Consider the following 72,089-nt stretch of genomic DNA (forward strand, 5'->3'; position numbering starts at 1 on the left):
TGGAGGGGTGAGAGGGAGTAATAAACATGGAGTCTCTAAGTGTGTCTGTGTATTTATTTCTATTAAAGCATTTTTTCTCTGTGTGGTGTCTTTTTTTTAACCCTTTATTGGAGATTCTTAATGGCCGGGTCAAACTTGCCTAACATTAAGAATCTCTGGCTTAATACTAGCTAGTAAAACAAAGCTAGTATTAACCTCTTATTACCCAGCGAGCCACCCGGCATCTGGGCTGCTGGAAGAGTTGGATACAGTACCAGAAGATGGCGCTTCTATGAAAGTGCCATTTTCTGGGGCGGCTGCGGACTGCAATTCGCAGCGGAGGGGCCCAGAAAGCTCAGGCCAACCTGTACTGCGGATTCCAATCCCCAGCTGCCTAGTTGTACCTGGCTGGACACAAAAATAGAGCGAAACCCATGTCGGGTTTTTTTTTAATTATTTCATGAAATAATTAAAAAAAGGGCTTCCCTATATTTTTAGTTCCCAGCCGGGTACAAATAGGCAGCTGGGGGTTGGGGGAAGCCGTACCTGCCTGCTGTACCTGGCTAGCATACAAAAATATGGCGACGCCCACGTCATTTTTTTTTTTTAGTTTTTTGTCAAAAAATTACAAAAAAAAAAAAAAAAATAATGCTTCCCTGGATTTTCCATTGCCAGTGAAGGTAACACCAAGAAGTGGGGGTTAGCAGCCAGCAGCTGCTTGGATTACCCTTAGCTGCCAATAGAAAAAATGCAGTGGGAGCCCACGTATTTTTTTTTAAACTATTTATTTAAATAACTAAAAAAATGGGCTTCCCTGTATTTTACACAAATACATCATTAAAAAAAAATTGACGTAGCGCTCCGCGGTATTTTTGATTCTCAGCGCAGATAAAGCAGACAGCTACGGGTTGCCACCCCCATCTGCCTGGCGTTACCTTGGCTGGCAATCAAAATACAGGGAAGCCCATTAATTTTTTGCGTGGTCTCCCGCCGTATTTTGATCGCCAGTCAGGTAAAGCCAGGCAGCTGGGGGCTGGGATTCTCAGCAGCCCACAGCCACCCCTGGAAATGATGCATTGTTTCTTAGCGCCATTTCCAGGCACTTTATCCGGCTTGTCCAGCAGCCATGATGGCGGTGGCTCGCTGAGTAATAAAGGGGTTAATACCAGCTTTGTATTCTCAGATGGTACTAAGCCCGAAATTCATGGTGTCACGCCAAAATAGACATGGCCACCATGAATTTCTAGTAAAGATAAACAAAAACAATACACAGAAAAATATTTTTATTAGAAATAAAACACAACACAATTAGTGACTCCATCTTTATTGAAATAAAGAACCCCCCTCCGCAGTAATGCTGGGTCAAGGGTCCTGCGCCGTCCAATCCTGATCCAATATCATTTGATCGGTTTGCTGAAAGGCAAAGTGATCAGATGATGTGTCAGGTTCAAGGGCCTGAATCACATCACACATCAGCTGATTGCATAAACGGCTTTTATACAATCAGCTGATGCATCAGTGCAAAAAAAAAACAGAGAAAGAGAGAGAGAGAAAGATAGAGTGAGAAAGAGAGAGAAAGAGAGATAGAGAATGAGAGAGAGCGAGAAAGAACGAGAGAGAGAAAGAGAGAGAGAAAGAGAGAGAGAAAGAGAGAGAGAAAGAAAGAGAGAGAGAGCGAGAGAGAGAGAAAGAGAGAGAGAAAGAGAGAGAGAAATAGAGAGAGAGAAAGAGAGAGAGAGAAAGAGAGAGAGAAAGAGAGAGAAAGAGAGAGAGAAAGCGAGAGAGAGAAAGAGAGAGAAGAGAGAAAGAGAGAGAGAAAGAAAGAGAAAGAAAGAGAAAGAGAAAGAGAGAGAGAAAGCGAGAGCAAGAGAGACATGCAGGCACTACCGCCCCCATCATCATCCCCGCACACACGCAAACACTACCGCCCCATCACCATCACCGCACACAAGCAGGCACTAACGCACACATCATCCTCGCACACACCCCAGTACTACCGCACTCATCATCATCCCCGCACGCACCCCAGCAGTACCGCCCCCATCATCATTCCCACACACACCCCGACACTACCGCACATATCATCATCCCCGCACACACACCGGCAATACCGCACCCATCATCATTCCCGCACACACGCAGGCACTACCTGAGTGAAGTCTCCGGTGACAGCGCGGCTCACTTCAGTTGCTGCATGTAGCTTACACAGAGCAGTTGTGTTCTACGGCGCTCCCTGTTAGCTTCATGTAGCAGAGCTGAAAGCGTCGTGTTGATTACTTCGGACCTGGATGGGTGTTTGGGGATTAATAAAGTGGTAAATCAGGGGGGAATTTTGTCTTTTATTCCAAATAAAGGATTTTTCGGGTGTATGTGTTTATTTACTTTCAATTACAGGTTAATCATGGAAGGTATCTCGGGGAGACGCCTGCCATGATTAACCTAGAACGTAGTGGTAGCTATAAACTGCCATTTAATTCCTTATTACCCCGATTGCCACCGCACCAGGGCAATTCGGGATGAGCCGGGTAGAGTCTCGGGACTGTCTCATCTAATAAATGCAGCAATTCTGGGTGGCTGCTGACTGATATTGTTAGGGTGGTGGGCTCTCCATAACGTGGCGCTCCCCATCCTGACAATACCAGCCTCCAGCCGTGTGGCTTTATCTTGGCTGGTATCAAAATTGGGTGGTACCGCAGGTTTTTTTTTTTTAATTATTTATTTTACTGCACGATAAAGACCCGCCCACTGGCGGCTGTGATTGGTTGCAGTGAGACAGCTGTCACTCAGCGTGGGGGCATGTCTGACAACAACCAATCATGGGCTCCGGTGGGCGGGGAAAGCAGGGAATACCAGATTGAATAATGAGCGGCAGCCATTTTCAAAATTGGAAAAGCCGCCGGAGCATTGTGACAGCCGTGCAGCTGATCGGTGAGTAGAGGTGAGCGATGTTCGAATCGAACCGTTCGCCAATTTCAAATTCGAGTGATTTTGGGCAGTGTTCGAGTCGTTCGATGAACTGGAACGATTTGCTTCAAGTTCGGCCGTTCGCGTTACCGTTCGATAACAGTTCGATCACCAAAAGCGTAGCTAGTTACTAGCTAGCTTTTCACTGTAATACTGTCAGTCACTGTTAATAATGATATTATCAAAATTCAGCGTATAGTGTGTGGGGGACGGGGTTTAGATCAGTGCTGCTGAGTGCTGAAAGAATGGCGATCGCCATTTTTTTTTTTCCTAACCGTGCGTACAGTGGGGCGAGCCAGGCTGTCAGCCAGTCACAGACACACACACAGCAAAGTGGATTTTTGCCAAACAAGCAAGAGCATGTGTCATTGGCTGTGCATGTCACATGTCCTTGCCCTATAAGACCCGGCCATTTTTCCCATCGCCGCCATTATCTCTCTGCTGCGGGTGTGTCACAGTCACCGCTCCAGCTGCTGCTGCTGCTGTGTGTGCTATAGACTTATACAGTGCAATCTATACATCAGTTTAGGGATTAGGGACTACTTGTAATTTCAGCCCTTTTCAGGGCTACATTACAGCAGTTCATAGCCATTTTTGCTAAGAAGGTCTGTGCCAGCGCTGTGCAATGGGTTTATCATAGCGTCTGTCTAAATCAGCTCAGGCAATTCCTTGGGGCATAGTTTCATTGTCTGGGATAGTAAGTGAGGGTTCCTCTGCTGACAAGAAAGCTACATTACCTCTGCATTGTACACCACCTCTGCATTTTTGCTACGCCATTTTAAGTGCAAAAAGTGCAGGCAGTTCCTTGGGGCATAGTTTTATTGTCAGGGATAGTAAGTGAGGGTTCCTCTGCTGACAAGAAAGCTATACCACCTCTGCATTGTACACCACCTCTCCATTTTTGCAACAAACAGTATCCAATTTGTTCACAAAAAAAATGAGTGGCAAAAGGCCAGATGCTGGTGGAAAGGGGAACAGGCGTGGTGGAAAGGGAAAAAAAGTTTGTGTCCGTGGGGTAGGTGGTAAAGCAACAGTAACATCTGCTGAAGAAAGGCCATCTTCCAGCAAAAGTAAGATGTCTACTACTTTCCGTGGACAATCTGATATGATCACTTTGTTACGGAAATGACCATTGCTACAAAAGGTAGATGACGCACAAAAACAGCTTGAATGGATCTCAAGTGCTCCATCAAGTGGCCTCTCCTCCACCTCTACTTCAACATCCCAAAGACTCCAGTTCTCTGAGTTGACACCCCAATCGCACTTGCTTCCTACCAGCTCTCAAGTCTCTACCCGCTCTGCAGAGTATGGGGTAACAGAGATGGTTTAGTCTGCAGAGCTGTTCAGTCACACTATAGCCTGGGAATCAGAGGTCTGCTCCAAAGCTACAGTGAGTCCACACAAGGAAATGATCTGCAGTGATGCCCAGAAGCTTTGTGAGTCAGATTCAGGCCCAGATGAAGAAGGTTCTGAGCATAATGTAGACCCTCATTCCCAACCTGTAACTCCTCTTGGTAGAGAGAATGAGGAACATGCTGATGACGATGAGACTCAGATACCTGATTGGAATGAGAACTTAACTATTCGGTCAGGGCAGGAAGAGCTTGGCACTAAGGACGAGGGGGATGCAAACACACAGGGTGATGATGAGGTTGTAGATCCCACTTACTGTCAACCCACAGTCAGGCACTCGATGAGGTCAGCAGAGGCGGTGGAGGAGGATGCGACTGACGATGAGGTTAGCTTGCGCATTCCTGGACACAGATGGAGTACTGGAAGCACGTCAACAACTGCATCCTCAGCCACAACTCTGCCTCTGAGCACAAGTCGGGGTGGCTCTGCAGGTCACATGGGCTCTAAGCCTTGCCTAGCCTTGTCCTTTTTTGACATCGCAAAGGATCACCCAACTCATGTCATCTATAAGATTTGTCGCTAATCTCTAAGTAGAGGTCAAAACCTCAATAGTTTGACTACTTCCTCCATGAACCGTCACATGGATATAAAGCGTTGGGAAGCTCACTGTGCTACAATGCGGCCTAGCGAAGCAGGCCAACCACCGTCTGCCCCTTCAAGTGCATCTGCACGCTCTTCATCCTCTATGACTGTGGGGACAGCAGTCACACATGCTTTTCGACGCAGACCTTCCACCTTTTTAACCGCAACAGGCAGAGTGATTGGCAGGTCGTCAGTTGTTTTGGAAGTGGAAACAACTGCTGGTGTTGAGCTCTCTCAGACATCGAGAGCACCACCTTTGGATGAAGGCAACATTATGTCTCCGCCTGCACTTTCCTCACAGACCAGTTTTCCAGGGACAGCTTACTCAATGCCGTCTCAACACAGCAGCCAGCCCTTGGTCCCTCAGATGTGGACAAGTAAAAGACCATTTCCTCTTAGCCATGACAAAGCTAAGAGGTTGACTTTCACCATCTGCAAGCTGTTGGCTACAGAAATGCTGCCTTTCCGCCTGGTGAACACAGAGGATTTCGAGACCTTATGTCCATCGCAGTGCCCCAGTACGAGATGCCCAGTCGCCACTACATCTCCAAGAGAAGTGTGCCTGCGCTACACCAGCATGTCACACACAACTTCACCGCTTCCTTGACAAACTCTGTGTGTGACAGGGTGCATTTCACCACAGATACTTGAACTAGTAAGCATGGACAGGGGCATTACATGTCGCTGACTGGGCACTGGGTAACTATGGTGAGAGATGGAGAAGCGTCTGCTGTACAGGTCTTCACGAGTTGTGTGTCAATCCTCTGTATGTAGAAGTTCCTCAACTGCTTCTGCCTCTTCCACCTTGTCTGGGTTGTCCACCTACGCCCAAAGCCTGTCTGGTCAGGCCACCCACGTTGTAACTGCGCACAAGGAATCCCGCACACCTCCTTACTATGCTGGCAGCAAAGCTCAACAGCATCAGGTGGTCTTTACGTTGAAATGTCTGGGAAATGGGAGTCACACAGCTGCCCAGTTGTCAGCTCTGGAGACCGAGTTTCATCAATGGTTGTCTCCACTCAACCTGCAGTCAGGGAAGGCCGTGTGCGACAATGCTGCAAACCTGGGTGCGGCTCTTTGCCAGGGCAAGGTGACACACGTGCCTTGTATGGCTCACATGTTGAACCTTGTTGTCCAGCAATTTTTAACCCACTATCCCGGCCTAAATGGGCTTCTGCACAGGGCACGGTCACTATGTGCTCACTTCCACCGTTCACACCCAGTAGCTGAACGACTTGCATCGCTCCAGAAGTCTTTTGGCCTGCCGTTTCACCGCCTGAAATATGATGTGTCGACATACTGGAATTCGACTCTCCACATGTTACAGCAACTGTGACAGCACCGCAGAGCCCTGGTGTAATACGTTATGACGTATAGCCTGGGCCAACGAGATGCAGAAGTGGGGCAGATCACGCTGCTGGAGTGGTCTCAGATCAAGGACCTATGCACCCTTCTGCACATTTTCAACATGGCGACGAATATGTTTAGCGCTGACAATGCCATTATCAGCATGACAGTTCCAGTCATTTTACATGCTGGAGCACACTCTAAACAGTATTCGGAGTCAGGTAGTGGGACAAGAGGAAGGGGAGGAAGAGCAGGAGGATTCATATGCGGAAGGGATAGCAAGATCTACAAGGTCCAGATGTTCAGCATCACCAAGGCGGCAGGTATGGGACGGTGGGGGAGAGGGATTAAGAAGGGCAGAAAAATTCTTCAGCTCACCTGTTGCCCGGACTGCTGGACCTTGCGGGTGCCTAGGATCCGTCGGTGAGTCCCAACCGGTTAGTGGATGAAGAAAATAGGAAAAATGATCCGGCACTGATTCTCCTTTTAAGATAAAATCTCCAAAGTCTTTATTAGAAATATTAAACACATCGTGAAGGCCGAGTATGAATCTTTACATGGAAACTTTACGCGTTTCGGACTACACCATAAAAACAACTAGAGTCCTTAATCAGGACCACCTTTGGATGAAGGCAACATTATGTCTCCGCCTGCACTTTCCTCACAGACCAGTTTTCCAGGGACAGCTTACTCAATGCCGTCTCAACACAGCAGCCAGCCCTTGGTCCCTCAGATGTGGACAAGTAAAAGACCATTTCCTCTTAGCCATGACAAAGCTAAGAGGTTGACTTTCACCATCTGCAAGCTGTTGGCTACAGAAATGCTGCCTTTCCGCCTGGTGAACACAGAGGATTTCGAGACCTTATGTCCATCGCAGTGCCCCAGTACGAGATGCCCAGTCGCCACTACATCTCCAAGAGAAGTGTGCCTGCGCTACACCAGCATGTCACACACAACTTCACCGCTTCCTTGACAAACTCTGTGTGTGACAGGGTGCATTTCACCACAGATACTTGAACTAGTAAGCATGGACAGGGGCATTACATGTCGCTGACTGGGCACTGGGTAACTATGGTGAGAGATGGAGAAGCGTCTGCTGTACAGGTCTTCACGAGTTGTGTGTCAATCCTCTGTATGTAGAAGTTCCTCAACTGCTTCTGCCTCTTCCACCTTGTCTGGGTTGTCCACCTACGCCCAAAGCCTGTCTGGTCAGGCCACCCACGTTGTAACTGCGCACAAGGAATCCCGCACACCTCCTTACTATGCTGGCAGCAAAGCTCAACAGCATCAGGTGGTCTTTACGTTGAAATGTCTGGGAAATGGGAGTCACACAGCTGCCCAGTTGTCAGCTCTGGAGACCGAGTTTCATCAATGGTTGTCTCCACTCAACCTGCAGTCAGGGAAGGCCGTGTGCGACAATGCTGCAAACCTGGGTGCGGCTCTTTGCCAGGGCAAGGTAACACACGTGCCTTGTATGGCTCACATGTTGAACCTTGTTGTCCAGCAATTTTTAACCCACTATCCCGGCCTAAATGGGCTTCTGCACAGGGCACGGTCACTATGTGCTCACTTCCACCGTTCACACCCAGTAGCTGAACGACTTGCATCGCTCCAGAAGTCTTTTGGCCTGCCGTTTCACCGCCTGAAATATGATGTGTCGACATACTGGAATTCGACTCTCCACATGTTACAGCAACTGTGACAGCACCGCAGAGCCCTGGTGTAATACGTTATGACGTATAGCCTGGGCCAACGAGATGCAGAAGTGGGGCAGATCACGCTGCTGGAGTGGTCTCAGATCAAGGACCTATGCACCCTTCTGCACATTTTCAACATGGCGACGAATATGTTTAGCGCTGACAATGCCATTATCAGCATGACAGTTCCAGTCATTTTACATGCTGGAGCACACTCTAAACAGTATTCGGAGTCAGGTAGTGGGACAAGAGGAAGGGGAGGAAGAGCAGGAGGATTCATATGCGGAAGGGATAGCAAGATCTACAAGGTCCAGATGTTCAGCATCACCAAGGCGGCAGGTATGGGACGGTGGGGGAGAGGGATTAAGAAGGGCAGAAAAATTCTTCAGCTCACCTGTTGCCCGGACTGCTGGACCTTGCGGGTGCCTAGGATCCGTCGGTGAGTCCCAACCGGTTAGTGGATGAAGGAAATAGGAAAAATGATCCGGCACTGATTCTCCTTTTAAGATAAAATCTCCAAAGTCTTTATTAGAAATATTAAACACATCGTGAAGGCCGAGTATGAATCTTTACATGGAAACTTTACGCGTTTCGGACTACACCATAAAAACAACTAGAGTCCTTAATCAGGATTAAGGACTCTAGTTGTTTTTATGGTGTAGTCCGAAACACGTAAAGTTTCCATGTAAAGATTCATACTCGGCCTTCACGATGTTTTTAATATTTCTAATAAAGACTTTGGAGATTTTATCTTAAAAGGAGAATCAGTGCCGGATCATTTTTCCTATTTCCTTCATCCACTAACCGATTAAGAAGGGCACATGGTAGCAGACAAACTGTTGAGGAAGGTGCATGAGCCCAGGAAGAAATGGAGGACGAACTGGCGATGAGAGTGGAAGACTCAGCAGATGAGGGAGACCTTGATCACATTTCTGTTGTTCGAGGTTGGGGGGAGAGGTCAGACGAAGGAAGCATAATTCTCACCTCGCCGCCACCATCACAGCAAGGACTTGGTCCTCCTGGATGCGTAAGACACATGAGCGCCTTCTTGCTGCACTACCTACAACATGACCCTCGGATTGTCAGAATTAGAAGTAATGCTGATTAATGGGTTGCCACACTCTTAGATCCCCGGTACAAGTCAAAATTTGGTGAAATAATTCTAGCCATAGAAAGGGACGTACGTATGCAGGAGTATCAGCAGAATCTGTTATGCCATCTTAGCTCGGCTTTTCCACTAAACACCAGTGGTGCACAGAGTGAATCTCACAGTTATAACTTGCCAACCATGGGACTGTCGAGTCATCATCAGTAGAGTTAAGCCCGGTTCGTGGTTCGTGGTTCTCCAGTTCCTCGGTTCGAGTGATTTTGGGGGCTGTTCTAGATCGAACTAGAACTCGAGCTTTTTGCTAAAGCTCAATAGTTCTAGTTACGTTCGAGAACGGTTCTAGCAGCAAAAAGCCAAGCTAATTACTAGATGGCTTTCCACTGTAATAGTGTAAGTCACTCTGTGACTCACACTATTATGAAATTTCAGTGTATAGTGTGCGGGAACAGCGCATTCAGATCACTGCTGCTGGGATAATGGCGATCACCATTTTTTTTTTTCCTTGTCTTCCTTCCCTAAGCGCGCGCGTGTAGTGGGGCAGTGGGGCGTGCCAGCATGTCAGCCAATCCCAGACACGCACACCAGCTAAGTGGACTTTTAGCCAGAGAAGCAACGGCATGTGTGATAGGATGTCCATGTCACATGTCCCTGCATTATAAAAACGGGTATCTGCCCGTCAGGACGCCATTATCTGCCTTCTGCGTCTGGGTGTCAGTCACCGCTGGCGTAGCTTCTGTCTCCGATACTGCTGTGTATGCTCTACACACAGCGCTATACAGAATAGGGATAGAAGTTTCTTTTAGCCCTTGTAAGGGCTAATAACAGCAGGCTCAGAGCCATAGGTGACAGTCAGGTCCGTAGAAAGAGATTTTAACAGCTACAGATAAGAGCGTCTGTGTAGCTAAGGTCAGGGACAACCTCGCTGCATTTCACCATTAGGAGGGATATAAAGTGAGGCTTCCTTTCCTCTACACAGACCCACAACCCTGCCACTGTACCCTCCAGCCCTTTGCACACTCAAGCTCATTGTTAATAAGCCATTATACTAGCAAACACTGAGGAAACTTAGTGGCATCCTAAAAGTGGAGGTTGTACTCCATTTGTGCCCCACTGGTGCCAAGCTATTTGCAGCACCACTGCATTGCATACTCAAACTCATTTTTACTAAGCCATTATACTAGCAAACACTGAGGAAACTTAGTGGCATCCTAAAAGTAGCTGTTGGACTTCATTATTGTCCCACTGGTGCAAAGCTATTTGCGGCACCACTGCAATGCACACTCAAACTCATTTTTACTAAGCTATTATACTAGCAAACAATGAGGAAACTTAGTGGCATCCTAAAAGTGGCTGTTGGACTTCCATTAGTGTCCCATTAGTGCAAATCTATTTGCAGCACCTCTGCATTGCACACTCAAGCTCATTGTTACTAAGCCATTATAATACCAAACACTGAGGAAACTTAGTGACTTAGTGGCATCCTAAAAGTGGCTGTTGGACTCCATTTGTGCCCCACTGGTGCCAAGCTATTTCTAGCACCTCTGCATGACACCCTCCTGCTCTGTTTTTAATAAGCTATAATAATAGCAAAAAATGGTGCCAGTTAGTGGCATCCAAAAAGTGGCTGTTGTACTCCATTTGTGCCCCACTGGTGCCAAGCTATTTCCAGCACCTCTGCATGACACCCTCCTGCTCTGTTTTTAATAAGCTATAACAATAGCAAAAAATGCTGCCAGTTAGTGGCATCCAAAAAGTGGCTGTTGTACTCCATTTGTGCCCCACTGGTGCCAAGCTATTTCTAGCACCTCTGCATGACACCCTCATGCACATTTTGCAACACTATTTTTAAAGGAAACTCAGGGAATTCCTTGCTGCATTTCATCATTAGGAGGGATAGAAAGTGAGGCTTCCTTTACTGTCCTGGTCAGGGCCGGATTAAGGTTGGTGGGGGCCCCTGGGCAGAAAATCTGGTGGGGGCCCCATAAACGTTAACATTTTTAGCCATAACAGTAGAGCACGAACTGTAGCATTTAGATATAAATCCAATAAACATGTATCTTAAGGCCCCGTCACACTAAGCAACATCGCTAGCAACATCGCTGCTAACGAACAACTTTTGTGACGTTGCTAGCGATGTTGCTGTGTGGGACATCCAGCAACAACCTGGCCCCTGCTGTGAGGTCGTTGGTTGTTGCTGAATGTCCTGGGCCATTTTTTAGTTGTTGCTGTCCCGCTGTGAAGCACACATCGCTGTGTGTGACAGCGAGACAGCAACAACTAAATGTGCAGGCAGCAGGAGCCGGCTTCTGCGGAGGCTGGTAACCAATGTAAACATCGGGTAACCAAGAAGCCCTGTCCTTGGTTACCCGATATTTACCTTTGTTACCAGCCTCCGCCGCTCTCACTGTCAGTGCCGGCTCCTGCTGTGTGCACATGTAGCTGCAGCACACATCGGGTTAATTAACCCGATGTGTGCTGTAACTAGGAGAGCAAGGAGCCAGCGCTAAGCATTGTGCGCTGCTCCCTGCTCTGTGCACATGTAGCTGCAGCACACATCGGGTTAATTAACCCGATGTGTGCTGTAACTAGGAGAGCAAGGAGCCAGCGCTAAGCATTGTGCGCTGCTCCCTGCTCTGTGCACATTTAGCTGCAGCACACATCAGGTAATTAACCCGATGTGTGCTGTAACTAGGAGAGCAAGGAGCCAGCGCTAAGCATTGTGCGCTGCTCCCTGCTCTGTGCACATTTAGCTGCAGCACACATCAGGTAATTAACCCGATGTGTGCTGTAACTAGGAGAGCAGGGAGCCAGCGCTCAGTGTGCGCTGCTCCCTGCTCTCTGCACGTGTAGCTGCGTGCGCTGGTAACCAAGGTAAATATCGGGTTGGTTACCCGAAATTTACCTTAGTTACCAAGCGCAGCATCTTCCACGCGGCGCTGGGGGCTGGTCACTGGTTGCTAGTGAGCTCACCAGCAACTTGTGTAGCGACGCTCCAGCGATCCCTGCCAGGTCAGGTTGCTGGTGGGATCGCTGGAGTGTCGCAGTGTGACATCTCACCAGCAACCTCCTAGCAACTTACCAGCGATCCCTATCGTTGTTGGGATCGCTGGTAAGTTGCTTAGTGTGACTGGACCTTTACCCTGATCTGCCATATTCAGATTTACAGGACTACAATACAGATACAGTCCAGGATAACTCACAGCCGTCACTTATACACACAGTACAATACAGATACAGTCCAGGATCACTCACAGCCATCACTTATACAAAGAAAGTAGAGTAAAGGGGGCTTTACACGCTGCGACATCGCTAATGCGGAGTCGTTGGGGTCACGGAATTCATGACGCACATTCGGCCGCATTAGCGATGCCGTTTCGTGTGACACCGATAAGCGATTTTGCATCGTTGCAAAAACGTGCAAAATCGCTAATCGGCGACATGGGGGTCCATTCTCTAATATCGTTGCTGCAGTAGTAACGAAGTTGTTCCTCGTTCCTGTGGCAGCACACATCGCTCCGTGTGACACCGCAGGAACGAGGAAGCTCCCCTTACCTGCCTCCCGGCCGCTATGCAGAAGGAAGGAGGTGGGCGGGATGTTACATCCCGCTCATCTCCACCCCTCCGCTGCTATTGGGCAGTGGTTAAGTGACGCTTCAGTGGCGTCGCTGTGACGCCGCATGGACCGCCCCCTTAGAAAGGAGGCGGTTCGCCGGTCACAGCGACGTCGCCGGACAGGTAAGTATGTGTGACGGCTCTGGGCGATGTTGTGCGGCACGGGCAGCGATTTGCCCGTGTCGCGCAACAGATGGGGGCGGGTACGCACGCTAGCGATATCGGGACCGATATCGCAGCGTGTAAAGCGGCCTTTACTCACATATTTTTAATTGATCCCAATGTTATGGCAGCCAGGGACGGCTCCAGGTTTTTGTGGTCCCCGGTTGAGTCTCAGTGGGCCCCATCCACACACAGACACACACATACACATACAGGCATACGTACATATACATATTTGAAGACAAATTCACAAAAATACATTTAAACAGACAAATATATGCACAGTCATATACACTGACATACATGCAGACACAGACGCATTACAGGTGTTAATATGGAGAAGTCACAAGCAGCCTCACTCACCTCTCCTGCTTGTTTTCAGCTCCTCCAGGACATATGGCTGTGTTGCATGATGGCCATCAATAACAGACATGACTGCACACCATGCACACTGACACAGCACTGATGTATATACATCACAGGAGGGGCTGGGGCCTACAATAAATACATTACAGGAGGGGCAGGGGGCATAGACATTACTGGGGGGGGCATAGACGTTACTGGAGTGGCAAACCGCTCTGGTGGCGTACACATTACTGGGATGGGTGGCTTAGCGCTCTGGGGGACCCATATAGTTCTGGGGTGCCGCATAGACTGCTCTGATTCATATATACACACACACAGCTCTGCTTCACACACACAGCTCTGCTTCACACACACAGCTCTGCTTCACACCACACATCTTTCTTCAGCTCTGCTTCACACACACACACAGCTCTGCTTCACACACACACACAGCTCTGCTTCACACCACAAATCTTTCTTCAGCTCTGCTTCACACACAGCTCTGCTTCACACCACACATCTTTCTTCAGCTCTGCTTCACACACAGCTCTGCTTCACACCACACATCTTTCTTCAGCACTGCTTCACACACAGCTCTGCTTCACACCACACATCTTTCTTCAGCTCTGCTTCACACACACACACAGCTCTGCTTCACACCACACATCTTTCTTCAGCTCTGCTTCACACACACACACAGCTCTGCTTCACACCACACATCTTTCTTCAGCTCTGCTTCATACACACACACACACACACAGCTCTGCTTCACACCACACATCTTTCTTCAGCTCTGCTTCTCTCACACACACACAGCTCTGCTTCACACCCCACATCTTTCTTCAGCTCTGCTTCTCCCACACACACACAGTTCTGCTTCACACACAGACACACACACAGCTCTGCTTCACACCACACATTTCTTCAGCTCTGCTTCACACACACACAGCTCTCTTTCACACACACTCACACACAGCTCTGCTTCACACACAGACACACACACACAGCTCTGCTTCACACCACACATATTTCTTCAGCTCTGCTTCACACACACATAGCTCTGCTTCACACACACACAGCTCTCTTTCACACACACTCTCACACAGCTCTGCTTCACACACAGACACACACACAGCTCTGCTTCACACCACACATTTCTTCAGCTCTGCTTCACACACAGCTCTGCTTCACACACACACAGCTCTCTTTCAAACACACACTCACACACACAGCTCTGCTTCACACACAGACACACACACAGCTCTGCTTCACACACAGACACACACACACACACAGCTCTGCTTCACACCACACATATTTCTTCAGCTCTGCTTCACACACAGCTCTGCTTCACACACACACACAGCTCTGCTTCACACACACACACAGCTCTGCTTCACACCACAAATCTTTCTTCAGCTCTGCTTCACACACAGCTCTGCTTCACACCACACATCTTTCTTCAGCTCTGCTTCACACACAGCTCTGCTTCACACCACACATCTTTCTTCAGCACTGCTTCACACACAGCTCTGCTTCACACCACACATCTTTCTTCAGCTCTGCTTCACACACACACACAGCTCTGCTTCACACCACACATCTTTCTTCAGCTCTGCTTCACACACACACACAGCTCTGCTTCACACCACACATCTTTCTTCAGCTCTGCTTCATACACACACACACACACACAGCTCTGCTTCACACCACACATCTTTCTTCAGCTCTGCTTCTCTCACACACACACAGCTCTGCTTCACACCCCACATCTTTCTTCAGCTCTGCTTCTCCCACACACACACAGTTCTGCTTCACACACAGACACACACACAGCTCTGCTTCACACCACACATTTCTTCAGCTCTGCTTCACACACACACAGCTCTCTTTCACACACACTCACACACAGCTCTGCTTCACACACAGACACACACACACAGCTCTGCTTCACACCACACATATTTCTTCAGCTCTGCTTCACACACACATAGCTCTGCTTCACACACACACAGCTCTCTTTCACACACACTCTCACACAGCTCTGCTTCACACACAGACACACACACAGCTCTGCTTCACACCACACATTTCTTCAGCTCTGCTTCACACACAGCTCTGCTTCACACACACACAGCTCTCTTTCAAACACACACTCACACACACAGCTCTGCTTCACACACAGACACACACACAGCTCTGCTTCACACACAGACACACACACACACACAGCTCTGCTTCACACCACACATATTTCTTCAGCTCTGCTTCACACACAGCTCTGCTTCACACACACACAGCTCTCTTTCACACACACACTCACACACACAGCTCTGCTTCACACACACAGCTCTGCTTCACACACACAGCTCTGCATCACACCACACAGCTCTGCATCACACCACACAACTCTGCATCACACCACACAGCTCTGCATCACACCACACATCTTTCTTCAGCTCTGTCCCTACCTGCTCTGATGCCATTCTCCTGCTGCTCCGGTATAGGCCGCCATCCTCCTGCTGCTGTTCCGGTGCCGCGGCCATTCTCCTGCTCCGGTTAGTCTCCTCTCCTGGCCGCGGCGTGGGTCTTCTCCGCGGCCGGCCGCGCGCGTGGGTCCTCTCCTCCGCGGCCGGCCGGCCGCGCGCGTGGGTCCTCTCCTCCGCGGCCGGCCGGCCGCGCGCGTGGGTCCTCTCCGCAGCGGCCGGCCAGCCGGCCGCGAGCGTGGGTCTTCTCCGCAGCGGCGTCCTGCTGTGACGTCCGCGGCGTCCTGCTGTGACGTCCGCAGCATTGGACGCCGCAGCAGAGCAGGGAGCAGGCACACCTCTGACCCCGGAAGTACAGGCGATGGTACTTCCGAGGTCAATCAGCGTCCTGTGCCCGCAGCTTGTTTTTGCGTCTTAGAGACGCAGATACAAATAAATGTAGGTGCCCCCCCCCCGAAAACACAGCTGATTTAGACTGTCTTAACGGAGGGGGAGCGGGTGTGAAGAAAAGAAAAAAAAAATTGCTGACGGGTGGCAAGTATGGCCCTGGTGGTGGGGGCCCCCTTGGAAGCTCTTTTGGTGGGGGCCCCGGGGCTGAAGCCCCGCCTGCCCCGCCTATAATCCGGCCCTGGTCCTGGTACACACAGAACACGGCCACTGTACCCTCCTGCCCACTTTTGCCACGCTATTTAATTTGCCCAAAGAGCTGACACTTTTTCTGCCATCCTAAAATTGTCTGGAATACTAAGTTATTGTTCCTTTGCTGACAAGCAAGGTGCATCACATGTGCATTCTACACTCCTTTCCATTTCTGGAACGCAATAATTAACTGCAGGTAGTCCAGCCAATCTTTCACGAAGGTGCAGGCGTGGATATAATGTTTCCTTCATCTAATGGTGGTTCTCTCGATGTCTGACAGCTCAACAATACCATTTGTTTGCACTTAAAAAACAAGTGATGACCTGCCAATCACACTCCCGCTTACGGGTAACGGGGTGGAAGTTCAGTGTGAAAAAGCATGTGTGACTGCTGTCCCCACAGTCACGAGGATGAAGAGCACGCAGATGCACGTGATGGGGCAGGCGGTAGTTGCACAGCCCCGCTAGGCCGCATTGTAGCACAGTGAAATTCCCTTTGCGACTTATGCTTCATTTTAAGTCTTGTATTTGGTGGGATCCACAGTATGCAGCAAAACCACGCAGCATGAAAAGCGCTGTTTGCAGTTGGGTTCATAAGGCTTGTTTCACACGTCAGTGATTCTGGTACGTTTGTGCTTTTTTTTTTAAACGTACCAGAATCACTGACATACGCAGACCCATTATAATGAATGGGTCTGCTCACACATCAGTGAATTTTCACTGCACGTGTCTCCGTAAGGCGTACCCGCGTGTCCGTGATTGCCGCACGGAGACATGTCCATTTTTTTCTGGCATCACTGATGTCCCACGGACCACGCAGTCATGTGGTCCGTGAAACACGTGCCAGAAAAAAGCGTGCTTTTAAAATAAAAATCATTTTTACTCACCCGGCTCCAGCGATGTCCTCTGCAGCCCGTGCAGCTTGCTGCTTCAGAGCCGCCTCATTACTGTCGCGCATATTCATGATGGACGAGACAGCCGACCCGGAAACAGCTGCTGCGGGGGTCAGCGCCGGCCGGATGCTGCACCGCGGGAGCGATCAGCACCATAGAGAGCGGGAGCGGGCACAGGTGAGTTAATCTCTAAGTGCAATCACGGGTCACGGAGAACGGAGCCCGGATTGCACTTAGACAACCCACGTGTGCCGTGATTCACTCCACACGGAGGGACATGTGCGTGTTTTACACGCCAGTGAAAAACGTCAGTGGTTTTCACTGACATGTGAAACGGGCCTAAATGATTGTTTCACTTTCGCAAAACAAACAATAAGAACCATGCATTAGATTGAAATAATAGAACAATCTATTCAGTTGCCTACTGCTTGCTAAGCCCTCTGCGTAGCAGCAGTAATTGTGTGTTTGTGTGTGTTTGTGTGTGTGTGTCTGTGTGTGTGTGTGTGCGAAGACAACTTACTAGTGGCGCATCACAAGAGCTTCCTAGTTATCTACCTAAACATAGACAAAACACATCACCCACCCTGAATACCCTTGTTAGCTGAAGCCTCACAGATAAGGCAGATGATAACAGTGTGAATGTAAATATTGAAAAGCAACATTCAATGCAAACATGTGTCGCTGTCCCTCTATGATTTAAACTGTACGTGACAATTTGACAGTGCAGAGGCAGCAAGTGTGATTGTCTATATAGTTGTCCTACCCAGAACAGATATGTGTTTTCATAATAAAAAAAAGTGTTGCATGCACGCATTACTGTCTGGGCACAGCCTACCATAAAAAACCGTTTATAGATAATGATTAAGGGATCATAAACTGTACACCGTAGGAGAAAAAGCCCTTAAAATTTCAATTCTTTAATGATAAAGTTTAAAATGGATATCCCAACATGAATAACACACATGAATAACGCACACATGTATACAAACAACAAAAAGGAAAAAGTGCTGCAGTGCAGACTGGGAGTGGTCACCGCCCCTTCACTTCTCCCTACCTAGCCTGCGGAGGTCGGCACCCTAGATTGCGTAAAGGCGCCCCCGCTCACCGTCGGCTCGCCCTCCTTTCCCTGCACTGAATTCGGAAGTGCAACTAGTCTGGGAATGTAGGAGTGCTCAATTCAAATTGCTGCACTGCAAAAATTTACAGGTTTAAGGAAATAAACTATTAATAACTGACACACATGTGGATGTGACTCCACAGAGATGCTGAAATGACCGATACAATGGTGTATAGTCTGAGATGCCTGAAAGTAGAAAAGCCACCTCAAAGTAGAGTTTTCTTAGTGGACACCATGCACTCGTTTGGATATATCCCCTGGAGTCGCCTGTATGGATATCAATTATTCTATGCATTCCATCGGGCATAGATTATAGTGCTGAAACAACAGGTTACCACAATGTATTCCAATAACCTTTGCCTTCGCCTACTCCCACACATAAATCCAATGAGAGTCAATCAATAACCCAGCACAAGACTCCACACTAGGCACACAAATGGATGGTCCACCGATACAATGACATAGTTAGCCAATAGCATAGACAACCTTCCACTCCAGTCTTATTCACTGTGGATGTAACGATAACATATAGAAAGTACTTAGCTTTTGATGTAAATATGGACAAATCGCCAGATAAACGCTGATACTTCAGTGTAGTTACTGGAAACAAACAGGCCCAGTTTTGGGAACCGATGGAATGCATAGGATAATTGATATCCATACAGGCGACTCCAGGGGATATATCCAAACGAGTGCATGGTGTCCACTAAGAAAACTCTACTTTGAGGTGGCTTTTCTACTTTCAGGCATCTCAGACTATACACCATTGTATCGGTCATTTCAGCATCTCTGTGGAGTCACATCCACATGTGTGTCAGTTATTAATAGTTTATTTCCTTAAACCTGTAAATTTTTGCAGTGCAGCAATTTGAATTGAGCACTCCTACATTCCCAGACTAGTTGCACTTCCGAATTCAGTGCAGGGAAAGGAGGGCGAGCCGACGGTGAGCGGGGGCGCCTTTACGCAATCTAGGGTGCCGACCTCCGCAGGCTAGGTAGGGAGAAGTGAAGGGGCGGTGACCACTCCCAGTCTGCACTGCAGCACTTTTTCCTTTTTGTTGTTTGTATACATGTGTGCGTTATTCATGTGTGTTATTCATGTTGGGATATCCATTTTAAACTTTATCATTAAAGAATTGAAATTTTAAGGGCTTTTTCTCCTACGGTGTAAACAGCCTACCATACCCGGGTACTGTGATGTCCAGTTGCCATAAATACAGACTTTACGCTCCTATCATGGTTAACAGTATAGACAGCACCGGAAGAATTTTGGTCTGTGGCACAGGATGCTGCTCACTGGCGTTACGGTACTCCTCACCAAACTCCAAAATGACTCCCCTCACAATTGAATGAAGTGTTTCCGCAGTTGCTCCTTCCTGTATGCCGATTTACCCCAGCCGCAGCCTAACTCCAGTGTTTTGCCAACTGAGTATGCTCTGCCTGACTGTGTCATTCCTGAGGCAAAGTCTTAATTTTGGGCTACAGCGCATGCTCGTTTGGACTGTGCCTGAGTCATTCTGCGACCTGCGGCTCAACACACTTACACAGGGCCCTGGTGCTTGACTCACTCTCGAGAGGCCACTAAAACTAACTGCACTCAACATCAGCCCCAGGTGTCCCCTTACACTGCAGTGGCGGTCCCCACTGACCGCAATACCGAGAGTGGCGTCACGAAAATACATATAAAGAAGCAACCTAAGTGTGACCAGACTCTTCCTCCACGTGGAGTCCCTGAAGGTAATGCACCAACACAACACCTGTGGGGCTTCACACTGACTGAGAAAAGCCTCTTTGCACAGGTACTTGCACTCCGTGCCGGGTCTAAGTCCTGTGTTGTACCTAGACAGCATGCTGAAGCAGATAGTCTTTTTTTCAGAAACTGTATTTCATGCTACTGAGAATGCTCAGGCACTTACTGCATCAGAGGCTAGATCCGGTAATGAACTCTTTGGCCCTGCCCCTGATGTGGGGGGCCCATATAGACCACAGGGCATCAGGTGTCCTAACAATTTCGCCAGGCCACTCCCAACAGGCTTGCAGAGGCCCGCCCCTATGACTTGTCACCTCATTGTTGTTGGTCAGACGATGACTGTTGAGGTGTTTTGGTTGTGGCAGCCATGAGGTCATCATTCAAGTGGCGGTTCAAAATAGGACGCTAGTTATGCCACTCATGACGTGTCACTCTGCTTTTGTCTCCAGGAGGTGCATTGTGGTCCACCCTGGTTTGGGGCGGACCCAGGTTATAAAAGGGGCTGGAGCCAACAAGAAGGTGCCCAGTCTTCTATTATGCTCCGAAAGAGCACACCTCCATGTGTTGAACCCATTGCGGCTTTAGGCCAGAGGTAGGCAGGGATAGGTCATCGATGCAGGCCGCCACCACAGTTGGTAACGCAGAATGTTTAAGAACAGCTCCTGTCCTACCAGTCCTTCTAGTGCAGCCCAGTGGCATAAACAGGCCTGCTGCTGCTGATGCGCCTGCTGTCCACAGGTGTGTCCCCTACGCACACGGACAGCGTAACCAATGACCCCTGTGTTGTTAACAGGGAGTTCCGGGGCTGGGTGGTCGTGTGGACCCTGTCACGCTAACAGGGCTCCAAGTCTCCAGATCTGAGTGGCGTCTAACTCGGTTCAGGCTACTATTTGTTTGATAGTCAAACTGCTCTGTATCCTCCACCTAACCTTCCAGTTGCCAACCTCTCCTTTTCCATCTGTGAACACGGTGGATACCAAATGGCGATTGGGATATCTACCTTTCTCTTTCTTTTCTTCTTAATATTTTTTTTATAGCGGTAACATAGTATATACCACCTTATCCAAATCTGCCAGTCCCACCATAACAGATGTTGTTTCTTCAGCAAATGTTAATGTTGCTTAACCACCAAACCCACGGACACAAACTTTTTTCCCTTTCCAATACACCTGTTCCCCTTTCCACCAGCATCTGTCCTTTTTCAACTCAGTTTGTATATGACCAAAAATGGAACTCTGCAGAGACACCGTACTAAACGCCGCTCAGCACAGCAGCCAGCCCTAGGTCCCTCAGATGTGGACAAGTAAGACCATTTCCTCCTATCAATGAAAAAGTGTTGAGATTCACTCTGTGCACCACTGGTGTTTAGTGGAAAAGCAGATGTAAGATTGCGTAACACCTTCTGCTGATACTCCTGCATACGTGCGTCCCTTTCTATGGCAGGAGTTATTTCGCAAAATTTTGTGTTGTACCGGGGATCTAACAGTGTGGCAACCCAGTAGTCAGCATGACTTGGAATTCGTACAATCCAAGGGTCATGTTGTAGGTAGTGCAGCAAGAAGGCGCTCATGTGTCTTGAGCATCCAGGAGGACCAAGTCCTTGGTGTGTTGGTGGCGGAGAGGTGAGAATCGTGCCTCCTTCCTCTGCCCTCTCCCAACCGAAATGTGAGCAAGCTCTCACTCATCTGCTGAGCCTTCTATGCCCATCACCCACTGGGCTGCGTTACCTTGACATATGCAGAACCAATGGCTGAATGCAGGTGGTGGGTATCTCACAGATGAAGTACCATCATTCAGCTACAACCAATGGGAACACACAACACCCTTTTTTAGGCCCCTCCTGTCTGAAGACCACTGCCAGACATAGCTATGACCCTCTGGTTACTGTTACCCCCAGTTTAGTTTTATGAGTTTGTGTGCTTGTTACCTGACTACTTTTCCTGCTTGCTGTTTAGGTACCTCGTTGGTCGATTCGCATTTCACCTCTGCTTGTTTTCTGATTAAGTCCTGTCCCTCCCATTCTGTTCCTCTTCCTCAATTAATGTTTTGACCCTGCATGACTACTATTCTCTGGAACTGCAGCCTTCCACAGGTATTGATCAACTTGGGCCCTGTGTCATTCAAAATCACTGTATAGGGGTTAAAGGGTTTCAGAGTTCTGGGGGTCCAGCTTGGTGAGTGGGTTCCCTCTAGCCTATCCTTTACAGCCTGTCTGAGTGTGTCGATCCAGGCAGGCGTTACACCATGCCCTCGACAGAAGGACATGTAGGCCGGGATAGTGTTTTAAAAATTGCTGGAGATTCGGATTCAACACGTGAGCCATACAAGGCACATGTGTCACATTGCCTTTAAGAAGGGCCGCAGACTGTTTAGCATCATTGTCACACCCGGCATTCCCTGGCTGCTGGTTGAGTGGAGACAACCATTGATGAAACTCGGTCTCACGCTACAGATCTAACCGTCCACAACTCCTCAGCGGTGTCTCACATTTCCCCTACATTTCAAAGTAAACATTTGACCGCCTGATGGCCTTGGGCTCTGCTGCCAGCATAGTAAGGAGGTGTGTGGGATTCCTTGGGCGCAGTTACAAGGAAGGATGGCCTGACCACAAAGGGTTTGGGCTGAGGTGCAGGAACAACACGAAGTTGATGAGGCAGAAGCAGTGGAGGAACTTGTACATACAGAGGAAGGATTGAAACACACAACTCGTGGGGACGGAAAGACCTGTACAGCAGACACTTCTCCATCTATCACCATAGTTACCCAGTGCCCAGTCAGCGACATGTAACGCCCCTGTCCATGCTTACTGTTCCAGGTATCTGTGGTGAAATGCACCCTGTCACACACAGAGTTTCTCAAGGAAGCGGTGATGTTGTGTGCAACCTGCTGTGTTAGCGCGGGCACCCCTTTCTTGGAAAAGGAGTGGCAAATGGCCATCGGCTCTTGGGGCACTGCAATGGGCATAAGGTCTCGAAAATCCTTGGTGACAAAAGGGTGTAAAGGCTGCCTTTCTGTAGCCAAAAAGATTAAGATGCTGAAACTAAATCTCTTAGGCATGTCATACACTTCGAAAATCATGTAAAACACAGCGAGGGGACTCCAACCACAGTCTCCCTCGTTTCCACTAATTGGGCCACACACACCCCACTTGACTGTCATCAGTTGACCCCCCTTTTGAAAATGAAAAAGATGCTTTGCATGAAGCACTCTCAAAAATACACCTGCCTTTCGCATCCCCTGGATGCCCCAGGGGAAGAAAAGTCCTCTGAGAGCCATGACTTGTTCATCTTGGTTCTTTGAGAAACACAGCGAGGGGACTCCAACCACAGTCTTCCTCGTTGCCACTAATTGGGCCACACACACCCCACTTGACTGTCATCAGTTGACCCCCCTTTTCAAAATGAAAAAGATGCATTGCATGAAGCACTCTCAAAAATACGCGTGCCTTTCGCCTCCCCTGGCTGACCCAGGGGAAGAAAAGTCCTCTGAGAGCCATGTCCACATTGTCAGTGGACAGACGCGTGTGCTTATCTGTCAGCAGACCCCAGCAGCACTGAAGACAGGTTCCGAGAGAACGCTGGCTGCAGGACACGGCAAGATCCCCAAAGCGTACGTGGCAAGCTCAGGCAATTTATCCAGATTGGAAGCCTAAAATGAGAAAGGCTCAAGTTGCACAGTAATGGCATCGATGTTCCCTTGCATATACTCATATATCTGTGTCTCCTCCTCTTTTTCCTCGTAACGCTGTTTTGTTTTCGCATGAGAATTTGTTCTTGTCACTTTCCCATGTGTTTGTGTTGTGTTGTGAGTTGTGTGTCACCTTTTGGACACCTTTTGAGGGTGTTTTCTAGGTGTTTTTATGTGCTTGTGATCGCTTTCCATTGTTTCCTATGCGGTTCGAGTGGTTCGCCGAACCAGTTCGCCGAACTCGAACGAGACCTCCATTCGGCGAACCGAACTCATGCCGAACCACGGCCGGTTCGCTCATCTCTAATCATCAGTCAAACCGTACCAGCAACACCATATCTGGTGGTAACAGCAATTTTCTGGAATCGTTTCATGAATTTTTTAGACCATCCTTTGCAAGGCCACAAGACACAAGAAGTCTGACACATAGTCAACGCCCGGAGAGGATGATACAGGAGTATCTCCAAGTGGATATCGATACCATGAATCTGCAACTGGAGCCTTGCTCGTTTTGGGCTTCCAATCTGGAAAAATGGCCTGAGCTCGCCACTTATGCCTTGGAGATTTTGTCATGTCCCGCAGCCAGCATTCTCTCGGAACGTGTCTTCAGTGCTGCTGGGTGTGTGCTGACAGATAAGCCTTGTGGATTTTGATTGTGCTTCATGCAAATCAACATGTCAAGTTTGCAACTGGGGGAAAACTGATGCCACTTAAGTGGTGTCTGTGGCCCAATTTTTGGAAAAAAGGGAGACTCTGGTTGGAGTCCCCTTTTTGTTTTTTTTTTTAAATATTCCAAGATATAGAAGTCATGCATCCGCAAGGACTTTTCTACCCCTGTGTCATCCTGGGGAGAGTAAAGGCTTATGGGGGTAGAAAAGTCCTTGCGGATACATGACTTCTTCATCTTGGAACATTAAAAATAACAAAAAGGGGACTCCAATCCAACTAGAGTCTCCCTTTTTTCCCAAAAATTGGGCCACAGACACCACTTTAGTGGCATCAGTTGTCCCCCAGTTGCAAACTTGAAATGTTGATTTGCATGAAGCACAATCAAAATCCACAAGCCTTTACTCTCCCCAGGATGACACAGGGGTAGAAAAATCCTTGCAGATGCATGACTTCTTCATCTTGGAACATTTAAAAAAAAACAAAAAAAAAAGGGGACTCCAACCAGAGGCTCCCTTTTTTTCCAAAAATTGGGACACAGACACCACTTAAGTGGCATCAGTTGTCCCCCAGTTGCAAACTTGACATGTTGATTTGCATGAAACACAATCAAAATCCACAAGCCTTTACTCTCCCCAGGATAACACAGGGGTAGAAAAGTCCTTGCGGATGCATGACTTCTTCATCTTGGAACATTTAAAAACTCGAACTCGAACGAGACCTCCATTCGGCGAACCGAACTCATGCCGAACCACGGCCGGTTCGCTCATCTCTAATCATCAGTCAAACCGTACCAGCAACACCATATCTGGTGGTAACAGCAATTTTCTGGAATCGTTTCATGAATTTTTTAGACCATCCTTTGCAAGGCCACAAGACACAAGAAGTCTGACACATAGTCAACGCCCGGAGAGGATGATACAGGAGTATCTCCAAGTGGATATCGATACCATGAATCTGCAACTGGAGCCTTGCTCGTTTTGGGCTTCCAATCTGGAAAAATGGCCTGAGCTCGCCACTTATGCCTTGGAGATTTTGTCATGTCCCGCAGCCAGCATTCTCTCGGAACGTGTCTTCAGTGCTGCTGGGTGTGTGCTGACAGATAAGCCTTGTGGATTTTGATTGTGCTTCATGCAAATCAACATGTCAAGTTTGCAACTGGGGGAAAACTGATGCCACTTAAGTGGTGTCTGGCCCAATTTTTGGAAAAAAGGGAGACTCTGGTTGGAGTCCCCTTTTTGTTTTGTTTTTTAAATATTCCAAGATATAGAAGTCATGCATCCGCAAGGACTTTTCTACCCCTGTGTCATCCTGGGGAGAGTAAAGGCTTATGGATTTTGATTGTGCATCATGCAAATCAACATGTCAAGTTTGCAACTGGGGGACAACTGATGCCACTTAAGTGGTGTCTGTGTCCCAATTTTTGGAAAAAAAGGGAGCCTCTGGTTGGAGTCCCCTTTTTTTTTTGTTTTTTTTTAAATGTTGCAAGATGAAGAAGTCATGCATCTGCAAGGATTTTTCTACCCCTGTGTCATCCTGGGGAGAGTAAAGGCTTGTGGATTTTGATTGTGCTTCATGCAAATCAACATTTCAAGTTTGCAACTGGGGGACAACTGATGCCACTAAAGTGGTGTCTGTGGCCCAATTTTTGGGAAAAAAGGGAGACTCTAGTTGGATTGGAGTCCCCTTTTTGTTATTTTTAATGTTCCAAGATGAAGAAGTCATGTATCCGCAAGGACTTTTCTACCCCTGTGTCATCCTGGGGAGAGTAAAGGCTTGTGGATTTTGATTGTGCTTCATGCTAATCAACATGTCAAGTTTGCAACTGGGGTACAATTGATGCCACTTAAGTAGTGTCTGTGGCCCAATTTTTGGAAAAAAGGGAGACTCTGGTTGGAGTCCACTTGCTGTGTTTTGCATGATTTTAGAAGGGCATGACATGCCTCTATCTGTGTCTCCTCCTCCTTTTACTCGTCCAGCTCTTTTGTTTTCGCATGAGTATATGTACTTGTCACTTTTCCATGTGTTTGTGGTGTCTTGTGAGTTGTTTGTCACCTTTTGGATACCTTAGAAGGTTTTTTCTATGTGTTTGTATGTGTTTGTGTTTGCCTCCCATTGTTTTCAATGGGGTTCGACGAACCGAACTCAAACACTAAGGGGGTGGCTCATCTCTATCGGTGAGTAGGAAAGAGAGAGGGATTGTGCTGGAGAGGCAGGACGCATGCAACTACACAATGTGCGCACATAGCCATAGTCAAGGATCCGCAAGGACTTTTCTACACCTGTGTCATCCTGGGGAGAGTAAAGGCTTGTGGATTTTGATTGTGCTTCATGCAAATCAACATTTCAAGTTTGCAACTGGGGGACAACTGATGCCACTAAAGTGGTGTCTGGGCCCAATTTTTGGGAAAAAAGGGAGACTCTAGTTGGATTGGAGTCCCCTTTTTGTTTTTTTTAATGTTCCAAGATGAAGAAGTCATGTATCCGCAAGGACTTTTCTACCCCTGTGTCATCCTGGGGAGAGTAAAGGCTTGTGGATTTTGATTGTGCTTCATGCTAATCAACATGTCAAGTTTGAAACTGGGGTACAATTGATGCCACTTAAGTAGTGTCTGTGGCCCAATTTTTGGAAAAAAGGGAGACTCTGGTTGGAGTCCACTTGCTGTGTTTTGCATGATTTTAGAAGGGCATGACATGCCTCTATCTGTCTCTCCACATAGCCTTACTGTGAAAAGCCACGCTTTTGGTGATCGAACCGTTATCGAACGTCAACTCGAACTGTCGAACGTGAAGCAAATCGTTTGAGTTCGTCGAACATCGCCCAAAACAACTCAAATTTGAAATTGGTGAATGGTTCACTTCGAACACCGCTTATCTCTAGCGCTGATGTCACGAGTTCAGCGGAGATCATCTCAGCCGGTAATGGTCTGAGCTAACCACCTGATGTCGGTGCTGCTTGCATACTGCTTTGTGAGTCACTGCAGGGCTGGCTAGAGCAGTTCAACATACACTGCAGGGGCTCCGATAGACTGAAGCCACACGGAACTTCTTCCGTGTGGCATCAGGGGACTCTACAAACCACATGTGAATTAGAAATGCATGCAGGCATCTTCTCCAGGCTCTCCGCATTCAGTTTCATCACCTTCCTATCCATTTCAGCCTTTTATTCAGGCCCCCAGACCTCTTTCTTGGGTCCAGCAGAAAATTACTCGCATTTCATATTGACTTGCATTGTACTCGCTATTCGTAACGAATATACAAATATTACAAAGTATTTGTTACGAGTACAGCATTTACAAATACTACGGTACTCGCTCATCTCTATTCTTTCTTATTACTGTCGCCAAATGTTCCATAACCAGAACGTACAGCAACGGTGAAAAGGGGCAGCCCTGGCGTGTTCTGTTATTTATCTCAAACAACTGTGAGAGGCTCCCATTTACCCTGACCTGTGCTGTTGGGAATGAGTAAAGAGCAGCTTTACAGTCTCCCCCAGCCCCAATGCTCCAAGGGCTTGAAACATAAACTCCCGGTGCACCTTGTCAAACGCTTTCTCAGCATCGATTGACAGGATGCACATGGGTATCCCCTCCCTTCTTACTCTGTCTACCAGGGAGATGGACAGGATGGTGTTATCCCTGGCTTCGCGCCCCCCCACAAACCCCACCTGATCCTGACTTATCAGCTGAGGGAGAAGTGACAATAGCCCATAGATAGTAATTTGGCGTACATCTTGATGTCAATGTTAATGAGAAAAATCAAGTGGTAGCTGATAAGTAGGACCGTAATGTGTGCCGCCAATGCTTGCTTAGGGAAGGACCCTCCCCCCGAAACATAAATGCACACCGCCAGAAACATTGGGCCCAACTTATCTGTAAACATTTTAAAAAAACCTGCTGTGTAGCTTTCCCCCCTGGGCTCTTCCCCATTGTGAGATCTTTTAGGAAGGATTCCCCCTGTATTGTGTATTGTCTTCCCACTCACATCTGTAATAAAGGGAATGTAGCTTGCCAAAAGTCGTAAGCATAGAGCCCTAGCTAGCAGCCTACCGCTACTATTTCCTAAGTGATAAAAACGACTCCTCATTTTTTTCTCTGGCGAATCTGGACTTTTGGTCTAGGATAGATAATTTCTGTCTGGAAGTGAAGAGCTGAGTGAAGACAGATGGGTCCCAAGAGACAATATGTCGCTGTTCCAGGATGTGAATTTGGTTAGAAAGTGATTTAATCTCCTCTACCCTCTCTTTTTTGAGTCACGACCCGTGTTTTATAAGGGTACCTCTCAGCATGCATTTAAGAGTTTCCCACTTAATGGCGGGGGAGGTCTGGTCTGGCTCATGGTCCGATATGAAATTGGAAATTGTTTGGGACAAGTCATTCAGGCAGGTGGGGGCTTGTAAAAGATTTTCATTTAGACGCCATGTAAACCCTGGCTATTTGTTAGTGTCCAGCTGGATTGAGAAATAAATGGGCGTGTGGTCGGACCATAGGATGGACCTTACTGTATGTCTGCAGAAATATGAGAGTCCAATAGGGTGTGTGAAACAAAGAAATAGTCTATTCTGCTGAACACAGAGTGCACCACAGAATGAAAACTATAATCCCTGGTGTATGGGTGAAGGACCCTCCATACATCCACTAACTTCAGACCATCCATCTACTTAACCCCTTGAATGGATGCAAGAGAGTAAGAGGACCTGGAAAAACAAAAAGAGGTTTGTAAGAGCTCACCAGACAGCAGGAATGTGGGTGCGGGGCTCAGAGACCTGGACCGGCAACCAGGTTATCAAGCAGAAAATGGAAAAATGGGACTCTAGCATCCGCAAAAATAAATTAAAACATAGTCATGATTAAGAGCAGACTTACCTGCTCGAAACGCGTAGACGGACACCTGGTCTACATATGCTTTTATAATGGATTTGCTGTCTTTTTTAACAAATTTTTCCATTAAAGCTATGTTTTAATTTATTTTTGCAGATGTTGGAGTCGCATTTTTCCATTTCCAGTAAGAGCACCTACCTGACGGAACATCCATAGATGGGTTTATTGGTAGGTTGAAGTCGTCGCCTAGTATTACAGGAAGGGGGCCAGCAAACTCCTCCAGTAGTTTACGGCACTCCACACCGAACCGTCGTTGGCCCTTGTTAGGGAAATAAATGTTAGCAACAATAAATTTGCATGATACCATTGAGACTTTCAGAAAGGTGTATCTGCCTGGTCGATGAGAGAGTCGATGACCACCGGAACGAAAGTCTTATGGAAGGCCACCGACACTCCCCTCGACTTAGAGTCAGGTTCGTACTATGGTACCACGTGGGATAATATTGAGAGACACAGTTCGGCACTGAGTCATGACTAAAGTGTGTATCTTGCAATAGCAGTATTGAGATAGGTTGTTTGTGGCTATCATAGCTAATTCGGCTCCTTTTTTCTGGAATGTTGAGCACCTTAATGTTGAGAGAACAAAATTTTAGCTTACCCATAGTGAGTTGTGACATGGGTGTAGAATGCTGCAACATCAATCCAGACATAATGGTAGGAAAAGAAAAAAAGAAGAAAAAGGAGGTGGGGTAGGTGAGGGTTGGGGTACACACAAAAGGGAGAACACATAAAGGTGAAGTATAAATCCTTAACACCAACCGTGCATCAAAGAGATATAATTAGCCATCTCTCACACCATGGGGAAGGAAAGGAAGCCGAGAACGAGTTGTGGCCCCCTGCCCTGCCTCCCAACCCTGTAGTTATAAGACAAATAAGGAAGAAACCATATAACATTGCCATAAGAAATTTTCTCCTGTGTGCTTTAGCCTGTAAACAAAGGTATGAACATAAATTTAATGTTAGGGTCAGCTCCTCACAGTCAGGAACCGAGACACCTCTAGGGATGATCCCAGTGGCCCAGTGGAGACCAGTCCATGGTGTGGTGCCCCTACAACCTGGGTCACTAGAAAAGTGAAAGGGTCCAAGTTAACCCAAACACGAGGCAGCCGCCAGAACCAACCAACAGCTGTTAATCAAGAGAGACGGGCCACCTGAAGACCCCAACTCCCAGTGGGATAAAGGACAGACCAGTCACTCGGTATCAAGGGGGCTCTCTGGGGAGGATGGTGGCCTCTGCTGTGAAAGCTACTGCTTCTGCCATCTTTGATTGCGTGCTGTGGGAGTGAGTCAGTGTTACGGCCGTTAGATAGCAGTCCATGCTGCCCAAATCAGTCTCAGGGTCAGAGTCAAGCTTGTCTGCCTTTCTGTGCTTGCCCATAGGGAGTGTTCAGCCCATCCATGTAGCAATAATGGCCGGGGGGATCAGCCTGGGCATGGAGCTCGAGAACCCTATGTCCTACTCAGCCATCAGCAAAGCCACGCCCCTCTTTGCCATTTTTTTTTTAGCTCAGTGAGATTGATTCGAGAATGTCTGTGAACAGCAAATTTCAAATCTTGCCACAAATTAGCAGCGGGATTTCGGTCTGGACTTTGACTAGGCCATTCAAACACATGAGTGTACTTTGATCTAAACCATTCATTTGTAGCTGTGTTAGTATGTTTAGGGTTATTGTCCTGCTAAAAGGTCAACCTATGCCCCAGTCTCAAGTTTTTTTCAACCATTAACAAGTTTCCCTCCAGGAATGCCCTGTATTTACCTTCAGCCATCTTCCCATCAACTCTGATCAGCTTTCCTGTCTCTGCTGGGGAACTGCATCCCCACAGCATGATGCTGCCTCTATGTTTGACAGTGGGGACGGTGTTTTCAGGGTGATGTACAGTGCTAGTTTTCAGCCACATACAGCAATTTTCGTTTAGATCAAAAAGTTCTACTTTGGTCTCATCGACCATATTCCTTTTTTCAAAATGCTAGTAGTGTTCCAACATGGCCTTTTGGAAACTGCACCAGGGACTTCTTTAAAAATGGCTCTCTTTTTTTCACTCTTCTATAAAGGCCAGATCTCTGGAGTATACAACTAAAGCCTGCTTTACACATTACGATCCAGCATACGATATCGTATGCGATCATAACCGCCCCCATCGTATATGTGGCACGTTCAATTTGTTAAATGTGCCGCACATACGAGTAACCCCCTGTCACACGTACTTACCCGTCTATACGACCTCGATGTGGGCGCCGAACGTCCACTTCCTGGAGTGGGAGGGACGTTCAGTGTCACAGCGACGTCACGCGGCAGCCGGCCAATAGAAGCGGAGGGGCGCCCACCTCCTTCCTTCCGCATTACCGGCAGGGAGCCACAGGACGCAGGTAAGATCTGTTCATCGTTCCCGGGGTGTCACACACTGCGATGTATGCTACCCCGGGTACGATGAACAATCTGATGTTCAATTCATGAGGAATGAACGTGCGATGAACGTTTTACCGTTCAATCGCAATCGCACATAGCTGTTACACACTGCAATGTACCTTACGATGCCGGATGTGCGTCACTTACGACGTGACCCCGCCGACACATTGTAAGATACATTGCGTAAAGTGGGCTTAACAGTTGTCCTGTGGACAGATTCTCCCACCTGAGCTATGGATCTGTGCAGCTCATTCAGAGTGATCATGGGTCTCTTATCTGTTTCACTAGTAATTAGTGTGCTCCTTGCTTGGGATGTCTGTTTAAGTGGGTGGCCATGTCTTGAAAGTTTGCAGATGTGCCATACTTTATTATTTGGATGATGGATTGAACAGTTCTCTGTGAGAGTTATTTTTTTTTTTAACCTAACCTTGCTTTACTCTTTTCCAGACCTTTATCCCTGAACTGTCTACTGTGTTCCTTGGTTTCCATGATGCTGTCTGAGCCTAAGGCTATGTGTCCACAGTAGAATGTTGCTGCGGATTTTTCTGCATGAAAATCCGCGACTTTCGCGGCAAATCCGCACTTTTTTTTGCCGCGGATTTGCCGCGGATTTACCGCGGAATTGCCGCGGATTTTGATGCGGATTTTTTTTTTTTCCCCATTCTATAGCCAAAATCCGGATCAAAATCCGCAACAATAATTGACATGCTGCAGATTTTTCCGGATCAAAATCCGCGCCAAATCCGCCGCAGAAAAATCCGCAGCATGGACACAGCATTTCCAAAATGCCATTGAAATGGCTTGGAAGTGCCGCTGCTGCAGATTTTCGGAAAATCCGCGGCTTTTCCGCGAGAAATCCGCGGCAAAATCCGCGCATTTTCCGCAGCGTAGACACATAGCCTTAATATTCTTAGTCCACTGAGGCCTTCACAGAAGAGCTGTAGTTAGGCTATGTGCGCACGTTGCGTAAAAACATGCAGTTACGCTGCGCTTTGTAGCGCAGCGTAACTGCATGCGTCCTGCGGCCCCTGCACAGTCTATGGAGATTGTGCAGGGGCCGTGCGCACGTGGCGTCTAAGAGCGCAGCGCTTCGGCTACTGCCGAAGCGCTGCGCAAAAAGAAGTGACATGTCACTTCTTTCCTGCGCTTTGCCGGCAGCTCCTGCTCTGTCTATGGCAGGAGCTGCAGGCAGAGCGCATGGAATCGGCGCTCACTACGGACATTTCTGCAGCGATCTAAAGCGCACATGTGCTCTTCAGATCGCTGCAGAAATTTCTGCAGGGCTTGTACGCAACGTGCGCACATAGCCTAATACTGAGAATAAATTACACAGGTGCTCTCAATTTACTAAATTGGTAACTTCTGGAGGCAATTGGTCACTCAGGATTTTACTTAGCGGTCTCAGACTACAGGGGGTAAATACAGATGCATGTCACAGTTTTCAGATTTATTTTTTTTTTAATACTTATTACTTTGTGTTGGTTTATCACTTAAAATCCCAATTAAAAACATGTAAGTTTGTGTAACTTGAAAAAATGTGAAAAAGTTCACATGGAAGGAATACTTTTTCAAGGCACCACACTGTATATATTTTTATATATATATATATATATATATATGTATATATATATATATATATATATATATATATATATATGTTACTGCTATTTTCAGCTACTGTATCCCACAGCATAAAAGACCGTACCCCAGCATTGTATCTCTCATGAATATAGCTTGTCCTTGATGTATAAAACTTGTTACTTTAATCTAAAGCTGAACGAGAGCCTTTTACATCACAGTGTAGTATTTCATATTAAGCCGCTGTTTAAATGAGAGTATTGTTCAACACAATGAATTGTACATCGGGTAACTGAGCAAGGACAATAAGCTCTTATTCCATCATGTTAAGGTCATCATTCCAGGCAAAATCCCATGTTAAATAGTCAATGTTTTCCATTATAACATGCTCTGCACGAGCCGGTAACAAATGTTTATTGGATTATTTGTCACACTGCAGAATCTCTAAAATTAAAACAACAATAACAGCAAACTAATATGTATGCACAAGACTGTAAATTTGACAAATTATTTCAATACCATTTACTGTAGCTTTGAAACTTATTGAACTCTAATTATCCTTAACCCCTTCCCTACTGGGCAATTTAACATTTTTGCCCTTCCTCCAAATGCCATAGCTTTTGTATTTCTTGCTAACATAGCTGTATAGGGGCTTTTTTTGCAGAATGAGATATTGTTTTGAATAATGCCTTCCATTTTACCATTTAATGACTGGAAAATAAAACAAATTCCACGTGCAGTTAAATTGTGAAATTCTCAATTGTTTTTATGGGGGGATTTGTTTTTATAGCATTCATTGCCTCATAAAAATAATCCGGCAATAGGATTTTCTAGGCCAGTACAATTACCGGTGAGAACAAACTTGTGTTGTTGTTTTTTCATTTAACTGGGGGCCAAAAAAATGTTGGAAATTTGTAAAAAAATCAAGAAAAACAACAAAATATTTAGCTTCTGTCACTTTGAGACGTAATATTTTCCTTTGTATGTCAATGGAGCTGTGTGAGCTTGTTTTTTGTGTGGTGAGTTGATAGCTTCATTTCTACAATTTTAGGGTAGATTTGACATTTGTTCATTTTTATTGCATTTTTTGGTTGAGTTGTGGGGACTGAAAAAACATAATTTTTTTTTTTTTTATTTTTTTTTTCTCTTACAGCATTTTTCTATCGGGTTACTTAACTTTGTTTTGAAAGAGCAGACTTCTATGTATGCAGCAATTATAAATATACAGTGTGTCCACCCAAATCCTGTCCACCGCCATTAACTTGAGATCGGTGGCAGCTATAGGCATAGAAGTGGTGTCTAGGTATGGTAAAGTAACCATGCACTATGCAATGAAACCACCTATAGCGCCACCTGGTGGAAAACAATGGAGTTATTTTTATCTCAAAAACGGAACGAGATAGAGAAAAAAAGTGAAATACAAAGTTGTAGGGCATAATCAATTCAATACGAATTGGGGTGAGCTGGACCACAGAGTGAAGGCAAAAGGGCCTACAAGTGCTCAGCATCTCTGGGAACTCCTTTAAGACTGTTGGAAGACCATATCCGGTGACTACTTCTTGAAGCTCATCAAGAGAATGCCGAGAGTGTGCAAAGCAGTAATCAAAGCAAAAGGTGGCTACTTTGAAGAACCTAGAACATAAGACATATTTTCAGTTGTTTCACACTTTTTTGTTAAGTATTTCATTCCACATGTGTTAATTCATAGTTTTGATGCCTTCAATGTGAATCTACAATTTTCAGAGTCATGAAAATAAAGAAAACTCTTTGAATGAAAAGGTGTGTCCAAACTTTTGGTCTATACTGTACCTTTCCGGGACTCTGAGCACACATAATAATAATAATAATAAGTTTTATTTCTATAGCGCCAACATATTCCGCATCGCTTTACAATTAAGAGGGGACATGTACAGACAATATGAGACAATACAAAATAACAAAATTAAGATACCAGGAGGAGGGAGGGCCCTGCTCGTAAGCTTACAGTCTATGAGGAAATAGGAGAGACACAAAAGGTGAATGGGGGGAGAAAAACTTGTCATATTTGGTCCAGCCATCGATTTAATAGGGTATTCAAAAGCAGCTGCATGAACCCGTCGGTGAGAATTTATACAGGTACAAGGGACGAGAACTGGAAGTAAATTTTTTGAAGGGCAGAAAGGGACTAGATTAGATTAGGGCAGTGAGGTGATAGGCTAGTCTAAAGAAATGCGTTTTTAGGGCCCACTTAAAGGTGTGGATGTTGGGAATTAATCGGATTTCTCTTGGTAGAGTGTTCCAGAGCATAGGCGCAGCTCGTGAGAATTAGACTGAAGATCTATTCTGCTTCGTGATTTTAAATGGTGTGGTACTTTGTCCCAGTATTGTCATAGTTAAACTATGTTTATACCTCACCGTACCGCCCCCTCCTTCTGTCGTAGGCACAGCTGCACTTCCGTGTCCACTGTCCCTGAATTCCCCAGCATCTTTGTCACCTGTGCACAGGAGCATGAGCCTGGTGACGCGTCCTTGCTCACGCGCCTTCGCACACGGGCGTTGATAGCTGGTGACTCATCGGATCTTGGGACCTGATTGGTGCACCCATGCTAACTGTGACGATGGAGAGATGTGGGCGCTATGTTTAAAAATGTGGACAGTGTGCAGCTTTCCATCCCCCTTAATGAAATGATTATATTCTAAGACTGTGAAGTGTATGTCGGGGTCCAGGTAGCAGGGGACCTTTCTGTTGCCAACTATTGGACCTTGTGCTGGTATATTCAATGAGTATGGTGCATTGTGATGCGGATATGTAGAGCGCTGCTGTGTCGCCCTGGGCAAGCCAGGGGACACAGGTCACACACCACCACACCCTACATCCCAGTTAGGAACACCAAAGCTAAACAAAAATCCTTGTTGCCTTCCTCCAGAGGCTGATGATTCACACCAGGGGGTGGGCCAGGCGGTTGGCTCCGCCCACCGAGGAGTTCACAGCTCTGGAGGCGGGAAGAAACCAGGCAGTCAGCTCAGGGAAGAGCTTGAGAGTGGAGTCCAGTGAGGGACATGAGAGAGTTGAAGTCTAGCTGAGGGCTAGAAAGGAGTAAACAGCTAAGATGAGCTAAGGAAGTGAAAGTAGAAGCGGAGTAAAGTGGTAAAGGAGAAAAGCAAGAGTGGTGACAGAACAGAAAGAGTGTGCAGAAGCCTGAAGTAGTCCAGCTGTGTGCAGGACAGGTCAGCAAGGTCAGCAACGGCGGTGACTGTCTGGAGGGGGACCGTTTGGAAGATCCTGGAAGGACCCCGGAGGCTGTGTGCCCGGCGGTCTGGAGCAGTGTTCCGAAGGACAGTCAGCACCAGGGCAGGGGCCTCTCGGACCCCGGCAAGGCTTGGAGTCGCCAGAATTTGCCAAATCCGTCAGTGAAGGGGATGTAGATTCCCCAACAACCAAGTCCCGATTGAAGGCAACAGCCCAACCAGCTTAGGAGAGACACCGCCACCGCCAAGGCACCAGTTTCTCAGGGCCAGCGCCTGCGGGCAAAGAGTAGAGCTCCCCCGGTCCAGCTTGAAGCCGGGGAGCGGGTTACCGGTGGGGACCCATCGCAACCAACAAGTACACAAAGGTGCTAGGAAGAGGGACATCACCGTCACCTACTGGGAGAGCAAGTGCAGCCGTCCGTGGGACCCAGGCGGGTCTACCTGTAGCTGAAGCCCGCAGTACACCGGAGGTGTTACCGTGGAAGATCCCGAAAGCTGAACCGGAGGCATCCCCTGAAAAATCCCCCGAGCCGGAGCCGATGACCCGCTCCGAGCCGAAGGCCCAGCAGCGGAAAGCCCCTATGCCCATCCCCCACACCTCGGCTGAGGTAGCGCCGGGTTGTTGTTGCAAAGCAGCGCCCAAGGCCAAGACACCGCGGGACATGCCGCCCCGATTCCTGACAGTGGGCAACCTCCAGGATGTCCCGCGGGGCCCGACCCGTGTGCCGGCGCTGGCAGCAGCGCGATATTGGGATAGGGAGCCGATACCGCTGGGCCTGGAGATCGCCGAGAGGGAGCGGAAGAAGGCCGAGCTGGTGGCCCGAGCTATCCGAGAAAAAGAAAATCTCCGCCAGGCCACGTTCCGTGTCCGGGGACCGTTGTACGAGGGGCAGGTGAGGCGGTTTGATGTCCGCCGGGGCTACGGGTTCATCTACGAACCGGGCCTGGAGGCCGAGGTGTTTGTAGCCCGGCGGGATGTGAATACCCACCTGCCCGAGGAGCATCCTGGCCGCAACCTAATGCCGGGAGACCTTGTGCGGTACACCCGACACTGCGGAGAGAGGGGGTGGTTTGCCCTGGATGTGAAACTACGAGGCAGCAAGAAGAGCAGAGTGAGCTCGGCACCCCCTCCCTCGGATGAAGCTGAAGGCCTGGAGTAGGGCAGCGGAGCACCGTTGTCCAGTCCCCGTTGGGACCACCACAGTGTTTGTTTGTTTAAAAGTTTGAAAAAGTTTGAAAGGATGATGAAGATGATTACCGAAGTTTAACCTGATTGTCTTTGTGATTTGCAACCGGCCGGAGCCGGCACCGTTGTCCCCGTGGGGACCGTTTAAAAGGTTTTGCATGGAGGACTTTCCATGGACAAGCCCGTGAATTTGCAGGGCAACCACAAACGTTAAGTGGCTTGTAAATATGTTGTTTACCGTTACCGTTTTCCGCAATGCCACCTCCGGAGAGGCAGGTTGGAGGGAGGGCCCTCAGCAGAGCAGGCTGGGGCCCAGCCACCAAAGGAACCGGTGGCTACCCTCTGGAGGGAAGGACAGATCCCGCTCGGGTACCGTGTGCTGGACTGTGGGTCAAGGGGTGCTGCCTGGGCTTTAGGGGCAGCATCAGGGCCAGGTTGCTTGGGTGGGAGAGAGCGGAAACCGTAACCGTAAACCGTTATGCAACGTTAAAGTAAAAGTGCCTCCCGTTAAGGGAAGCGTTATTAAAAATGTACATATGTTATTATTTTACCATGTTATCTTTTACAGAAAAATAAAACTGGTGTTGGACGGCAGCCCGCGGACGGTCTGCATTTTGCTAAGGGGGAATGTGTCGCCCTGGGCAAGCCAGGGGACACAGGTCACACACCACCACACCCTACATCCCAGTTAGGAACACCAAAGCTAAACAAAAATCCTTGTTGCCTTCCTCCAGAGGCTGATGATTCACACCAGGGGGTGGGCCAGGCGGTTGGCTCCGCCCACCGAGGAGTTCACAGCTCTGGAGGCGGGAAGAAACCAGGCAGTAAGCTCAGGGTAGAGCTTGAGAGTGGAGTCCAGTGAGGGACATGAGAGAGTTGAAGTCTAGCTGAGGGCTAGAAAGGAGTAAACAGCTAAGATGAGCTAAGGAAGTGAAAGTAGAAGCGGAGTAAAGTGGTAAAGGAGAAAAGCAAGAGTGGTGACAGAACAGAAAGAGTGTGCAGAAGCCTGAAGTAGTCCAGCTGTGTGCAGGACAGGTCAGCAAGGTCAGCAACGGCGGTGACTGTCTGGAGGGGGACCGTTTGGAAGATCCTGGAAGGACCACGGAGGCTGTGTGCCCGGCGGTCTGGAGCAGTGTTCCGAAGGACAGTCAGCACCAGGGCAGGGGCCTCTCGGACCCCGGCAAGGCTTGGAGTCGCCAGAATTTGCCAAATCCGTCAGTGAAGGGGACGTAGATCCCCCAACAACCAAGTCCCGATTGAAGGCAACAGCCCAACCAGCTTAGGAGAGACACCGCCACCGCCAAGGCACCAGTTTCTCAGGGCCAGCGCCTGCGGGCAAAGAGTAGAGCTCCCCCGGTCCAGCTTGAAGCCGGGGAGCGGGTTACCGGTGGGGACCCATCGCAACCAACAAGTACACAAAGGTGCTAGGAAGAGGGACATCACCGTCACCTACTGGGAGAGCAAGTGCAGCCGTCCGTGGGACCATCTTAACAGCCGTTTGGTTTACCGTAAAAACTGTGTCAACGTCTCAGGCTGAGTGAGTACCACAGTGCCGCAAGGCACAGCGCTGCCCCCGCGTCCCTGCGCCCATCAGGCCCTGCACCCCCCAAGCCATCACCGGGCCCCGGGATCACCAACCCCTACCCACGGAGGGGCAACACAACACCTGGCTGCTCCGCATCACCATCCCCGGGATCCCCATCCAGAGTAGCGGTGGTGCAATCACCACAACCGTGGGTGGCGTCACGGACAATAAACAATCCCCACACCCAGCCAATCCCTTTCACTCACGGGCGAGGAGTGCCGCTCGAGAAACCCCCGGGATCCGGCCCACAGCTCGAGCCACCACTGAGCAGCAACCGCCGGACCCGAGCAGAAGGGGTGAGTGTAGTGTGCTGACACCCTCCTCCCCGCCCGCGACAACTTGGCGTCACAAACAGGATCTTACCGCTCTGCCGTCTGGTAGAGGTGCGCCTTGTTACCACCGGAGGTATCCGGCAGAAAAATTTCAGAAGCCGCCATCTTTGGCGCGAAAAGTTCCCGCTTGAGCGTCTTCTCGAGTAGTAGAGGCGCGAAGGCCAAAAACCCCACCCCGAGAAAGGAGGGGCCGGAAAGAGCTAAGGGGGACGCGATGGCGGCTGGACGCATGTAGCTGCAGCTATAAAAGCAGGGACGCCAGGACTTTGCAGACATACCGTTCCTGGGAAAAGAAGCCATCATGTGGATGCCGTCCCGAGACACCGTAGCCCCCGCGCCTGGAACCGCGGCGTGGGTGGAAATCCGAACCGCGCAGCTCTACCAAAGGCTGCAGGTCAGGATGCAGCTCCTCATGGAGGAGTGGGAGGCCGACATGGCGGACGTTGTAGCCACCGTGCGGAGACGCGAGGAGGAGGCGGAGAAAGGGAGGGTGAGTGACCCACGTCCCGATGCCCTTGAAGGGCCGGTCATCGCGGCTGTGGGGCCCGGTCCAAGCCCTCTCCCCCCGTTGCCTCCCTCGCCACCCGTCCCGGAGGCCGTGACCCCGCCACTAGGCCTGCTACCACCGCAACCGGTAGCAGTACCCAGCGTCCCCGCCCAGGCGGGTCTACCTGTAGCTGGAGCCCGCAGTACACCGGAGGTGTTACCGTGGAAGATCCCGAAAGCTGAACCGGAGGCATCCCCTGAAAAATCCCCCGAGCCGGAGCCGATGACCCGCTCCGAGCCGAAGGCCCAGCAGCGGAAAGCCCCTATGCCCATCCCCCACACCTCGGCTGAGGTAGCGCCGGGTTGTTGTTGCAAAGCAGCGCCCAAGGCCAAGACACCGCGGGACATGCCGCCCCGATTCCTGACAGTGGGCAACATCCAGGATGTCCCGCGGGGCCCGACCCGTGCGCCGGCGCTGGCAGCAGCGCCATATTGGGATAGGGAGCCGATACCGCTGGGCCTGGAGATCGCCGAGAGGGAGCGGAAGAAGGCCGAGCTAGTGGCCCGAGCTATCCGAGGAAAAGAAAATCTCCGCCAGGCCACGTTCCGTGTCCGGGGACCGTTGTACGAGGGGCAGGTGAGGCGGTTTGATGTCCGCCGGGGCTACGGGTTCATCTACGAACCGGGCCTGGAGGCCGAGGTGTTTGTAGCCCGGCGGGATGTGAATACCCACCTGCCCGAGGAGCATCCTGGCCGCAACCTAATGCCGGGAGACCTTGTGCGGTACACCCGACACTGCGGAGAGAGGGGGTGGTTTGCCCTGGATGTGAAACTACGAGGCAGCAAGAAGAGCAGAGTGAGCTCGGCACCCCCTCCCTCGGATGAAGCTGAAGGCCTGGAGTAGGGCAGCGGAGCACCGTTGTCCAGTCCCCGTTGGGACCACCACAGTGTTTGTTTGTTTAAAAGTTTGAAAAAGTTTGAAAGGATGATGAAGATGATTACCGAAGTTTAACATGATTGTCTTTGTGATTTGCAACCGGCCGGAGCCGGCACCGTTGTCCCCGTGGGGACCGTTTAAAAGGTTTTGCATGGAGGACTTTCCATGGACAAGCCCGTGAACTTGCAGGGCAACCACAAACGTTAAGTGGCTTGTAAATATGTTGTTTACCGTTACCGTTTTCCGCAATGCCGCCTCCGGAGAGGCAGGTTGGAGGGAGGGCCCTCAGCAGAGCAGGCTGGGGCCCAGCCACCAAAGGAACTGGTGGCTACCCTCTGGAGGGAAGGACAGATCCCGCTCGGGTACCGTGTGCTGGACTGTGGGTCAAAGGGTGCTGCCTGGGCTTTAGGGGCAGCATCAGGGCCAGGTTGCTTGGGTGGGAGAGAGCGGAAACCGTAACCGTAAACCGTTATGCAACGTTAAAGTAAAAGTGCCTCCCGTTAAGGGAAGCGTTATTAAAAATGTACATATGTTATTATTTTACCATGTTATCTTTTACAGAAAAATAAAACTGGTGTTGGACGGCAGCCCGCGGACGGTCTGCATTTTGCTAAGGGGGAATGTGTCGCCCTGGGCAAGCCAGGGGACACAGGTCACACACCACCACACCCTACATCCCAGTTAGGAACACCAAAGCTAAACAAAAATCCTTGTTGCCTTCCTCCAGAGGCTAATGATTCACACCAGGGGGTGGGCCAGGCGGTTGGCTCCGCCCACCGAGGAGTTCACAGCTCTGGAGGCGGGAAGAAACCAGGCAGTCAGCTCAGGGAAGAGCTTGAGAGTGGAGTCCAGTGAGGGACATGAGAGAGTTGAAGTCTAGCTGAGGGCTAGAAAGGAGTAAACAGCTAAGATGAGCTAAGGAAGTGAAAGTAGAAGCGGAGTAAAGTGGTAAAGGAGAAAAGCAAGAGTGGTGACAGAACAGAAAGAGTGTGCAGAAGCCTGAAGTAGTCCAGCTGTGTGCAGGACAGGTCAGCAAGGTCAGCAACGGCGGTGACTGTCTGGAGGGGGACCGTTTGGAAGATCCTGGAAGGACCCCGGAGGCTGTGTGCCCGGTGGTCTGGAGCAGTGTTCCGAAGGACAGTCAGCACCAGGGCAGGGGCCTCTCGGACCCCGGCAAGGCTTGGAGTCGCCAGAATTTGCCAAATCCGTCAGTGAAGGGGACGTAGATCCCCCAACAACCAAGTCCCGATTGAAGGCAACAGCCCAACCAGCTTAGGAGAGACACCGCCACCGCCAAGGCACCAGTTTCTCAGGGCCAGTGCCTGCGGGCAAAGAGTAGAGCTCCCCCGGTCCAGCTTGAAGCCGGGGAGCGGGTTACCGGTGGGGACCCATCGCAACCAACAAGTACACAAAGGTGCTAGGAAGAGGGACATCACCGTCACCTACTGGGAGAGCAAGTGCAGCCGTCCGTGGGACCGTCTTAACAGCCGTTTGGTTTACCGTAAAAACTGTGTCAACGTCTCAGGCTGAGTGAGTACCACAGTGCCGCAAGGCACAGCGCTTCCCCCGCATCCCTGCGCCCACCAGGCCCTGCACCCCCCAAGCCATCACCGGGCCCCGGGATCACCAACCCCTACCCACGGAGGGGCAACACAACACCTGGCTGCTCCGCATCACCATCCCCGGGATCCCCATCCAGAGTAGCGGTGGTGCAATCACCACAACCGTGGGTGGCGTCACGGACAATAAACAATCCCCACACCCAGCCAATCCCTTTCACTCACGGGTGAGGAGTGCCGCTCGAGAAACCCCCGGGATCCGGCCCACAGCTCGAGCCACCACTGAGCAGCAACCGCCGGACCCGAGCAGAAGGGGTGAGCGTAGTGTGCTGACACCCTCCTCCCTGCCCGCGACACTGCCACACCCCAGGCCCTTGGGATACTCGGTTCCGGGTGGTGGATAATGGGGATCACCGTCACAGGTGGCCGTGCCTGGTTCCGTTACCTGGGGGCGCTCGGTAACAGGGTTATTTTGTATGTCACTTGTGACGCCACTGGCGGGTTGCGGTAATAAGATGTCCCGCCGCTGCTGTGGTTTTAGGGACAGATGATATAGAAGCAAGTGTGTTTGCACCCTCCGCCAGTAGGGGCTTAAGTCCCATGTAGGTGTGCTGCGCCTTGTGGTTCACCAGTAATAGACACGACACAGTTCTTGCAGATTAACTGATATTTACTCACTGGATGTTGCAAGTGCAGTTTGGCACGGCTGATTAACCGACTTTCCTTTGTCCCGGTGCTGACGTGAGTCCCAGTTGAGCCCTCCGTGCACATGCAGAGCTGATGGTCCCCTTGCCTGAAGCTGTTGGTGACCTGTGGCGCTCCGCTCCTTTGTTTTCCGGGCCCAGTATGACAGGCCTCGCGGTCCCTTGTGGGGTAGGCTACTTCTCTGTGCCCTCTCCTGGGTCCTATATATGAGGCTGTGTCCCTGAGCCTATGGGTGGTATGGTACCCTGGAAGTCACCACAAACGGCTGGATCAGCAGACCGCTTGGAGCTGTTGTCTACTCTGGGGTCCAGTACCCCCTCGTGCGTAGTGCCTGGGATCTATCTACCCTCAGGCTAATACCTCCTAGTCGCCTTTTGGGGGTCTCCTCACAATCCTCACACCCCTCTCACTCACTGGCTCCTTTCAATTGTCACTCCTTCAACTGTCGTTTTTCCTCTCTGCCAACTCTGCCTAGCAACACCTGTTGCTTCCCACAAGCCACACCCCTTTCCCAGGCTAACAGCTAAGGGATTGGTTCTCACATCTGACCACTGTTAACCCTCTACATGCTGCGCCCAGGTCTCAGGGAATGTGACCCTACCTGTGTGTGAGGTGTGTGTTGTCAGCAGAGGGTGTTCCAGAAAGCCTTAGGATCCTGCAGATCACTGGGGTAGCATATCCCAGGGTGTTGCAGATACATTTCGTTATTGCTGCAAGGGCACTGTGCAATATCTTTATGCAATATACACCTGTGGGTTCCTTCACTACCCCTATTTGTTGCACTTTACATATAAATATCTCTGGTCCTATACAGTATTGATTTTTTTCATCGCAACATTTGTTTGATTTTTTGTATGATACTTTCATTTATGCATATTTGAGCACACATAAGTGTCTTTTATATATCCTGATTATGTCTGTACTCAAATAGGTATGATGAATTGGTGATGTTGACACTTGTTGTTATGTTATGCTGCTAGGGCAGTGTGCAATATTTGGTGCAATATACACCTGCGGGGCTTTCCTACTACCCCTACCTGCTTCCCTTTACATTTAAAATATCTGTCGCCCCATATATTATCTATTCATGTTAAACATTCTTATATTATGTGTATTATGTGTATATATGTATGGGTCTATCAGTTTTGCACATCGAGAGACTGACATTCTTGCCCATTCTTCCTTTGCAAATAGCTGGAGCTGAGTGAGGTTGGATGGAAAGCGTTTGTGAACAGCAGTTTTCAGCTCTTTTCACAGATTCTCGATTGGATTCAGGTCTGGACTTTGATTTGACCATTCTAACACCTGGATACGTTTGTTTGTGAACCATTCAATTGTAGATTTTGCTTTTATGTTTTGGATCATTGTCTTGTTGAAAGACAAATCTCTGTCCCAGTCTCAGGTCTTTTGCAGACTCCAACAGGTTTTCTCCAAGAATGGTCCTGTATTTGGCTCCATCCATCTTCTCATCAATTTTAACCATCTTCCCTGTCTCTGCTTAAAATGCTCACTAGCTCCATTGCCTTGAGGGCACTAACGCATCGTCCGATTTGCATTGATGCCATAGAGTCAATGTAATTCTTCCATGACTTTCCCTTGGAAGCAATCCTCTTTGGGCACTCATTGATGCAGATAAAGTCTCGGCATATAGCCAGAGCTGCTGACTCAGCCATCTGGATACTTTGCAAACTTCTCTATTATGGCCCACGCCAGGGCTAACTATTCCAATTTGAAGGTGTGTAGTTTTGGGGGCTCTTCTCTAATTCTATTAGAGATTGGCTAGCGTAGGCAATCACTCATTCTCGCCCCTCTGGACCAGGGCCAATACCACCCCCAGACCATAGAGACATCTATCCAAATAGAGTACAAAGGGCTTAGAAAAGTCCTGATATGCCAGGATGGGGGTATCAGTTAGGGCAATCTTCATGGCCCAGGAGGTCTCTTACTGTCTTGGACTCCACTGAATCGACCGGCATTTGGCATCTCTGACTGTTCGTCTGTCATTCTCAGCAGTTCATGCAGTGGTGCCACTGTTTTGATAACGTTTTTAATGAATTGGCGATATTACAAGCCCAAGTTTTCCAGCGCCTCCTCTTTCGGCCATCTTTCTCGTCCGCCGACAGAGGAGGCGCCGGCACCAGAGAATGGAGATGCCCACATGACCCAACTCCACAGCAGCGACCGTTTAGGTAAGTATTAGGCTATGTGCGCACGTTGCGTAAATTCATGCAGTACTGCATGCGTCCTGCGTCCCCTGCACAGTCTATGGAGATTGTGCAGGGGCCGTGCGCACGTGGCGTCTCAGAGCGCAGCGCTTCGGCTACTGCCGAAGCGCTGCGCAAAAAGAAGTGACATGTCACTTCTTTCCTGCGCTTTGCCGGCAGCTCCTGCTCTGTCTATGGCAGGAGCTGCAGGCAGAGCGCATGGAATCGGCGCTCACTACGGACATTTCTGCAGCGATCTAAAGCGCACATGTGCTCTTCAGATCGCTGCAGAAATATCTGCAGGGCTAGTACGCAACGTGCGCACATAGCCTTATAAAGTGTTTTTTATGTTATACCCCCGGCCTGGGCTCTTATATACAGCATGTTAGAATGTTAGACTACCACCAGTGCGGTGGTAGTCGCAGCTTAAAGGCCGCAAATCTGCTGACAGGTTCCCTTTAATCTTTACTTATGTTGTGTGTTTTTTATCTTGCTTTAATCAGTTCACTTTGAGATCATCTGTGACATTCTTTGCAATGTCTTTATTCCCATGATTTCTCAATGGAAGCCCAGAGTGTCCGCTTTTTGTCTTCATGTGCATATGAGCATCATAAGCCGATTGTTGTCAAATGGTGTATGTTCTCACAAGTAATGTAAAATTGTAATGTAATGTATGTATATGAAGTTTGTATAGTTACATTGACACTGTTATGAGGATTGATGATTATTCAATACATTATTGTATTTAGTACTGGCACATGGAGGGGTTAAATAGCGACCCCCTTTTCTTTTCCTTATCTCTAGACAGCATCTAAAATCTCTGTTCTGCTATCTTGTATGCTCACCACTCAGATACATTGAGAACGTTCTATCTTTGGTAACTTCCATGTTTGTTAGGATCCTGGGCAGAATTGCCTTCTACAAAATGGCGACTGCGCACTGCACATGCGTGCCTACACTGTGAGTTCTCTGCATCGCTGAAGGCATCTTTATGGCAGGTGAAATGATGTCACAGAGGATTTCCTTTAACCCCGCACGTCATTGTGATTGCCAGAAAGAGGCAGCGTGGCGTCGCATTGTGTAGGCGCGCATGTGCGAATTAACACACTCAGTTTGAACGCTGCAAGGACCATATATAGGATGATGGGACACACAATCTTGTATGGCCTCCGGAGGAAGCCCTACGCGAAATGCTCGCGTCGGAGCCCATCCTCCCTCTCCCCCCTATCAGGGCTAAAATGGATGAGTGACATTGCGCTCCAGTGTGAGCGTTCTCTGCCTGAGATTTACCTTTTTTGACTTACACTTGGTACTTGGTATAGCTAATACTACTGATGTCTGTATATGGTGTTATTCTGGGGTAGGCTTTGGCAACATGGGTCTGGTGATCACATGGTGCAGCCAACCTATACCATAAGGTCTCCTACACAGTATATATGATGTCGTTCTATGTGCAGAGTAGAGATATAATACTTGCTGTATCTTATTTATTATGTCACTTTTGCCCTTGTTTTACTATGTGGTAGGTAGGGGAGTGTTGTGCCTAACCGTGCACTTTAGCTCCTCTGTTTTATCTTGTATTGTCTTCTATGTTGTTTTTCTGAATTATAAACTTTTGCAATTTTTGAAATTATGTCGATTTTTGGACTTGTTACTCCATAGTTGTTTATAGGATATATTGCTTCCTCTATGTTGTTTAATTATTGATCTTTAAATCACTGAAATTTGGCTAAATATGGACTATCAAACAATTTTCAAATAATATCAAATAATTTTGGACAATTTTTAGCCTAAAAGGGGTGTGTGATGCATCTCTTTATTACAGCTACAGCTCTCACAGGAGAAGTTGATTCTAAAACCGCATATGGTTTGGTGATGGCTAAACCCAAGATGTGTAATCTAAGGGGTACTTTGCACGCTGCGACATCGCTAGCCGATGCTAGCGATGCCGAGCGCGATAGTACCCGCCCCGTCGCACATGCGATATCTTGTGATAGCTACCGTAGAAAACATTATCGCTACGGTAGCTTCACACGCACTTACCTGCCCTGCGACATTGCTCTGGCCGGCGACCCGCCTCCTTCCTAAGGGGGCGGGACATGCCGCGTCACAGCGACGTCACACGGCAGGCGGCCAATAGAAGCGGAGGGGTGGAGATGAGCGGGATGTAAACATCCCGCCCACCTCCTTCCTTCCGCATTGGCGGTGGAGGCAGGTAAGGAGATGTTACTCGTTCCTGCGGCTTCACAAACAGCGATGTGTGCTGCCGCAGGAACGAGGAAGAACATCGTATCTCCTATTGGTGCGACATTAGAAAAATGTCCGACGCCACACAGATCACCGATTTACGACGTTTTTGTGATCGTTTATCGGCGCATCTAGGCTTTACTCCTTGTGACGTCGTTACCGGCGCCGGATGTGCGTCACTTTCAATTTGACCCCGACGATATCGCAGTAGCAATGTCGCAACGTGCAAAGTATCCCTAAGGATTGTCTCAATTTTTCAACTTACTTTAAATTTTCTCAGTCAGATATCCCTAAAGTAGTCACCTTTGGTAGCAGGTGAGCAATTTGAACATCTGAAGCATATTTACTTTCATAGACAGAAGGTGAACATTGTAAATGTGACAGTAAAGTGAGAAGCCAGATAAAACAGACAATAACATAATTAGTCAGGATTTACAGCCAGAAAGTTGAACTATAGTGCCATTCAATAGTCACAGGTTAATTAAACAACTGTGGCAGGGATCAGTGATATGAAACTACAAATTCTTCTCTGTTGATACATAAAGGTCCAGTCACACTAAGCAACTTACCAGCGATCCCAACAACGATAGGGATCGCTGGTAAGTTGCTAGGAGGTTTCTGGTGAGCTGTCACACTGCGACGCTCCAGCGATCCCACCAGCAACCTGACCTGGCAGGGATCGCTGGAGCGTGGCTACACGAGTTGCTGGTGAGCTCACCAGCAACCAGTGACCAGCCCCCAGTCTCCTAGTTACAGCACACATCAGGTTAATTAACCCGATGTGTGCTGCAGCTAAATGTGCACAGAGCAGGGAGCAGCGCACAATGCTTAGCGCTGGCTCCTTGCTCTCCTAGTTACAGCACACATCGGGTTAATTACCTGATGTGTGCTGCAGCTACATGTGCACAGAGCAGGGAGCAGCGCACAATGCTTAGCGCTGGCTCCCTGCTCTCCTAGTTACAGCACACATCGGGTTAATTACCTGATGTGTGCTGCAGCTACATGTGCACACAGCAGGAGCCGGCACTGACAGTGAGAGGGGCGGAGGCTGGTATCAAAGGTAAATATCGGGTAACCAAGGACAGGGCTTCTTGGTTACCCGATGTTTACATTGGTTACCAGCCTCCGCAGAAGCCGGCTCCTGCTGCCTGCACATTTAGTTGTTGCTGTCTCGCTGTCACACACAGCGATCTGTGCTTCACAGCGGGACAGCAACAACTAAAAAATGGCCCAGGACATTCAGCAACAACCAACGACCTCACAGCAGGGGCCAGGTTGTTGCTGGATGTCACACACAGCAACATCACTAGCAACGTCACAAAAGTTGTTCGTTACCAGCGATGTTGCTAGCGATGTTGCTTAGTGTGACGGGGCCTTTAGTCAAAAGATAATCCTTTGGCATATGCATCAATAGAGAGGCATTTGCATTTTTACATTATTCTTTTTGGAACCTCTCCAGACTCTGCACCACTAACTATTAAAATTTGAAGCGTCAACTCTCATTATGGTATTTATATTAAAAAACTTAACAAGTTCTCCTAGAAAGCAAAAATGTAAAAAAAAACACTGCAACTTAGAAACAACTGAATATTTGCACAAAACAGCAAAAACAAATCTTATACACATGGTGTTTGGATATTTATTCACTCAATATTTTTCCCTCTATGAATGCTATCTTTAAATCTAAATTTTAAAGAAACTGTCATCAATCTTTTAGGTATATAGATTATATAAAAAGCATGCGCTTTCACATAACTGTAATAAAGAAGACTCCAAAGTCACCCTAGTACTAATGATGTACATCCTGTTTATGTTGTCTTAGTAAACCATGCAGTCTTCATGGACAGCTGCAATGACCTGTTATTATATGCAACTATAACTTACTGTTTCACATGCTTCTAAATCAGTATCTTTGTTTTTGTAGACTGCTGTCTCATATATCACAGTAACAATTCTGGCTATGTGTTTACTTTCTTCTCGTTTTTCTTTAATTAGCTATAAAAAAAAATATTCTGCAATATGTTGGATTAATATTTAAAACAATGATGTGTAATGAGTAAATCTACTAGAACCCAATTAAAGGGAATCTGTCAGCACGTTTTTACTATTTAATCTGAGAGCAGCATAATACAGGGACAGAGCTCCAGATTCCATATATGTGTCAATTGTTAGGCTGTGTCCTATACTTTCAATGCAATCAGTCTTATCAATGAGTATCACTAGAGGACTAGGTCACACTTGAAGGCCATTTACGCTAATCTGTGTAAGCCCACCCCCACCATTGATTGACAACTTGATGACAATGTAGAATGTACATAGCAAGCTGTTAATCAGGGTTATGGGCGGAGTTAGTGATAGCTCCGCTTTCTGACCACTGAAACATCTCCAGCAGAAAAGACAAGAGTTCTAAAAAAAAACTACAGCAAGCAGCTAGTAAGTATTACACTGGAATCAGGCTTTCTACTCCTACACCATGATGCGCGCAGATTAAATTGCAAAAACCTGCTGACCGATTCCCTTTAATTTAATGTAAAACTCATACTTTTACTATTTGTATTAAAAGAAGATTGAAGATTATATGACACAATAGTGGGAAATATATGACACAATAGTGGGAAACATTTCATGTGTAAAAACTATATTTACCAGTGGACGAGAGCACCCATGACCCTTGTATCTTCACAATAGTGTTCCAGGAGGACAACCACCCAAAGTATATCTCAGGATTGGCTAAGAAATGTTTCAATGACAATGAAGTAGAGGTGCTTCATTGGCCCCCACAGTCCACAGACCTCAACCCCATCAAACACTTATGGGTAAAACTAAAGAAAAAGCTGAATACATACCCAAGTGAGTCTACCAGTATGCACCAATATTGGAAATGTGTAGAAGAGACCTGGGATCAGATTTAGATCTAAACATGCTTGAATTTAAATGAGAGCATGCCCAGCCCAGAAGGATTCAGGTAGTGTTGAAAGCCAAAGGTAGATTTACAAAAGACTAGCAGAATAAAAAGATTTAAAATGTAGATTGTTAGGAGCAAAATAACTGTCAGTCAACAGGAGTGAAGGAGAGGAAAACCTGCTGGTGACCTGCCTCATCAGAGACACATAGGCCCTGATTCATCGAAACAATTACACCAAAAATCTAGAGTAACGCGATTTAAAAAGTCATGTAGTTTCATGATATTCCTTTTTCGTGCCAGTTTCCACCAGCCCCAATTTAATAGGCACATCTGGGGCAGGTTATGGGTGTTGTGAGAGAGGGATGCCACAGCTTGTCCAATTCATTATAATTAGAGATAATTGATCCTGAAAAGAATCGAATCGCTTCAGGATGCCCGATCCTGCCTGAGATCTGTGATCCTAGCTGATCCAATCATCGATCCTCAATGGGAGGCAAAAGTGACATGTTGTAAAATGATGTACAGGGGCTGTAAAAGAAAGAAAATAAAAGAGGATTAAAACAGTACATACTAATTGAGTCTCCACGCGGCTGCAGCATTACTTCTGAGGCCGACGATTATCCCTAATGCATGATCACTGCTTTCCCCTTCCACTGGCATCTCTGAGTGGCTGCCTTTGGACCACGTCCCCACCCTCTGTGTCCTTATACTGGTGATAAATAAATAAAACAGTGGGTATAGGGACCCCCTGTATTGATACCAGCACTGGTAAAGCCATGGCTATTGGCTGCAGCCCCAGCCGTGCTCTTATCTTGGCTGTGTATCAAAATAAGAGGAACCGCATTCACCTTTTTTTTAAATATTAAACAAATAAAAAAACAGTGTGCCGTTCCCACCAATTTTGATACTCAGCCAAGATAAAGCCCGATAACTGGGGTCTGATATTCTCAAGCTGGGGAGATGAATGCTTATTTGGCCTCCCCAGCCTAAGAACAGCAGCCTGCAGCCAGCTGCCCAGGATTGTTGCATCTATTAGATGCAACAGTTCCAGCACTTTACTTGGCTCTTCCCGATTACTCTGGTGCAGTGGCAATCGGGGTAATAAGGGGTTAATATCAGCTCCCAGCTGCCATTAAGCCCTGGATTAGTGATGGGTAGGGGTCTAGGAGACTCCACCACCACTTATCCTATCAGTAAAAAGAAATAAACGAAAGAAATAGAGAGGGGTGTTCAATTGCCGCGCCAAAAGATCACTCGTCCGGAAGATCAGATCAATGTCACTTTATTTGCATAGAGGTCTACGCGTTTCAGGAGCACCTGTCCCCTTCCTCAGGACCATCAGGTATAGAAATAACATCAAATCTGTCCCACTGGGACAACACATACACTTAATAGTCATAGTGACGTCACCACCCCTCCTATGAAAAAAACAGGCGGGAAAGGGTGCCACGTTGTCGACTGTGACGTAATGCAAGAAACTTTAAAACATACAGAATGAAACATCAAAGTGTCAACAATCAAAAGGCGGTTCCTATGTCACCCCTCATAATCGTGGTAAAAAGGAGAAATCATAAAAATAAACCAGTGAATATATACAACATAAAAACGGGGTGTCTATTATTTGGAGTGTGCGTCCACAAAAGTTATATAACCACATACACTAGGTGTGTATATATATAAGGTGAACGTGCATTTAACCGGGGTCATATGAACTTGTTTAACCTGTCTGTTTCAGATACAGACCTTTAGCGCATGCGCAGATTGTTTTTTTCCCACGCTCCTGACCTTTAGTGAACTGCTGTCTTGGTTCTTTGGTCAGGAGCTTTTTTCCTGTGTTCTTCCACGTTTTCTTTTCTATGTTTTCAATACATCTTAGTTACCCACGCTCCGGAGATTTAATTGTCACCTTTCTTGAATTAAAGTTATACACTCTCTGGTGGCGTCAGGGGCTGACGCTTCTGTTTCCCTATCTCTGTTGAGTTTAATATACACACAATGGTGGGGTTCTCTGCTCTTCTATGACCCCGGTTTAATGCACGTTCACCTTATATATATACACACCTAGTGTTTGCGGTTATATATGTATATACACATATAACTTTTGTGGACGCACACTCCAAATAATAGACACCCCGTTTTGGTGTTGTATATATTCACTGGTTTATTTTTATGATTTTTCCTTTTTACCACGATTATGAGGGGTGACATAGGAACCGCCTTTTGACTGTTGACACTTTGATGTTTCATTCTGTATGTTTTAAAGTTTCTTGCATTACGTCACAGTCGACAACGTGGCACCCTTTCCCGCCTGTTTTTTTCATAGGAGGGGTTGTCCTGTGACGTCACTATGACTATTTAGTGTATGTGTTGTCCCAGTGGGAAAGATTTGATGTTATTTCTATACCTGACAGTCCTGAGGAAGGGGGCAGGTGCTCCTGAAACGCGTAGACCTGTATGCAAATAAAGTGACATTGATCTGATCTTCTGGACGAGTGATCTTTTGGTGCGGCAATTGAACACCCCTCTCTATTTCTTTCTGTTATCTGCCATTGGGTGGCTGCAGCCGTGGATCGATTTTTACATGCGATTATAGTAGTTGTGACTCTCATAACTACATTTGGTGAGTAAGTTTTCTCCCCACTCCCCACCCCGCACATATTTGGGTAAGACCCTATTTGCGCTTGTTTTCCACAGCTTTTTCTTCTAAAAAGAAATAAACACAAACACACAGAAAAATCCTTTATTTAAAAAATAAATAAAAAAACCTCCCCCTTTCACCAACTGATTAACCCCTAAATCCCTGACTTAATCGAAACTACGAGGTCCCACGATGATTCCAGCTCTGCTACATCTGAAGGCAAAGCGAGTGCCCAGAGCACAATGACCACCCGCTGTGAGCTTCAGGCAGAGATTGAGCCTCAAATATGAGCAGTGATGTCACTCAAGTTAGTTGCGGTCACAGCTTGAGGTTCCCATGGTAACCTGACCTCAGCGGACCTCAATGAACCCTTACTGAGTTCACAGACCTGCATCTCCTGGCAGAAAACTGTGGGGTTTTTTACCAAGAGATGCAAATTTAGTGCTAAACATTTTTTGCACCCAATCTTGCATCATTACGGTGGATGGTTGGAAACATCACCACGCCCACCATCCAAAGCCCAAGGTCCTTTTAGCCATTGGGATTTAGCCACAACTGTTCATCATTGGCTTCACTATGGAGCGCTTACGTGCCCGATATGTCTCTGCGGTGACAGCAGCAGTGTGATGACGTAAAACCTCATAACGCTGCTGCACATCGGAGCCCGAGTCCTGGCACTACACTGTTCAAATGTATTTATGTCTGAGAGACGCAAATACATTTGATTAGGAACGAAGGAGGGAGCTACAGTCACCGCCATTCTCCTCAGCAGCATGTACGCCAAGCACATGATCGCTCTGCACAGCAGGTCCAGGGCGGCACAGAACAGGAAAGGGCGCTGCCTCCTAGTACTGCTGACTTTAACTTGCAGTGCAATCATGTGAACAAGGCAAACTAATCATGCCCGGCGTACATACTGCTGAGGAGAGTGGCGGTGACTGTAGATTGAGTTGCCCACTACAGGGACCAGCCCTTCTGGCATTTGCCAGAATTGCCAGATGGCCAGTCTGGCCCTGGCCATGAAGTAGACTGCAGCCATGGGGAGACTCTGTAAGTATGTATTCCTTTAACCCTTTTGCTTTCTTTTTTTTTTTTTTACAGTGATCAATCACAGTCATGCCAATACTTGACATGGCTGTGATGGGCAAGGAGAGGTTCGTTTTTACCATCCGAAGATTTACCGATCCTTTGCAAGATTGACGACTTTTGTGGTAAATATTTGGATGTCCGATCCCGATCTGATCCAGCCAAAGATGGTACAATTGTAACATTTTCCGATCTTTGCTGATCAGGATCGCTCTAATTATAATCTATGGCAGTCCTTAGATCAGAAATCACACTCTAATGCCTGACTGACATAAGATTTTGTCAAGGCAGACAAAATGTTCAGATGGGCCCTATTCATTGAGAAGCACAAGCTTCTTAATGAATCAGAAGCGTCCCATTCCAGAACATCTCCTCATCAAGACCAGCATAAACGTGATTGGTCTTGATGAATTGGGGTCACACTTCTCTCTTAAAATGCACACAGCGAGGACAGGACATAAGCCACTTATCTAACCATACACTGTAAATAGGTCAGTGCAAAATGTTGCTTGAAGTATTGTATTGTTTAATATATGTATATGTATATATATGTGCCAATATTTGGTCCAAATTATTGCACACACCAAAATTGTTAACAGAGCAAAAGAAGTTAAAATATTGTATTTGCTTATTTTGGAAGAAGCAGGATCTCCATGTTTGTCAGAAAATTACTCATCTAACAGAAACCTGCATGCCAGTAAGCATAGATTATATTTTCTGGTTTTTAGGCAGTCCAAATGTTCTTGAGGCCTGTTACCTTTCACTAAGGCAAACTTAAGTTTAAGATCTGTTTGCAATAAATGTAAGGCTGGTTTCACATCAGCTATTTTTGAAATGCGGCAGGAAGGGTTTTTTTGCCGCAAAAACATAGCCGTTTTTCATCTAATGCATTTTCACCTTTGACATGTCCGTGAAAAACGTGCATGATTTAAACGAATGTGTGAAAGAGGCCTGAGGCTGCTTTCACACTACGTTTTTTTAACATGCCTTATGAACTTTTTTGCTGCAAAAGCGGATCCTTTTTTTGCAAAGAGAAAGACATGCAAACGCATGTGTTATTTTACAGGATCCTGCCACTTGAAGTTTATGGGCGGGCATTGGAGTCATGTGATCGGGAGTGAGGGGAACTGAATGTGAAATATGAACGCATATTGACGCGAGTCCATTGCAGATGCATTAAAATGAAAACGCATTTGCACTGGATATGTTTTTGCATTAAAAAAACATTCAGGACGCATGTTAAAAAAACGTAGTGTGAAAGCAGCCTTACCCAATAGTGATCCACTGATTTCATTTAAGTCCGAAACTTTACCATGCTTTAATCAGATTAATCCTATGTAGTGCTCGTTTTTCCACTAGCAATTGGAATCCAATGAGTCTGCAGGTTTCATTCCTGTGTACTGCGTATTCTGTTAAAGCAGAAAAGAAAGAGCTGATTGAGAGGCACACTTCAGTCTTTATGAAATATTTCCGCTATTTTAGTGTGTTGACTCTGGTGGTTTGAGGAAAGATTTGAAGACGTGGGCTGTTGAAAGTCTAACAGTAGCTTTGGTTTGTTGATACATGAAATTATACAACCTGGAAGATTTGCAATTATTTTCCAAATTCAAGCGTAGAGAAAGAAGATGGAAAAAATGATATATTAATTCAGAATTTTGCAGATTCTAATGTTGCTTTTTCCCTGTGGATTAAATTCCAAAGGAAAATGCTTCATTTCAATTGCTTAAAACTGCAGGAAAGGAAGAAGTTAACATTTATAGCCTTTCAGTGTTCAGTAAGAATTACGGTACATTAATACATTTTAACAGTGAAGATGACTGGGATGCTTCATTAATTTAAAGAATGCAGCGTATACAGTAAATCTTCCTGTTAATGAACTGATCGTAATATCTCAGGTTAACATTTGTGGGGTATATCACACAACATGTCCAGCATAGGGAGAAATTAATAAAACTCCGAGACTGTGGAATTCAGACCACACGTGGACTCTTATCCACACAATGATAATGTTAGTGACAGGACCACAGAGGCAGTAACAATCTCGTCCAAGGTTGAGACGCCAAAAAAAATGATAATGATCAATTGTAGAAAATGGGAATAAGTTTTTGAGTTTTATCACTGTGTATCAGTATATCTAAGTATGAACATTAATCCGATTATGTAAAAACTAGCCGAGCTTGATAGTATTGCTAATACTTTACAGAAAAGTATAGCCTTGATATTTACAATACAAGAATGATATGCAAATACTTCAAGCCAAATTTTAATAATGAAAAACAGTCCTCTGGCACAGATATCACTGCTTATCATTGCATTGGCTGGGATAGCTGAACTTATCACACAAAATAAAATGATTCTGTAATTGAGCAAGAAAGAGAGAGATTATTTTTATGGAAGCATGGTGATACTCTAAGTCAGTGTTTAAAAACTGGTTTCCTGAAACTAAGAAAAAACTATAGATTCCTGTGTTCACTCTAAAATATTCATGCTATAAAGTTCATGTGAGAATACATATTTATAGGGTCATAAGGTATTATATTAATGACTTTTTTCTGGTATACAATATGTGACCAGTTTGTCAGTAGATTTTTACCATCAGTACAGAGAAATAAATCAACACACGTCGCTGTAACTATTGCTTCTTAACAGGGCCTCCATCATGGCATTACTACCCTTACTGCTGTATGGGGCCCAGTGAAGAGGGGTGCCTGGGGCCAGGCCCCCGGCAGTTGCTTTATTAAGCTCTGGGTCCTGCCCACCCTCCTCTTCACAGCGCCCAACCCCTGTCAGAGCCGCCAGCAGTCTGTGAGTATACTCTGTGTGTGTCTGTCTTTAATCTGCTGTTTCTGACTCATACACAATGCTATACTGTATATACAGGTCCACAGTATATCCTATATTACACTTTTCCTGTATATACTATAGCTATATAGTGTGTAAGTGTTTTCAGTATAGTGCTGTGTAAATACTATATACCTGCAGCTACTATTCTGTATACAGCCGTCTACAGCCTCTATTGAATATACAGCAGCAGTCTCTATTGAGTATACAGCCTGCAGCCTCTATTGATTATACAGCTAGCAGTAGACTCTATTGGGTATACAGCCAGCAACCTCTATTGTGTATACAGCCATCAGCAGCCTCTATTGAGTATACAACCTGCAGCCTCTATTGTATATAAGGCTAGCAGCAGCCTATATTGTATATACAGCCAGAAACCTTTACTGTGTATATAACCAGTAGCAGCCTCTATTGTGTATACAGCCTGCAGCAGTCTGTATTGGGTATACAGCCTGCAACTTCTATTGTGTAAAAAGCCAGCAATTGCAACAGCATCATCTACTGAGTATACAGCCAGCAACAGCCTGTATTTTGTATACAGGCAGCAACAGCCTCTATTGTGTATATAGCCAGCAGCAGCCTCTATTGTGTATACTGCTTGCAGCAGTCTCTATTGTGTATATAGCCAGCAGAAGACTCTAATGTGCATATAACTATCAGCTGCCTCTATTGTGCATACTGCCAGCAGCAGCCTCTATTGTGTATACAGCCCGCAAAAGCCTCTATTGTGTATACAGCTAGTAGCAGCCTCTATTGTGTATGCAACCAGCAGCAGCCTCCATTGTGTATACAGCCAGCAGCAGCCTCTTTTGAATATACAGCCTGCAGCAGTCTGTATTGGATATACAGCCCGCAGCTTCTATTGTGTAAATTGCCAGCAATTGCAACAGCAGCCTCTGCTGAGTATATAGCCAGCAATAGCCTGTATTGTGTATACAGCCAGTAGCAGCCTCTATTGTGTATGCAACCAGCAGCTGCCTCCATTGTGTATGCAGCCATCAGCAAACTCTATTGTATATACAGCCAACAGCAGCCTCTAATTTGTATACAATATGATTAAACCAGGCACAGCTAACAGTTCAATGGAAACGTTTCGGTCAATATGCTGACCTTTGTCAGAGGAACTGGATGACTGTCCATCTTTCAAACAAAATATCTCATATATAATGTTGCAATCAAAAAGGAAAAAAGGGGGTCTGTACATATATCTCATATATAGTTTAACAAAAAAATCATAAATTACAAAATTCAAAAGTTCTCAAAAATACACAAAGTAGAGGATAAGTAAGGGAAAAGGGGGATAAGGGATTACAGGAAGAAGAGCGTATGCGAGAAATCCATACCAAGAAGGCTAAAAAGTGGTAAATGTGGCTTGATAAAGAAGTAACATGAAGCTTACTTACCTAGCTGTGTATGGGCAGTCAGAAATTACCATAAAGTCAAGAAAAAGATGAGAGTCAATCGTATGTTTCTGTAATGTGAAGAGTTGTCAATCAGGAAAAATATGTGAATGTTAAGAAAAAAATCAATTGAAAGAGGTCCTTACTCGGAAGGATATACGAAATGTCATATGAATGAAGCAGGAAGTCTGTCGAATGAAAAAGGAAAATAGTCAAGGAATGAATTAGAATAGAATGAAAGGGAGAATAGTGTAGAACATTATAAAAGTGATCAAACCTCAGAATGAAGAACCAAGATCCAAGCTCGTTTCCTGGAGAAGCAAGTTGGAAAAGGTGGCTGTGTAGAAATGAGACGAAGGAAAAGCAAAAATTTTGTGTTTAATTAAGAAGGAAAAAATTATTTATTTCTTACCCTAGGGAGTTAAATGAATCCGTGACGATAGCACTCAAAATCAATTGCTTCTGTATATACAGTAATAGAGTTTGATATTATGCAGTATGTGTGGTATAAATCAAATCTAGAAAAATATGAAAATAATTGAAAAATAAAAACAAAAATAAAACACAATCTGCCTTAAATCATTATTGACGACAGAGTCTTACCTCTAACGAGAAGCAAGACACTGGCTTAGTGGATAAGGTACATAGTGATCCCCACTGATAGATGCGGGGTCAGGCATTAGCCAGGTCTATATAATGTATCAAAAAGAACAAACATGTTAGGTACAATGAGGTGGAAGCAAGTCCTAATAAATATATGCGTATAGGCAGAGTCTTACCTCTGTTAAAACGTAAGACACTGGCCTAGTAGATCAGATACATAGTGATCACCACTGGTAGAAGCAGGGTCAGGCAATAGCCAGGTCTATATGATGTGTAAAAAAGGAACAGACATATTACGTACCAAGAGGTGAAAGGTCCTAATGAGTATAAACGGGGTCTTACCTAGCAGTAAAAGGAATCGGGAGAAGAACACGCGGTATCCAACGTTGGTCTAATGGAGGACGCTACACCGGAGTCACTTCCAGGTAGAAGTAGCAGCTGATCTGTGACGTATGTCTGATGACGCGCCATGTATGTAGCGCGCAAGCGCGTCGGGACTGACTATGAGACTGAATTGAATGTGATGTGTAGTGTGTGTAATGCACATGTGTGTCGCCCTGGGCAAGCCAGGGGTCACAGGTCACAACACCACCACACCCCACACTCCAGGTAGGCACACCAATGCTAACCAAAAATCCTTGTTGCCTTCCTCCAGGAGTCTGTTGATGCACACCAGGGGGTGGGCCAGGCGGTTGGCTCCGCCCACCAAGGAGGTCACAACTCTGGAGGCGGGAAAACCAGGCAGATAAGCCCAGGCAGGGCAAGTGTGAGGAGCTAAGTGAGAGAGTAAACAACAGCTAAGTGAAAGTGAAGGAAGTCAAGTGGAAAAGGAGGAAAGCAAGTGAAGTGGCAGTAGAGAAGGAAAGCCTGAAGGGTCCAGCTCTGTGTAGGGCCAGAACAGCAAGGTCAGCGACGGCGGTGACTATCTGGAGGGGGACCGTTTGGAAGTTCCTGGAAGGACCCCGTTGGCTGTGTTCCCGGTGGTCTTGAGCAGTGTTCCGAAGGACAGTCAGCACCAGGGCAGGGGCCTCTCGGACCCCGGCAAGGCTAGGAGTCACCAAATTTGCCAGATCCGTCAGTGAAGGGGACGTAGATCCCCCAACAACCAAGTCCCGATTGACGGCAACAGCCCAACCTGAAGCAGAGAGACACCGCCACCGCCACGGCACCAGTTTCTCAGGGCCAGCGCCTGCGGGCAAAGTGTAGAGCTCCTCCGGCCCAGATTGCAGTCGGGGAGCGGGTAACCGGAGGGAATCCACCGCTACCATCAGTCAAACATAGGTGCAAGGAAGAGGGACATCACCGTCACCTACCGGGAGTGCAGGTGCAGCCGTCTGTGGGACCGTCCTACCAGCCGTTTGGTTTACCGTACAAACTGTGTCCACGTCTCAGGCTGAGTGAGTACCACAGTGCCGCAAGGCACAGCGCTGCCCCCGCGTCCCTGCGCCCACCAGGCCCCGCACCTCCTTCTCCACCACCGGGCCCCGGGATCACCAACCCCTACCCACGGAGGGGCAACACAACACCTGGCTGCTCCGCAGCACCATCCCCGGGACCCCCGAATTGAGCAGCGGTGGTGAAATCACCACAACCGTGGGTGGCGTCACGAACTATAACAATCCCCACACCCAACCACAAACAATCCCCCTTTCACTCACGGGCGAGGAGTGTCGCTCGAGAAACCCCGGGATCCGGCCCACAGCTCGAGCCACCACTGAGCAGCTGCCGGACCCGAGCAGAAGGGGTGAGCGTAGTGTCCCGACACCCTCCTCCCCGCCCGCGACAACTTGGCGTCACGAACAGGATCTTACCTCTCTGCCGTCAGGTAGAGGTGCGCCTTGTTACCGCCGGAGGTATCCGGCAGGAAAATTTCAGAAGCCGCCATCTTTGGCGCAAAGAGTTCCCGCTCGAGCGTCTTCTCGAGCAGTAGAGGCGAGAAGGCCAAAACCCCGCCCCGAGAGAGGAGGGGCCGGAAAGAGCTAAGGGGGACGCGATGGCGGCTGGCGGCATGTAGTCGCGGATATAAAAGCAGGGACGCCAGGACCTTGCAAGCATACCGTTCCTGGAAGCAAACAGAGAAACCATCATGTGGATGCCGTCCCACGACACCGTAGCCCCCGCGCCTGGAACCGCGGCGTGGGTGGAGATCCGAACCGCGCAGCTCTATCAAAGGCTGCAGGTCAGGATGCAGCTCCTCATGGAGGAGTGGGAGGCCAACATGGCGGACGTTGTAGCCACCGTGCGGAGACGCGAGGAGGAGACGGAGAAAGGGAGGGTGAGTGACCCACGTCCCGATGCCCTTGAAGGGCCGGTCATCGCGGCTGTGGGGCCCGGTCCAAGCCCTCTCCCCCCGTTGCCTCCCTCGCCACCCGTCCCGGAGGCCGTGACCCCGCCACTAGGCCTGCTACCACCGCAACCGGTAGCAGTAGCCAGCGTCCCCGCCCAGGCGGGCCGACCTGTAACCGGAGCCCGCGGCACACCGGAGGTGTTACCGTGGAAGACGCCGAAAGTAGAACCGGAGGCATCCCTTGAAAAACTTCCCGAGCCGGAGCCGATGACCCGTTCCGAGCCGAAGGCCCGGCAGCGGAAAGCCCCTATGCCCATCCCCCACACCTCGGCTGAGGTGGCGCCGGGTTGTTGCTGCAAGGCAGCGCCCAAGGCCATGACACCGCGGGATACGCCGCCCACCTTCCTGACGGTGGGTAACGTTCTGGATGTCCCGCGGGGCCCGACCCGTGCGCTGGCAGCAGCGCCGTACTGGGATAGGGAGCCGGTACCGCTGGGCCTGGAGATCGATGAGAGGGAGCGGAAGAAGGCCGAACTGGTGGCCAGAGCGATCCGGGAGAAGGAGCACCTCCGGCGGGCAACCTCCCGTGCCCGAGGACCGTTGTACGTGGGGCAGGTGAGGCGGTTTGATGTCCGCCGGGGCTACGGGTTCATCTACGAGCCGGGTCTGGAGTCTGAAGTTTTTGTAGCCCGGCGGGATGTGAATGCCCACCTGCCCGAAGAGCATCCTGGCCGTAATCTGATGCCGGGTGATATCGTCCAGTACACTCGGTTCTTTGGGGAGCGAGGGTGGTTTGCGCTGGACGCTAGATTGAAGGGCAGCCCAGAGGCCCTAGCAAACGCCGCGCCCCCTCCCTTGGAAGGAGCACTGGAGCCTGGAAGTCCGGAGTAGGGCAGCGGATGCCTGTTGCACCGTCCCCCCCCCGTTGGGACCACCACTGAGTTGCTTGTTTGCTGTTTGTTGTTTGAAAAAGTTCTGAAGAAAAATGAAAATGATCACCGAGTTTTTCATCTGATTTGCTTGTGATTGAACCGGCAGGAGCCGGCACCGTTGTCCCAGTGGGGACCGTTTAAAAGTTTTGCATGAGGAACTGCTCATGGACAAGCCCGTGAACTTGCAGGGCACCACAAACGTTAAGTGGCTTGTAAATATGTTGGTTACCGTTACCGTTTCCGCAATGCCGCCTCCGGAGAGGCAGGTTGGAGGGAGGGCCCTGAGCAGAGCAGGCTGGGGCCCAGCCACCAAAGGAACCGGTGGCTACCCTCTGGAGGGTAGGACAGATCCCGCTCGGGTAACTTGTGCTGGACTGTGGGTCAAGGGGTGCTGCCTGGGCTTTAGGGGCAGCATCAGGGCCAGGTTGCTTGGGTGGGAGAGAGCGGAAACTGTAGCCGTAAACCGTTGCAACGTTTAAGAAAATGTGCCTCCCGTCTTGGGAAGAGTTTTGATTAAAAATGTTATTTATGTTTTGCTTAACCTTGTTACCCCTTTTTCAGAAAAATAAAACCGGTGTAGGACGGCAGCCCGCGGACGGTCTGCATTTTGCTAAGGGGGAATGTGTCGCCCTGGGCAAGCCAGGGGTCACAGGTCACAACACCACCACACCCCACACTCCAGGTAGGCACACCAATGCTAACCAAAAATCCTTGTTGCCTTCCTCCAGGAGTCTGTTGATGCACACCAGGGGGTGGGCCAGGCGGTTGGCTCCGCCCACCAAGGAGGTCACAACTCTGGAGGCGGGAAAACCAGGCAGATAAGCCCAGGCAGGGCAAGTGTGAGGAGCTAAGTGAGAGAGTAAACAACAGCTAAGTGAAAGTGAAGGAAGTCAAGTGGAAAAGGAGGAAAGCAAGTGAAGTGGCAGTATAGAAGGAAAGCCTGAAGGGTCCAGCTCTGTGTAGGGCCAGAACAGCAAGGTCAGCGACGGCGGTGACTGTCTGGAGGGGGACCGTTTGGAAGTTCCTGGAAGGACCCCGTTGGCTGTGTGCCCGGTGGTCTGGAGCAGTGTTCCGAAGGACAGTCAGCACCAGGGCAGGGGCCTCTCGGACCCCGGCAAGGCTAGGAGTCGCCAAATTTGCCAGATCCGTCAGTGAAGGGGACGTAGATCCCCCAACAACCAAGTCCCGATTGAAGGCAACAGCCCAACCTGAAGCAGAGAGACACCGCCACCGCCACGGCACCAGTTTCTCAGGGCCAGCGCCTGCGGGCAAAGTGTAGAGCTCCTCCGGCCCAGATTGCAGTCGGGGAGCGGGTAACCGGAGGGAATCCACCGCTACCATCAGTCAAACATAGGTGCAAGGAAGAGGGACATCACCGTCACCTACCGGGAGTGCAGGTGCAGCCGTCTGTGGGACCGTCCTACCAGCCGTTTGGTTTACCGTACAAACTGTGTCCACGTCTCAGGCTGAGTGAGTACCACAGTGCCGCAAGGCACAGCGCTGCCCCCGCGTCCCTGCGCCCACCAGGCCCCGCACCTCCTTCTCCACCACCGGGCCCCGGGATCACCAACCCCTACCCACGGAGGGGCAACACAACACCTGGCTGCTCCGCAGCACCATCCCCGGGACCCCCGAATTGAGCAGCGGTGGTGAAATCACCACAACCGTGGGTGGCGTCACGAACTATAACAATCCCCACACCCAACCACAAACAATCCCCCTTTCACTCACGGGCGAGGAGTGTCGCTCGAGAAACCCCGGGATCCGGCCCACAGCTCGAGCCACCACTGAGCAGCTGCCGGACCCGAGCAGAAGGGGTGAGCGTAGTGTCCCGACACCCTCCTCCCCACCCGCGACACATGCGTGCAAAGAAAGGCTGTAAAGAAGCAATGGATGCAAAGGCAGAACAACATGCTGTGTGTGGTGCACATGCGTCAGGAACTAGAATGAAAGTGGGTATATGGAAAGAAACAAAAATGGTGAGGACGTGCTGGTGCTAGGTAATAGAAAAATGACGCAGCTCCAGGAGGGTACAGGACTGAGGCATCAAGGGAGGGGATAGTGGAACAGGTGACATTTATTGACGGCTCTGCATTAGAAATATAATTGATAATATGAATCACAATATATGGCTCTACTGTATGTAATAAAGAAAATCACATCATGTTAATAATAATGTACAGTGCCTACAAGTAGTATTCAACCCCCTGCAGATTTAGCAGGTTTACACATTCGAAATTAACTTGGCATTGTGACATTTGGGCTGTAGATCAGCCTGGAAGTGTGAAATGCACTGCAGCAAAAAAGAATGTTATTTCTTTTTCTTTCTTTTTTTTAAATTGTGAAAAGTTTATTCAGAGGGTCATTTATTATTCAACCCCTCAATCCACCAAAATTCTGTTTGGTTGCCTTAAAGTATTAAGAAGTATTTCAGGCACAAAGAACAATGAGCTTCACATGTTTGGATTAATTATCTATTTTTCCAGCCTTTTCTGACTAATTAAGACCCTCCCCAAACTTGTGAACAACACTCATACTTGGTCAACATGGGAAAGACAAAGGAGCATTCTAAGGCCATCAGAGACAAGGTCGTGGAGGGTCACAAGGGTGGCAAGGGGTACAAAACCCTTTCCAAGGAGTTGGGCCTACCTGTCTCCACTGTTGGGAGCATCATCCGGAAGTGGAAGGCTTATGGAACTACTGTTAGCTTTCCACGGCCTGGACAGCCTTTGAAAGTTTCCACCCGTGCCGAGGCCAGGCTTGTCCGAAGAGTCAAGGCTAACCCAAGGACAACAAGGAAGGAGCTCCGGGAAGATCTCATGGCAGTGGGGACATTGGTTTCAGTCAATACCATAAGTAACGTACTCCACCGCAATGGTCTCCGTTCCAGACGAGCCCGTAAGGTACCTTTACTTTCAAAGCGTCATGTCAAGGCTCGTCTACAGTTTGCTCATGATCACTTGGAGGACTCTGAGACAGACTGGTTCAAGGTTCTCTGGTCTGATGAGACCAAGATCGAGATCTTTGGTGCCAACCACACACGTGACGTTTGGAGACTGGATGGCACTGCATACGACCCCAAGAATACCATCCCTACAGTCAAGCATGGTGGTGGCAGCATCATGCTGTGGGGCTGTTTCTCAGCCAAGGGGCCTGGCCATCTGGTCCGCATCCATGGGAAGATGGATAGCACGGCCTACCTGGAGATTTTGGCAAAGAACCTACGCTCCTCCATCAAGGATCTTAAGATGGGTCATCATTTCATCTTCCAACAAGACAACGACCCAAAGCACACAGCCAAGAAAACCAAGGCCTGGTTCAAGAGGGAAAAAATCAAGGTGTTGCAGTGGCCTAGTCAGTCTCCTGACCTTAACTCAATTGAAAACTTGTGGAAGGAGCTCAAGATTAAAGTCCACATGAGACACCCAAAGAACCTAGATAACTTGGAGAAGATCTGCATGGAGGAGTGGGCCAAGATAACTCCAGAGACCTGTGCCAGCCTGATCAGGTCTTATAAAAGACGATTATTAGCTGTAATTGCAAACAAGGGTTATTCCACAAAATATTAAACCTAGGGGTTGAATAATAATTGACCCACACTTTTATGTTGAAAATTTATTAAAATTTAACTGAGCAACATAACTTGTTGGTTTGTAAGATTTATGCATCTGTTAATAAATCCTGCTCTTGTTTGAAGTTTGCAGGCTCTAACTTATTTGCATCTTATCAAACCTGCTAAATCTACAGGGGGTTGAAGACTACTTGTAGGCACTGCATATAAAGAATAAATCTCTGAATATAAGGAAAATAATTAACTGATGATATTTACATAGTAAAAACACAATGGAAACCCCTGCCTATATCATACATATATGCAGGCATGTGCACCAAGGTGCACGCATAAATAACTGTGTAAAACCATATATAGAAGGATAAAAATGAAATCCATTCAAAGGAACGCAAGTAGGTTTTCAGTTTGTGTATCCAAAAAGATTCACGTTTTTTTAAAAAAATGTGAAGCTTCTTGGATACACGAACCAAAATCTTTTTCTCCCCGTGGCCTGAATAGGGATTATGACCTACTTGTGTACCTGTGTTTACAGCCCACAGCAGTCTCTCTACTTTATATATATGTCTATACAGCCCACATCAGTCTCTATGATATATATATATATATATATATATAACACACTATGAAGAAAAAGACATGGATCGCACATCCCAAAAATACATTGATCTAAAAGCCGCTAGGCAAAATATTAAATAGAGCATGAGGTTCTTTTGTTACCATTCTGATCAGATTGTATTAAGCCCACTGCCTCGTCACGGCAAACCTCTTGAGTGGGTCCCTAACCTGACCTTTTTGTGTGGCACCGTGCACCGACCACCGCCGTAGCGACAAAGCGCCAGCAGGGCGGGCGACCTGGCGCCTCACAGCACCCATGCTGCAAGGCAAAGCCCCCAAGGCTCCAGGCCGCGCCGCCCCACCGACACCACACCACCACAACAGCAGCCACCACACAGCACCAGCACACAGTGAGAGGAGCTGTGCACTCACCTCCCACTGGCTCCCATATGTGAACTGGGAGCAAAAAGAAGGCTGACCCCTCTTGCAGTCTCCTGCTGATTAAAATCACCTGTGCCAAATGGGGAGAGTGCAGATCCAAGCAAAAAAAAAAAAAAAAAAAAGAAAGGGGGGGATAGAATGTTGTATAACACACTATGAAGAAAAAGACATGGATCGCACATCCCAAAAATATGTTGATCTAAAAGCCGCTAGGCAGAATATTAAATAGAACATGAGGTTCTTTTGTTACCATTCTGATCAGATTGTATTAAGCCCACTGCCACGTCACGGCAAACCTCTTGAGTGGGTCCCTAACCTGACCTTTTTGTGTGGCACCGTGCACCGACCACCGCCGTAGCGACAAAGCGCCAGCAGGGCGGGCGACCTGGCGCCTCACAGCACCCATGCTGCAAGGCAAAGCCCCCAAGGCTCCAGGCCGCGCCGCCCCACCGACACCACACCACCACAACAGCAGCCACCACACAGCACCAGCACACAGTGAGAGGAGCTGTGCACTCACCTCCCACTGGCTCCCATATGTTAACTGGGAGCAAAAAGAAGGCTGACCCCTCTTGCAGTTTCCTGCTGATTAAAATCACCTGTGCCAAATGGGGAGAGTGCAGCTCTGTGTGTCTGTCTCTGTCTGTATCAGTTTCTCTGTCTGTCTCTGTATCAGTCTCTCTGTCTGTCTCTCTCTATCTCTGTGTCTCTATCTCTGTGTCTCTCTCTTTCTCTGTGTCTGTCTGTGTCTCTCTCTCTCTATCTGTCTGTTTCGTTCCCCGTCTGTCTCCTTCCAGGGCTGTCTCTTTCCAGGGCTGTCTCTTTCCCCGTCTGTCTCTTTCCAGGTTTGTCTCTTTCCAGGTTTGTCTCTTTCCAGGTCTGTCTCTTTCCAGGTCTGTCTCTTTGCCCGTATGTCTCTTTCCAGGGCTGTCTCTTTCCAGGGCTGTCTGTTTACCCAGCTGTCTCTTTCCCCATCTGTCTATTTCCCCGTCTGTCTCTTTCCCCTTCTGTCTATTTCCCAGTCTGTCTCTTTCCCAGTCTGTCTCTTTCCCAGTCTGTCTCTTTGCCCGGCTGTCTCTTTGCCCAGCTGTCTCTTTGCCCGTCTGTCTCTTTCCCCGGCTGTCTCTTTCCAGGGCTGTCTCTTTCACCGTCTGTCTCTTACACCGTCTGTCTCTTTCCAGGGCTGTCTCTTTACCCGTCTGTCTCTTCCAGGGCTGTCTCTTTCCAGGGCTGTCTCTTTCCAGGGCTGTCTCTTTGCCCGGCTGTCTCTTTGCCCAGCTGTCTCTTTGCCCGGCTGTCTCTTTGCCCATCTGTCTCTAACTCTATCTCTCTGTCTCTTTCCCCGTCTGTATCTGTCAGTGTCTTTGTCTGTCTGTCTCTTTCTGTCTCTCTATCCGTCTCACCACCGACATCATATTACCTCACACATAAGCTTCTTATACTAACAGTTTATTTTGTTCCTATAGCAACCACTGACAGTTGCTATTAATAGCCCATATCTCCCACCTCCATTCAGATTAATGGAGGCAGGATTTTGAAGACTAACTGTAAAGAGCGGGGTTAAATTTTCCCGTCCAAACATAGACTATGACGTTCCGTGAGTCACATGAGGCGTCTGTGCAAAATTTCGTGATTGTAAATGCGACGGTGCGGATTCCTTTAGCAGACATACACACGCACATACATACACATATGCACACATACACTCATACACTCAGCTTTATATATTAGATAGATATATAAAGATATATAGAGAAAACGAGGAAATCCAACAAGGACTCAGCAAACCAGGAATGGAGTAAAACTTTCTTTTCTTTATTAATCTTCAAAGTATAAAAATATAAAGACCCACAAGGATCGGGAACCAAAGTGAATGGCAGAGAAATAGCGCAAATGGGACTACGCGTTTTGGCGGTCTTGTCCGCCTTCTTCACGGTCCAAACCCTCTGTGAATATATATATATATATATACTGTATATATACTGTATATACAGTATATATACAGATCTGTCAAAAATTAAGAGACTGCTTCCATTTTCCTGATTTTTCTCTTTATAGGTATATTTTTAAATAAAATGTAAATTGTTCTTTTAGTCTATAAATTACTGATAATATTTCTCCAAATTTCCAAGCAAAAAATGTTATATTTATTTTCTGAAAATGAGAAATAGTCAAAATAACAAAAAAATGCATTGCTTTCAGACCTCAAATAATGCAAAGAAAACAAATTTATAATCCTTTAGAACCAACAATACTCATTTTTTAACTCAGGAAGAGTTCAGAAATCAATATTTTGTGGAATAGCCATGATTTTTAATCACAGCTTTCATGCGTCTTGGCATGCTTTCCACGAGTCTTTCACACTGCTTTTGGGTGACCTTATACCACTCTTGGCGCAAAAATTAAGCCATTCTTCTTTGTTTGATGGCTTGTGACTATCCACCTTCCTCTTGATTACATTCCAGAGGTTTTCAATGGGGTTCAGGTCTGGAGATTGGGCTGGCTATGACAGGGTTTTGATGTGGTGGTCCTTCATCCACACATTGATTGACTTAGCTGTGTGGCATGGCGCATTGTCCTGCTGGAAAAAAACAGTCCTCAGAGTAGGGGAACATGAGCAGAAGCAAGCAACTGTTTTTTCCAGGATAACCTTGTATGCGGCTAAATGGCTTGTATAGCTAAATTGAACTCTTTCTGTAACCAGCACTGTTTAGGGACCTGTATCTTTGAGATAACTACAAGTATTCGGGAGCCCTATTCTGAGTTTTGTGTTGTTTTCTCTGAAAAGGGTTGCCTGGGCTGCCCCCTCACAGACCTTATGACTGAACCATTAGGTTGAAGCCAGGGGCCAAAATTCCCAAGTGCCCAACTGCAGATTGTATAATTTGTCAAGTCTTAAGTAACCATCTCTCAGTGACTATATTAGAGAGAGTTTGGCTAATGGTCACATTAGGTCATCTTTATCCCCTGTGGCTGTGGGTTTTTTCTTTTTCTAAAAGAAGGATGGTGGACTGCATCTATGTCTGGATTTTCACAAGCTTAACCAGATTATGGTTCCTGACCCATATCGGATGCCACTCATTACAGACCTATTTAACTAGATTTTCAGTGCCAAACGATTCTTGGTCTGAGCAATGTGCCCCTGGTTTTCCAGCACTTTGTGAATAATGTATTTACTCACCTGTTGAAAAAATGCGTTATCATTTACTTAGAAAATATTCTTATTTATTCACAGAATTTTGGCTCTCATTTGTCAGACAGGTCTAACAGTTCCTGAGGGAGAACAAATTGTATGCTAAATTAGACAAATGTGTAGTCGCCGTTGAGGAACTTCCCTTTCTGGGTTACATAATTTCTGGTTTTAGGATGAATCCCTCTAAGTTGCAGGCTATTATCAAATGGGACTGTTCTTAGAACCTGAAAGCGCTGCAACATTTCTTAAGGTTTGCAAATTATTACCAAAAGGTTATTAACCCTAGAACGCTCAAGCATAACAATCTACCATAGAAAACAAATGACCTAGCAGGCCTGCGAGGCCCCAAGTATGCGTTCTAGGGTTAAAAAAATGTTGGCCATTGCAAGACCTCTGACTGACATGATGAAAAAAGGTACAGACTTTTCTAACTGGTTTCAGGATGCTTTGTAAGCTTTTCATTGCCTTAAAAGATGTTTTGCATCAGTACTGGTATTGATACAGCCTCATGTATCTCTTCCCTTCACGCATCAGAAGTAGGGGACAGCTGGGAGCTGTATTGTCTCAGGATCTGTCTGTTAGAATTAGCATATGTATTATAAAAACGATTGACTATTTCAGTTGTAGGACCTGTGTGAGGTCTTACCCATGGGACCAGAAGGGGCGGGGCCTCATCCAACAGAAAAATGTTGCTTCGTGGTAGCAGCTTTGTTGGCTGAGGCCCTGTCCCTTAAATAATAAATAAGCACCAATAGGCATGAAAACAATAAATAACTAATGATGGGTGGACTTTGACTTGTAAAACTCTGGATACGCACGGTTTCAAACTTACCCGAGTGCCAGATTCCAGGTGTTGATCCGGATCCAGCAACTGGGGAAATAATAAAAAAATATAGGAAAAATATAGAAAATAAAAATTAAGCAAGCGCTTCATACTTACTGAGGCCCCTTCATAGCTGTACACTGCTCCCGCAGCTACCCATTCACTTCCAGAGCCACGCATTAAGCTCATGCATGTGCACTACTTTACCTGCCCACCAGCGTCTGTGATTATTTGCCGTCAGATGCGCCCCCAGCTTGTGTGACAGTGTCTGCCTGCAACCAGTCTATACATCCGAGCTGACCACTAAAGGTATGTATAGAATCAGACTGATAGTGCCAGTATAGCACTGGCTTTAGGTTAGATACGAAAATCCTGGTGATTGGTTCCCTTTAAGCTCTCTTCGTACTTCTGAGAAGATAGGAGCGTGCAGATCCATTGAGAATATATGATTATATATACCACTTTTCTGACATTTCTAAAGAGAGGTAAGCAAAGATGCTCACACCTGAGCACTTTTGTCCCTTCATTTTAGTGATTGTTGGGGCAGGCAAACTGATTAAAACTTCTGTTGTTTCACAATGTCATAACTGAAGTTTTCTGAAACTGTAAGTCATGGTAATAAATTGACAAAATAAGTCATTACCACCACTCTTATCAAAATAATGTTATTCTAATTTCCAATCAGAAGTATCTTAAAATGTTTATGTGATGACACCAAACATCAAAACTAAGACATACAAATATAAACATGACAGTGATAGAGAACTCAAAGTACAGCATTTTGGATATATTACTGTACGACCGAGCAGGGACTCAAGTACACTCTTATCAACTGCCAACATATTTGTCATTTTAATAATAATCTTTATTTATACAGCACAAATATATTCTGCACAGCTTAATGTTTCACAGGATATATGTACAAGCAAAATGAGAATTATAGTGTAACAAGTTAATTATTCTAAACACGAGAATGAGTACCCTGCCCTGAGGAGCTGAATCTAATCAGCCATAACATTGAAATCACAGAGAT

This window comes from Anomaloglossus baeobatrachus, chromosome 3, assembly GCF_048569485.1.
Source record: "Anomaloglossus baeobatrachus isolate aAnoBae1 chromosome 3, aAnoBae1.hap1, whole genome shotgun sequence".
Classification (NCBI taxonomy): Eukaryota; Metazoa; Chordata; class Amphibia; order Anura; family Aromobatidae; genus Anomaloglossus; species Anomaloglossus baeobatrachus.